This window comes from Podarcis tiliguerta, assembly GCF_965153285.1.
Source record: "Podarcis tiliguerta genome assembly, chromosome: 2".
NCBI lineage: Eukaryota > Metazoa > Chordata > Lepidosauria > Squamata > Lacertidae > Podarcis > Podarcis tiliguerta.
Genome location: NC_139535.1, coordinates 92,957,542 through 93,028,238, shown reverse-complemented (window position 1 = coordinate 93,028,238; position 70,697 = coordinate 92,957,542). Strand labels below are relative to the sequence as shown.

Below are 70,697 nucleotides of genomic sequence, written 5' to 3'. Positions count from 1 at the left end.
AATGGTCAGAGATTTTCTTTAAAACCTTAACGCTTTTTCTGATGTACCTATCGACTATACAGCGACATGCATAGTATTGAGAGGTTGCTAGAGAATGGAGTTAGGGACGCTCTTTAGAAGCGAATCCAGATCCCCACCCCAAGGGCAAGAAGACAGTTCATTCAAAAACAGTAGATGGTGGTGCTTTTGCTTTTTGTTATTTCTCCTCCGGTAGGCACTTCCAGCTTAAACGCACAAAGTGGCAAAAGATAGCGAAGTCTGTGGCACGTCAGAGCCTAATATCTTTGTGGATGGCCCCAACTCAGGGGAAGGACTGTAGCTTAGTGGTAGAGCATACAGAAGGTCCCAGGTTCAAGTCCCCAACATCTCTGAGGGATAGCTCAGTTGGTAGAGCGTGAGACTCTTAATCTCAGGGTCGTTGGTTGGTGCCCCACTGCATTGCAGGGGGTTGGACTAGATGACCCTTGTGGTCTCTTCCAACTCTGCAAATCTGTGATCTCCAGATCGGGCCGGGAATGCCCTTGTCTGGAGAACCGCTGATGGCCAGCATAGTCAATACAGAACCAGCAGGACCAGTGGTCTGATTCAGGATACGGAAGCTTTCTGCGTTCCTAGTTAGCTGAGTTAGGCTGAAAGGCAGTGATTGCTCCAAGATTTTGCAGTGAGTTTTATGGTCTCAGTGCAACACTGGCTGTGATGGGTCGGTTAAGGCTGCAGTCTCTTCCACCCTAAGCATGCTTACTTCCAATGGAATTTATTCCCGTTGCGGCGAGGAAACGGTTAACCCGCGCGGTTCAAATCTCACTTTAGCCTTGCCCATAAAAGCCAACTCCTATGGTCCCTTGTCCCCCCAATTAAATATTTTAGGGGGCCGGTTCCCCCCAAAGTTATGGGGAATTGCCATTCAAATGCTGTTCGTGTGCCACATCATGTGATCGGTTATGTTGGGCAGGGCTTATCTGCCCCCCCCCCCAATATTTGATTCAAGTTGGCACCCCTGGCCTTGATCTCGCAACTGCAAGGGAATATGCTCCGCTGAACGCAGCGGAGCTTACTTGTAAGTAAAGATATGAAGAGGATCCAGGTTATGACCTTAGGCAACCTACGTTTAGGGACTGGAGCATTACAAAAATCACATTCGTCTATTTTATAGGGTTGTTAAGAGATTATTGGGACCGGATACAGGTGAGGCCAGTGGCGTAGCGTGGGTTGTCAGCACCCGGGGCAAGGCAAGTAATTTGCGCCCCCTAACCAGGTAGGGGCAGAGAGCTGCGAGTGCGAGCGCGCCACCCCCCAGATGCGGTGCGGCCGGCCCCCCCTGCAGCCCCCACGCTACGCCACTGGGTGAGGCGCTTGAAGTTACCTAAGGAAGTGCCAAGTATTGGGGATGCGGCACAGCCCCACAGTCTGATGCACGCAAGTCAGGAAGGAACAGCGACTCCAGTCGAATTGGAGTCCTTGCAGCCGACAGGAAGGCGAGAGCTCTGAGTTTGGCCTGGTCCGGCAGCATCCTTCGCCTGTTTGCTCCAAGGGCCGGTGGCAGGTCATGTGACTTCTGGCCTCTGCCAGTGCACGCAGTTCTAAGATCCAACAGAGAATCGTAGGACACCCGACCCCTGTGCAAGCAGCAACAACAACAACAACCAGGCCCCAGCTGGACAAGAGATGCCTCTTTTATAACTCATCACTTTCCCCACCCAGCATCGTTAAACTGCTCGCTGCTTGACCTTTTCCACTCTCTCCTTTCGTCCTTTCACTTTGTAAGTCTGCGTCTGTAATGGAAGCGAACTGCTTTGGGGGGGGGGGGGGAACAGCAGTCTGGAAAGCGAGATTAAACACACACACACACACACACACACACACCACACGAGTGGGTTCCAGCAGTTAGGAGGGAGACATGATCAAGGATGGTTAACATCTCCAGGAAAGTCCTCTTTTCTATGGAACATCATTGCCTTGATTTCGGTAAAGATTCAACGTGTCTGTGTATTTGCAGTTGCGTGGAAAACTTTGTTAGTGCTCTGTCTACGTTTATGTTTGTTTTATTTATTATCTGTTATAATTGCTGGAAAATTTATCTCTCTAGAAAGAGTGATTTCTGCCTGCTTTTCTGGTGCTTAGCTCTTTGCAGGAGAAGGCCAAGTCAGGGCCGGGTTCCTTTGCATGCCCAGAATCCAGCCCCTGTTCTTATTCTTATTCTTCTTAATAAAATTTGTATACCGCCTTTCATCCGTAGATCTCAAGGCGGTTCACGTATTTCTGCTCTCTACGAAGACCATTCCCCTTTCACTGATGCAGTTACGATATTGCAACGCCTGGTACGACTCTGTCCTCACTCCCCACCGCTTGCCGCATCTATGATTTTCCTTTCTGCGCCTGCCCCAGGGGCTGTTGTTGTTCCACATCTTCGGGGGGGTCTTCTTGGACGGAATCTGGAATCTGTATAGGATAGCAGACAGCCAGGCCTCAAATCCGCGCCACTACTTGGCTGCAGCCTGGAGGGGAGTATCGTACAGCGAGGTGAGGGAGAGTGGAATAGGAGAAGAAATAACCAGCCTGTCCCTATGACTATGCAGAAGGTATGCAGATCCCCTTGCTGTATTAACCAGAACCAGCGTCTACCTCTGAGCTTAGGAGGAAGCCGGGTTTACCAAAGGCAGGACTTGTTGGTTTCGGTGAATATCAGTTTACCTATCTATATAAGCACTGGACGCCAGTAGCAGCCCTTTCCCACCTTCTCTGTGACATCATGGATTCGTCCACCCAGATTTAGTGAAACTTTTGATCAGCCTAACACAGTTTTGAATACCTCTCAAATGCAATACATTTCCCTCACCTCAAAGAACCCTGGGAACTGCAGTTTGCTAAGGTTGCTGGGAATTGTAGTTCTGTGAGGGCTTAACTACAATGCCCAGGAATCTTTTGTGGTAGCGGGAATGTGCTTCAAATTGTGATGGTGTGTAGGCACTGGCAGTCAGAGCCTAGCCTTGTGAGAAAGAGAAAAGGAATCGCTCTTGGTCCTTTCTCTCTCTCTCATTAGAAAGAAAAGCCCCAGGACCGGTTCAACGGCAGACAAAAGTGATTTTGTGGGAGGCAACGCGATGATCTGTGCCAAGCCTGGAACAGGTGGAGCAACCAGTTAACATGGGAGAAATGAACCACTTCCTTGGGCAGAGAAGGGTATGATTTTCTGAATCTCCCCTTGACCTTCCCCAGAGAAGTGACAGGGATCCATTGGTTCCAGACTTTCCTTAGTTCTCGAACCTGCTGTCAGAATCAGGATTTAACAGTATCCATAAAGCACAGAGGGAATTGTTATTGCAGAGCACACCCAACCCCCCTCCCTCTCTAAATGGCACCCGTGAGAAATGGTGCCACCCTCGAGCATGTCCTGAGTTCCTTCCAAGAGCCGCTGAGGAACCTCACACAACATGCAAGACAAGTGAGACTAGCAGCTATTTTCAGGCTTCTCATTTCTCCTCCAATGTCCGGACTCCCGTGCCAATGATCAGCGACGTAACATAGAAATCCAACAGGTAATGCTTTCAGATATTCAGACGTAGCGACCGGGTTGTGGGGGCGGGGTGATGACAGCCAGACACCTTTGACTTCCAGGCACCTTTATTTTGTAGGGACAGGTCACTGGGGCTGTCCTAACACGACATGCAGAAGCTGCTCCCTTCCTACTCTGCGTCAATTAATCCTGAATATCGATGATTACCAAGGCGGTTTGGGTAGGCTGTTAAAAAGATGTTGCTTAATGCGGACTAGTTACTTTGCAAGTCCTTTGCGAATGTCCCCACCCCACCTCCCGCGTCTTGAGCCCCTGCCTTCCGCTTTCGAAGCAAGAAAGGGACTCCAACCAACCACGCGACCGTTGGTGGTTTCCTGCTTAACAGAAAGCTAGGGAGCGGATGCAGTTTTTTGAGGACGGGCGTAGCCCCAAAGCAAGGGGGGGTGTTAGTTCTCAGACAGGCTTGGAAAGGGGGAGAAGGAAATCGGCTACAGCTGTGCTCTTCAGAGTGCTGACAGGACTAAGAATGAAACACACACACTTCCGGCAGCAGTCTTGTGGTGACGTCTCCTTTCGCAGGTAAGAGCGCACAGCCCCGTCAGCGTCTGTACACGTGTCACTCTCTCTGCAAACCGTGGAACTTAGGCAGCATGACAGACTATATAAAAAAAGTTGGAAAGTGGGCAGAGAGAAGGGTGCAATAACTATTTGCTCATATCCTCAAATCTCCCCCTCTCTCGCCCTTCTCTGTGCATAGCAGCCTCCGGAGCGCTTGTTGTCGGAGAGAGGAAGCACCTGAAATCCACGGATCTCGTGAATATCGAGGGTGAAGAGAACAAAAAGCAGCTCGAGAAGTTCGGGAAGACTGGGGTTCACAAGCAAATTCAAACGGAGCGCGAGAACTTCAGGGCAAGATAATTTAAACGGCCTGGATTGGGCGGACTTTGTGGACTGGGCTCTTCTGAGCGTCTGTTTTGAGCTTGTTACTTGCTTTTAAATAAGGGAACGTAGAGTCGTTTGCAGCTTCTGATCCTGGCACGCAAACAGAATAGGTGTGTTCACTGCGATTCCATCCCCACCCCAGCTCCCCAAAACTCCACGAAAGATTTCCCCTAACTAAATGATAAGCGGAAGATGTAGGGCACCGAGTATCGTTTGTACAGAACACAATGCACGCATTTTAGATTAATTAAAATAGTATTGGTGGGTGGAGGGTTATATGGATTACGTTATGGTCGGAGATAACAGCTGTCCAGGTCTCTCTCCCTCCTCCCGCCCCAGGGCTGTTTGTTAACTGATTTGCCACTGGGAACGGTTCCTTCAAAGAGCAGCTGAATCCACGCCCTACCCCCCCACCCCCGCCAGCACCTTTTGCCTCCACAAGACCACATAGGAAGCTGTTCGATTAGATTCCTCAGCCAGGTACAATATGGCGCAGTTATCTGTTGCCTTTGAAAGTGGAATGTCTCTTGCCTAGAAAGGAAGAGATGGGGTAGGTGGGAGTAATGTTTGTTCTGGCCTGCTTGGGATTGGGAAGTTTCTCTCCTTGCATTTATCAGTGCTAGGTGTGTGTCTGTAGGTAGGTGATGCTTGGTAAACTAGATTGTCTCTCCAACTTCCCCCAAGGACATAGGCGCAGTCAAGGGGGGTTCAAGTAAAACAGTGGAAATACTTAACTAACTGACCAATCACGCCGGTTCCGCCCCTCCTACAAAAGTCCTGTCCCCCTAACAAAGTAGCCTTACAAAAATCCTGGCTACTCCCATGCCCAAGGACTTCCATTGCAGGGTGTTTGCCCCACCCCGCGGCGAGAGATGGGCACGAGCATTTTCCTGCGTTTCTTCTAGCAAGAGACTGGGGCTCTTGATTTCACAGTCCAAGCCATATGCATTTGGGCTTTTGTATACACAAGACTGGGACATCGCACGAGCTTCTGCACGGAGCTATGCCCCTTCCCGCTGGTCAAGATAGTTTCACAGGATGGTTTCTCCCTTCTAATGCGCCCCATTTGACTGAAGGTTGGAGTCAGAAGACTCCAATTTAATTCGTATTCTCCAAAACAATGCAAATTAATTAATCCGGGGCAAAACCACGAGTGCTCTCTCACTCTCCATCACCATACACTGAAACGCAGTGGCCAAGACACCCAGCTCTTTGTGACCCGAGTGTACGGCGCAGGAAACTCAGTTCCCATGTCCCTGTAGTGATGAACATGCCCCTAACGCTGGGAAGCTCTAATATTAATCCATATTAGTGGAAACAACAACCTGAGGGCAGGGATGGCGTTTATTATAATCAGATAGCCAAATGCAGAATAAAAGACCGTGATCTAGTCAGGCACATTCCAAAGAAAGAAAGAAAGAAAGAGGCTCTAGCAACAACCACATCGAGTCCCAGTCGGCTGTCCTCAGCCAGCCAATGACCCGCGAGCTGCGCGCCTATTGGCGCAGCGCCTCGCTGGCGCAGACTCAGTGCTCGCCGCGGTCAGTTTCCTTGCGCGTCCGGCGCTGCCTCTGATCTGCTGCGGCCGCCGAGACTCTCTGGCTATGGTGGTTTCTGTGTGTCTTGGCTTCAAGGGAAGGTTCCCGTGGCCGCTCAGCGGCGAGGACCGCAGCCGCTGCTTTGCAAGAAGGCGGCGGGGGGGGGGGGGGGAGGAGAAGGAAAGTAAATATATATTCTGGTTTTTCCCTGGCTTCTGTAACAGCAGCCCTAGCTGGGAACAGAAGAAATGCAAGCTTATGTCTTCAAGGAATCTTCACTAGCTGCTTTGCAGCTTCTTTTTCTCTCATACCACAATTTATTTATTTTTGGGGGGAGAAGTGGGATTTATTGAGGATGCGCCTGTCTTTGAGAAATGAAGCTTTTTATCAGTTGTTGCCCAACATGTTAAATAGGACGGATGTGCTGTTGGCAACGTGGTTCTACATAGACATCCAGCGCGGTCAAGAGCTAGAATTTGGGGAGATTCGGGATTCAAACCCCTTTTCAGCAGTTAAACTTACTGGTGATCCTGGGGCAGTCAGTCACCATCTTTCAGACTGACTTACCTCGCAGGGTTGTTGTTAAAATGGAGGGAAGCATGCAGGCACTAGGCCCTGAATTCTCCGGAGAAGCGACTGAATTGAAATGTAATAACAGAATAACAATATTTTCCTCTCCTTGAACACTTATGACACCCCGACCTTAAAACACTTGGACTTAAATGGACTGATTTAAATGCAAACCTCTATGTAGAACGCCTAAGCTGCAATCGTACAGTACTTGCGCGGGAACAATCCCCATTGGATTCAGTGGTACTTACTTCTGAGTAGGTGACTTATGGGTCGCTTCCAACAAAAAAAGTACCTAAGCGATTTGCAAACAAGTTTAAAGACCCCCCCCCCAAGGACTTCTATATATAAAGTAATACACTTCCATAATGCCCCTGTCAGTAGGGTCAATGTTCAATCAGGGATGATGGGATTTGTAGTCAAGCAGCAGACTTGGCGTCGTTCATATCTCTGCCTGCGGGAGCCTCTTTTTTCTGAGCTGAGCCTGAAAGGAAATTCCATTGAAATCAGCGAAGATTCCCTTGCCACTAAATGTGCAGAAGATTAAGCCAAGGGAGTTCACAATCGGCACATTCAATATCGAGTGACTGCGACCTCAGGTGATGACTTACAGCCACCACCTCACGTCAGTTGGGTCACAGTGCTTTTTAATGGCAGCTTCTTAAACACCAAACTATGAGTCAGCCGGGGAAATAGAGGGTTTTGCTCCCGCAGGTGTGAATCCCTCGCCCCCTCATCTTTATTCCCTCGATTGTAAGTTGATTCTGTTATCAGTAACCCGGGGCGGGTGCTGAGTGCTCTACGATCCTTATCGCTTTCCTCTTATAACACAGATGTGTGATTTTACTTTGATATTTGCATTAAACAGATGAGTTGGAGAGATTTGAAGAGCGCCCTGTTTTTAATGGGACAGGCCATTTATGGCAAGAATCACTGCTGATTAGTATGATAGAAAAGCGATTTATGTTCCCAGGGAGTGTGACAAAGGCCTCATCTGTACTATAGATTTAAAACAGTATCCTGCCACATGTCCCCCCCCCCCCCAATAATCCTGGGGACTGTAGTTAGTTAACACTGAACGAAGTTAGGAAGCCTCTGTTCCCTTCACAGTGGTACAATTCCCAGAATTCCCTGGCAAGAGGCTGCTAAACCATTCTGGGATCTGTAGCTCTGGAAGAGGAGCAGGTGCCTCCTGAAAATTTTCAGCACCCTTAACGAACTACAGTTCCCAGGATTCTTGGAGGAAAGCCAAGACTGTGTAAAGTGGTCTGATGCGGCTTTAAATAGATAGTGCAAATGGGGTCACAGAAAGAGCCTGTTCTCCATGGTTTGAACTATAAACGGGTGAAGAGTCTGTTGCCCTCGGTCTTTCGTTGGATTCCAGCTCCTGTAAGCCCCAGTCCGTATAGCCAGCGGTCAAGGACGAAGTGATTCGCAGTTAAGCAACATTTGGAAGAAGAGGAATTCCCCACTCTTGCTATAAAGGCAAAATCGATTTTCAGGGCAACCCTGAGTTCAAAGGTTGAGCCTCTGCGATCTACAGAACCTACCCTCGGTTCAGTTAGTATAAGATTGGAGCTTTAGCCTTGAGGCTAAAGCAGTATGTGTAACCCAATCCCCTCGATTTTATCCCGAAGTAAACCCCACAGGATCCAATAGGTCTAACTCCCATGGACGTGCGTGCAATACTGAAGCCCACATGAAACCAAGAGCTTTAAACAGAGGACTGGCAACTCGCAACAGGTCTGGATTCATTCCAGAATAACTACCATCCTTTGCTTCTACTGATAAAGGAGGTTTAGAATTTCGACAGAACAGGCGCACTGTGTAAAGTGGTCTGATGGTGAAGTCAGCCTTCTTCTGACCAAACTGGTGCCCTCCAGATGTTTTGGACTACAATTCCCATGAGCCTCAGCTAGCACAGTTGCATATCTGATAGAGGAGTGGCCTGATGGAAGTGGCAGACCGAAGGATGCGGAGGACTCCCGCTGGGCGAACACTGAGATAAGGGGGAACCGGATCATGCAAATAAGCGCTTCAGTAAATCCCAGGGGGTGAGGCCGGCACTCCTTTTCCTTCCTGCTGGTGGTCACTGTCTCGTCTCTCTCCGCCGCCTCTTTCTGACTTCTTTGGTGAACTGGACGAGGCTTTTTTAAAAGGCCTTTAAGGGTTGCCCTCTGACTCTGGCGTGGGGTGCAGGGGGTCCCCTTGCCCCCAGGCTGCGGGGGAGAGTCCTGGTTGGCCGCAGCCCAGCCAGGGTCAGCCCTCGTTGACCTCCGTCCCCTCTCGCCCAAATTCCCCCCTTCCAGGTCCCCGCGGCCGGGGGTCTCCCTCCTTTCCGCTTCATTCTTCTCACACCACCCCTCAGCCCCGGGGCAGCCAAGCGCGTTGATGGGATTGAGCAGAAACCCGCTGGGTCCTGCCTTGGACGGGCCGCCCAGAGACGGCAGCCCCCGGCTCCGAGGCAACGCTGGCCTGCAGGGGAAGAAGGGCAGCTCTTCCAGGCCGCCACCTGCTCAAGCCGGCCGGCGCTGCCCAAAAATAAAAAAAAGTCCTGCTCAACTCAAGCGAGAACCCTCAGCACAGACTGGGCAGCCGCAAGGGCGAGCGACGGGAAGGTCCGGCCCGTCCTTCTTGCGCACCGCTCCTTTCGCGTCTGCGGGATGCTACTAAAGCAGGCTTGGTTACAAGAAGGGGCGTCCTTTGAAATGGATTGGACGGGTCCTGCTTCGTGGGGGCGGATGTTAAATACAGCCATGGGAGGTTCGGGTTCCTCGGTTCAGGGTCGTGACCTTCCCTCCGCTTCTTTTGAAGACCAAATGCACAACGCGCGGGCCTTGGCTCTGCTTTGGCCTTCCCGGCCAAGTGTTTTCAACAAATGGAGGACCCCATCGGGTTGGGCGGCTGGGTAGGAGGTGAACTCACTACGAAGCAAGGCAGTGTGGGTGTATGGGGAAACTTAGGGGCGAATCCTGATAAGCTAGGGTTTTTCTTGGAGGGAGGGGATTTAAGATTGCCCAGCTCGTTCCAGGGAAAGCCTGAAGGTGGTGTGAAAGGCAAAGGGGAGACAGCATTGTCGTTCTGCTCCACAAAATTACAATTTATTTATTTTTTTAAAAAGAGAAATATCATAGGATCTGATCTGTTTTAACAAAAATGGTTGCAAGTGGGATGCACATCTGTCCAATAGAACAAAGATTTCAGGAAAAGTAAAAATTTAAGAAATGTAAAATCTCCAGTAACTGAAGAAAAACTAATATTCGGACTGGGATTAAGAATCCCAAGGGCGGGCCAGGGAATGTTTGCTGGGGACATCTCAGTTCTTCAGCAGGGAGAAATTTGCTGACCCCTGTCCACATCCCCCGATCCCAGCTAAGGGCGCTGCTATCTTATGTTGCCCTCTCGGTTTGGTACACTGTGCTCAGACTAGCTTCCTTCCTACCCACCCTAAAAAAACCCTGGGCGTTTGGGTGTCATCAGCACCACGCACTAGCCAACTGAGCTATCCAGGACAATAGCTCTCCCCCGTTGTTGTTCCTCAGACTTATTGCCATCAGCAGCGGGGTCAGAACTTAGCTATCGTGCCTAGTGGCTATTGATAGCCTTACGCTGAATGGCTTGGCCTGGCTTTCCTCTTTAAAGCCGCCCGAGTTGGTGGCCAGCGCTACATCCCGTTGCAGCGAGTTCCACCGGCAATAGAGACACTAATTATGTGGATAATGATAATGATCATCCTCATCAGATGAGAGTGCCTGTAACTGGCCAGGGTGATGGTTTTCCCCAGACCCAAGCCCTTGCAAAGGCATCTGTGCGTAGCATTTGGTGTTTGGTTCCTCTCCCATTCTCCCAGAGGGGTGACGCAGGCTGAAGGGGCACGGGTGCGGGGCAGGGGGCACCTTTGCCCCTGGCAGGAAGCTGCGGCTGCCTTGTCCACGTGTCGCCTCCCTGTCACTTGCAAAACAGCCCCCGCCCCCTCCCCTCTGCCTCACTCGCAGAGACGGAGCGGCTGACAGGAGGAGAGACGCGCGCCGTATTTATTGGCTTAGTCGCGCCCTTTGCCCCCATAAACCACACACCAAAGCACTCACTCGCGACCCCATCCCTCTACGCCAGAGGTAACCAACGCGGTGCCCTCCAGACGGTGTTGGACTAACATCCACCAACAGCATTCAAGCAAAATAGTTAATGGTGTGAGGGATGATGAGAGTTGCAGCTCAACAACTTCTGGAGCCAACCACCCTGACTAGTGGACAGCTCATTTGGTTAGACCGTGGTGCTGACAGTGCCAAGGTTGCAGGTTCGATTCCGTATGGGGCAACCGCATATTCCTAGATGATCTTCAGGGTCCATCTCAACTCTACAGTTCTATGATAGTCTTGCTCTACACTTACTGCTAACCTGACATCCTCTCCTAGAAGCAAGACTCCTTGCGCTGCCACGATTCAGTTCTGTTCACCTCCTGGTGATTTCCCGTCCATAGTAACTGCTACCCCTGACCCCACGCTCACATCAAGAACATTCACAACATCCCTTGATCCATTAGCATGTTGTGAGAGGGGACTCCAGCAGCCCTTAGGGCTCATGATGGGACAGGACAATTTGGTGGTCACAAATCGGGATAAAATTGACATCCGTCAGCGCTTTTATGCTGCAAGGATTCCTCTCGCGTCTCACCCACATCCATTCAAGCTGCACAGATGCACATCAAGAGTCCAGAGGGAAAAAGCAAAACGCAAAAGGGACACAGCTGTCTAAATACACGGAGGCGCCCATAGACTCTTGCAAGGTGCACTCCTGAGCATCAAGCGAAAGGTGAGATCCTAGCTTTACACAATTCCTCGAAGTCCATGTTCATTGCACCCGCTGAGTCTTACTTTCCAGATGGCACGTTGAAGATTGGGCTGCACTTACTTCCCTGGAAGACCCTTTCTTTGCAATGAGAGATTGTCCTGGTGTTCGTATGAATGAGCGCTGCAGAACCGTGGCACGTGCCTTGCGCCCACACACAAATGCACACAGGCCACAAAGCGCAACAAAGGCACGCCTCTGCACATACATGCTCCGCTCGCTCACTTATTTAATACGGAGTACTTTTGACACAGAGGCACAGGCGGAGAAAGACACGCCTCACTCTCTGCACACCTTCGTTTCAACACCCGCGCACTCACCACCGAGCTTCTTCGAAGCTATTGGACGGCCTCTATGGACACAACGGGGAAATGGGTTTCAAATGCGGAGGAAATGCGCAAAGGGGCGGGGCGGAGCTGGCTGGGTCAGCCAAGTGAAAAAAGGAAAAAAGGAAGGTGCTTCTGTCCACGCGAGGAACATCAGGAACTGCCTTCAGTCTAGTCAGTTCACTGATCCGTCTACCTCAATATTGCTTACACGGGCTAGCAGCCAGCGGATCTCCAGGATTTCAGGCAGGAAGTTCTCCAGGATTTCAGGCAGTCGTTCCCAGCCCTACCCAGAGATGACTGAACTTGGCACCTTCCGCATGAAAAGCAGATACTCTTTCATTGAGCTGTGATCCTTTACCAATTTGCAAAAGAATAAAAGAGAGTTAGATTGACTCGATCGTCTTTCTGGAGCCTGCATTCAGGTCCACCTCGGCTTAAAGTTTATATTGATTTCGTGGTATGTAGAAACGGACCATGCCACCTAAAGCTCAACAATAATTACTTCTTTATTTTATTTTTTAAATTTTTGTCCTCCTGCTTGCTGTGAGGTCATGTGCGTAAACTCTGCAGTTACACGCGCCCTCTCGGGTTGATTTCGGAAAAAACCATCACCAACAACAAAAATCCCGACTGCTTGGGAAATGGCACCGTGTGTCGTCCCTGCTGCGTGAGTGTTGCGCGCATTTTGCCCAGCGACGCCGGAACCACTTCTTCTCTACTCGCACCGACCAGTAAATCTCGGGCGCAGTGTCGCAATCTCGGGCTCAGCCCTCTCGCAATCTCTTCGGCTCGCTTCGCGCCTCCGCGACGCCCCCCGCTGGTTCTCCCGGGCCACGCGAGCACGCGCGAGACGCCACCTGACTCGGGCATTCCCTCCAATCGCCGCGCAGGCGCGCCAGAATCCGAGCACCACAGGCTTGTCACTGCATATGTGTGTGTGTGTGTGCGCGCGCGCGCGCGCTGTTTGCACTCTGCGCGCTCCTTACTGCATCGTCTATATAGTATATCTATATCAGAATGCGCACTGTTGGTTCGTTCCTCCCTGCTGTCCGCCTCCAGGCTGTTTCAGATACAGCCTCGGTATGAATATGGTGATCTATATCCCCAGGCTGCCGAATGAGATTTTTGAGAAGCGGAGTGGGGGGGGGGGGGTTAAGGGATCGCCAGGCAGCCAGCCAGCTAGCCTTGGGGAGATCCCCATTTGGAACGCAGAACAGGCCCCTCCTCCTCTTATTTCCAGCCCTTTGGCCGAGGCATCCCCGGGCAGTTCTCTTCCCGGTCCGTCTCCTCCTCCTCCACCCGCCGTCTCTCTCTCTCTCCATATCGCACTGCAAATACAGCTCTAATGGGGAAAACATCGCCTTAGCTGCTCTCCCGCACACCCCGCCCAACGCTGCGGTCTCCTAACGCTCTCCTGGTCCCCGATTTCAGCTCCCAGCCCGCCGAGACAAAAGCCACGCGTCGTGGCGCGCGCGGGGGGGCGGAAACAGGTGTTTGGCAGCCCCTGTTCCATTAAATAAACACGCGCACACAAAGGGAGAGCCCGGGAGGGAGGGGAGCAGAGCCTGTGCGTGTGTGTGTGTGGGGGGGAAGGCGAGCCGGGGAGAAGGGGGAGCTAATTTATCACGCTGCTAACGATCCTAAATGGAACTGCTGGCATTTTTTTCTTCATAAAATCGCAATGCTAGACCGTTTTATTTCCACTTTCACACAGGCGCACGCACTCGCTCCAAGACAGTCAAAATTGCAGCCAGATGGAGGGAGCCAAGGTGGAAGAGAAAGCCTTTACCTTATTTCTCCAAGCGGAGGCGCGCGGACATTGGGGAAGCTCAGATGTCCCAGCAAGGCGATTGGAAACGGAACAGGCATTTCGCACCGGAGCCTACAAGCTATTCTAGTCTGTACTGTGCTTTTTTTTTGGGGGGGGGAGCAGGTAGAGGTGTGAGGGACAGGCGGTGAAAACCCAACGGGGTGCGTGGAATAGACACGGGGGTTACTGCAGAGGTGGCCTGTTACTATATTGTTTATGCCAGTGGCAATAAGAAAACAGAGAGTGAGGAGATGGTTATGCGAGGCAAACCTCACCCTTCCTCTAAACTTTATACTGCTAAATTCAAGTTTTGTACTATAATTCTGATCCCAACGCCAAAGCTGTTTCGTTTTTGGAAATAAACCTGCCCTAAAAACCCTGTTCTCAGATTGTTCAGAAACATGTTGAATATTGCTGCCTTTGTTAGTCAAGTCTACCATTCAGAGGAATCCCTCCAATTGATTGATTGATTGATTGATTGATGACTGCTGAAGCCATAAAAGCCAATACGTCAGATCGTGGAGATAAATGCTGGGTTTCAGCTAGAATGGAAAGCACCGCACACCTTGGCATTGATATCACGAGCGTACCTGACTAAGGGATCTTACTGTCGCTATCGGATTTATTTTGCTCAAGCACTGTGCTAGGAGCTGCACAAAACTCTTTACTTTTTTAAAAAAACATATTATTATAAATATCCCCTCCGCCCCTGGTCGTGGCAAATAGCACCAAAATGCATCTTAAGTTTTGAACCATACCACTCTTCGGGTCGAGTCCATCCGTTCTGTTCAGATCACGTCGGAACAGAGAAGGAAAAGTGGTTCCTTCCTCCCCGGTTTCTGAAACCCGGCGGGGGATGACTCCCAGCCTATCTGCCTTCCCTCTCCGCGCAGCGCCTGAACTTCTTCTTGAGTCCCTTCAAATCGTCTGAAAAGTAAACACAGTTAACTGGAGTAAAGAGGCAGTAAAGTCACTGAGGGATGAAACGCAGAGAAATAGTATCTTAAAACAAATAGCTGCAGTCTTAAAGAGCCATTAGTGATTTAAAGGGGGTGGAGGGCGGGGGAGGCGGCTTAAGGGGGGAAACTTGCAGGATGGTTCAGCAAGAGGAGTCCGACTACGCGGGGAGGGGAGGTCGAAGGAAGAGGGGAAGAGGCACGGTCTCTCAGTGGAGAGAAACGCCTTGATCGCTCAACACACACGGGGCCACTTTGTCTACAAACCCCCCAGACACTTGTGACACCCCTTGTGGGACGCGACAAACGCCTCATCATCTCCTGTCCCGCAGCCGCCCTTACGTTTTATTACTTTATTTTATTTATTATTATTATTTTCTCTCTCTCTCTCTCTTTCTCTCCTGCTGGAGCAAACTTGCGAAAAGCTAAGCCCAGAGGTACTTGGCGCGAGGAAACCGGAGCCTCGTATTATAGGCTCTTGAGGTCGGCTTTATTTTCACTACCCAAACTGTTGGAAAGTATTTAAACTTAAGCAGAAACAGCTGTATTGCTGGCACCGCTCGTTCTTGCTGCGAAGAAAGACTTTGTAGTCCACGGCTGGCTTCTTTAAAAAGGAGAAAAGTTTTGGCTGCTATTGTCCGATGAGGTGATTTATTTTATTTTATTTTTATTTTACGTAATTTGTAAATAACCTCGTGTAGGCGTCTCCCCGCGCCAGTGTTTTATGCTTTATTAACCCATAATACAATATATAATATGACTGTCTCATAGGTTTATATTTAATACCTCCATCTAAACCATCCATCCTTGGGGAAGCAGCTATATCGTGGTTAACTATCTGGGTATCTTTTTTTAAACTCCCAACTAGCTACTCTATTGATCTGAACTCTGATACATTTATATTGACTTTTGGTCCTTTGTTATACCCTATCAGCACAAGCACAGCGAATCGTCTGAAACAGAAAAACTGTATACAGTACTGAATAGTAAGTCTGTCTGTCCCTGTGGAGTGAGTTTTGTTGTTGTTGTTTTTTGCTCCAGACTTCAAGCAGTTGGACAGAAATAGTTTATCTTGAAGCCTGAATTGGGGATCACGTCAAAATTATCCGGCATAACTGACTTCTGGATGGGGCGCGGGTCTTCAAAAGCCACCCAGCCAAAAACTCCCTCCTTGTCTGTCCGTCATTCCCGGAGTTCACAGGAAACGTTTTGTTGGTAAAGTCAAACTGATGTCAAAGAAGTCTACTTAGGATCGCAGCTTCGCAGGTTTCTTTCGCTCCGATCCCACACGTGCTTAACTCTGAAGTGGGGAGTCATGGATGTCCGTGGAACTTACCGCCAAGTAAGGAGGCAAAGTTAGGATCTCCTGTTTAACTTTATTACCGCTCAGATCCCTCCCCACCTAGGACGGAAAGGTCAATAAAGATCGGTAATAAGTAACAGAGACTCTTTCTCCACCGCGCAAATCGCGCGTTTATGGTTTTTCTATCGCATATTTCCGCATCCCTCTCACACGCGTGCACAACCCCCGTCCCCGTATCTGTCTGCATGTGTCATGCTGCAAATATGCCTTAAGTCAAAGTTCAACCGAGTTTTGCTCAATATGTTGCCATAAAACGGAACGGCTGCTGCGTTTCAACTTTTCTAGGCAGCAGAACTCCAGAGGAAGGAGAACGCTTTGCTCGTGGAAAAGCGCAGGAGCCCCCCTGGTTTCGGCAGAGGTGGACGAGGGAGCGGAGCGAGGCTTTTCCTTGGCGACCGAGGGCTGCCTAGGAAAGCGACCCGGCTCTGTGTGTCTGGCTCTTGGGAAGGAAAGAGGTCCAGTCCGAGGAGCAGCAGTCCTCCTCTTCCTCCGGTGCCACCGAAAAAGAGATGGGGGGCTCGCTTGCTGAGTCGACTTTTTCAGCCCATTGTGTGCATTTGAGTGCTATCCCCCCCCCCTTTCTTTTCCAAATCCCTTTCTCTGCACAAACGTCGCTGCTGCTGCTGCTGCTGCTGAGGAAATGCAGCGTCTGCTTGAGCTGGGTGCAGGAAGGCTGCGCGCTGGCTGGCGGCTTCGGTGGTGGTACCTAACCCATTCTGGTCCCGCCTTCTCCTTCCGCTATTAAAAGGCACTTTACGCGGTGGGAGGAAGGAGAGGCGGGCGTGTGTGGGGGGGTGAAGGATAGGCTAAATTATTTCATTTATTTTTGCAATGCGCGCCACACTCGCCACCAAACCGTCCTTGCCTAGAGGATCGAGATCGATTTCCCAAACCTATCCACTACCCCAAGCCGAGGAAACTTGGCATCCCCATTCACCCGGCGTGGACACCCCCCTTTATTATTCTACCAACACGCCTGATCTTCGGATTGGGAGGGGGTTCTCTGCAAGGCTTAGGGAGGCGTCGTCGTCGTTTATTTTGTAAATAAGTCGTTCGAAACACACACACAATAAAACCGTTATGGTATCATCGGCTTCTAGAAATGCCACTGAATTTATTCCACCCTCCTTCCCACCCCGCATCCTCGCCCTCTACCCCCACCCCCCTACCCCACGGTGAATAGGGAGATCATCAGGCCGTGGGCCCCAGTGCCTTGGCAAGCTGCAGCGAGTCCAGGCTGCAGCGTCTCTCTGCGAAAGGGGGAAGGGGGGGTGGCTGGGGAGGGCTGCCTAGATGTGCACCCCTCCCCCCCACCCCGGTCTCCAGAACCAGACAGCTGAGGACCCCCTCCTCCCTCCCCCCTCTGGAGAGCCCCCTCCCTGCTCTCCTCCTCCTCCTCCTCCTCCTTGGGACGCAGCCTGCCCGCCCCCTCCTGCCTCCCTGCTCCTTGGGCGCCGCCCCCTTGCGATTGAAACGCGGCTCACGTCGCAGGGAGGCGGGCGCCGCGCGGCCGGGGGAAGAGCCGGGCCCAGGCCGAGCGGAGGAGCTCCGGCGGCGGCGGCGGCGGCGGCGGCGGCCTCCCTCTCTCCTCTGCTCTCCCTCCACCGCCGCGGCTGCTCCGAGGGAGCGAGCGCGCACGCAGCCAGGCAGCCAGGCTCCGCCAGCAACAAGTGCGGAGGCAGGCGAGGGAGGGCGAAGGCTGACGTCAGCGAGCGGAGTATTATGGTCTGGGCTGGGCTGGCCGCCGCTGCTGCCGCCGCCGCCGCCGCTTTCCTGCTGCCCGCGGCCGAGTAAACATGGAGCTCTCCGCCGTCGGCGAGAGGGTGTTCGCGGCCGAGGCCTTGCTCAAGAGACGCATCCGCAAAGTAGGTGCCCTCGCGCGCACGGGAAGCGCCCGTCGGGGCTTTGTGCGCGCCGCCCCCGGGCCCGCAGGCCCCGCGCGAGGCCGCAGGCAGGCAGGCAGGCGGGCGAGCGGCGCTGGCCCGGCTGCTCCCCCCTGCCTTCTCCTTCTGATGCAGCAGCAGCAGCAGCACTCCGGAGCCCCGCCGCTTCCTCCGGGCTGCTGCTCGCGTTGCGCACGGTGCCAGCGCCACCGCCATCGAAAGCGGCTCCTGCGCCTCCTTCCTTTGCATGCATGCACCGTTCGGGCTGCTGCACGGATCTTTCGCTGCACGCATTCGCTGCATGCATGTTTGATCACGTTTTTTGCAGCACGCCCCCTTTTTCATGTATGGATTTCTCTCTCGCCCTTGCCGCTTGTATGTGCATTTTTGTGGCACGCCTTTGGCCACACACACATACACACTGCACACACCCACACGCCTGACACATGCTTTTGAGTGCACCTTTGGTTTTTATTACAAGCATGGTTTTGAGCGTTGTATTGCATTCTTCTGGACCGCCCCCCTCCTCTTCCTGAAATGCATGCTAATTTGTCTTCTCCTCTTGACATCTGCAGGGTCGTATGGAATATCTTGTGAAATGGAAGGGCTGGTCTCAGAAGTAAGTAACTGTCAAAGGCAGTCCTTGAAGCGGAATGTGTATTTAGGATGGTGTTGGCCTTGTTTTATTTTGCAGTAAAATTGAATATAGTGTTTTAATGGAAAGAGGGATGGACTGGACGATCTTTTAAGTTACCATGCACTCGTTCTGTTCTGGAAAATAAGAACGCATTAAAGAAACAAACCCCTCAAACCACCTCATTTTGTTTTCCTTCTCCTTTGGCTAGATACAGCACCTGGGAACCTGAGGAAAATATTCTAGATGCGCGTCTGCTTGCAGCTTTTGAGGAAAGGTATGCTCTTTAGGCAGGGGGAATTACTTTTCACCCATATCACTGTGTTTTGGAGCAGTGCTAATCTGATGCTATGATCTTCTGTTTTTTTTAAAAAAAATATTCCTTTTTTCTTTTAAAAAACCTCATTTAGGGAAAGAGAAATGGAACTTTATGGTCCTAAGAAACGAGGCCCCAAACCCAAAACGTTTTTGCTAAAGGTAAGAGGAAGTGTACAGGATAAAGAGAGAGGTGTGTTCTGGCAAATGACTACTTGTAACAGAAATCACACCAAAAAGCAGCATTGCTAATGAGGAATGAGTCCATTGCTGTGTTTATATCTATATGTGCGCCAGAGGGAAAAACAAACACTGTGATAGCCTTATAAGCTAAATTTATGAAGCTGCTGTGGCAAAGTATTAGATCAATCCAGTTCCTTTTTATCTGTTCTGTTCTGTTTGCAGGCCCAGGCAAAAGCCAAAGCTAAGACCTATGAATTCCGTAGCGACTCTGCTAGGGGGATCCGGGTGCCGTACCCAGGAAGGTCCCCCCAGGAGATGGGCTCTACTTCCCGTGCTAGGGAAGGACTGAGGCAAATCCCATTGCCCCCTCAAAGCACCTCCGCCACTGCTACCACCAACACCTCCCGAGTGGAGACCATCCAGGAAAACAGGATTGGGGCAGAGGAAGACCGGTCTGAAGCAGCCTTTAAAAAGCGAGGCCCCAAGCCCAGGAAAGAGCTCTACAAAGACCTGCCTGAATCGGCTGACTTGGCCTGCAAGCGGAAATCGGTGGAGCCAGGGGACAAGGCCGTGGTCGATTACCTAAAGGCCAGAAAACTGGAAGAGGCAGCTAACCCGGGCACAGCCAAATTCAGTTCAGGACACAGTGTGATCCAGTTAGCTCGGAGAAGGGAGCCTGAGTTACCCAGCGCTGTCTCCAGCCCCAGAGCAGAAGCTGGCATTAAGCTGTGTGCCCCTGAGGCCTACCCCCCCAGGCTAACAAAGCACAGGGCAGATTTCCTGGATCCGAAAGGGCAAAGTAGTTTGGACTTGGGCGCCCCTAAGATCTTGCACAGCTCTGCGAGCCAAGGCGGCTTATACCGAGATGGTATAGGGACCCAGGCTGGCAGGCCTTCTCTCATTGCCCGCATCCCTGTCTCCAGGATCCTTGGTGACCCGGAAGAGGAAGCATGGAGCCCATCTCTCAACAACTTGGAGAAAGTGGTAGTGACTGATGTGACGTCTAATTTCTTGACAGTTACCATTAAGGAGAGCAGCACAGACCAAGGGTTCTTCAAGGAAAAGCGATGAATTCCCTTTGAGAAGAGGAGGCATCTAAAGGGTTTGGGGTAGAGGTTGTTGTCTGGTTCTGGATTTTTGGTTTATTGGACAGGATTGGGGGAGGGGGAGGGGGGGGGAAACACCTGTCCTTAACTCATTCATTTAGTCCCTCACCACCAATTTCAATTTTGGTTGGAAAAATTATCTCTAGAGTTATATTTTCTATTAGATGTAAATATGTTATTTAAAGAAAAATACATATATATATCTATATACATATATATTTCAACTCTAAGTTGTTGGTTTTTTATTTAAGGCTCTTGGAGAAGGACAGTAAAAAAAAACAGAACTGATGTATGTCTTACTTCAGTTCCAAGAGCAGGTGTAGATAGTGAATGACCTTATTAGCTAATTATAACATATTGATTTCATTTTTTCTGGTTTGTTTGTTTTCCTTTTTTTTACCCTGTCCCTTCCCCCAAAGAAGATGAGGGCAAATAGGGGGTATTATATTCACCTGGGGGGACGAAAAAGGTCTCCAGTTTCTTGATTGTTATATTATAAGGTGTTGCTTTGTACAATCAAGTGTGCTGTATACACAACTGTTCTAGCTGGGCAGCTGAAGTGAGCACTTGACTTTACAGTATTGTCTTTCATATGTTTTGCTCCAGTTTTTTTGTTTTTTGTTTTTAAAGTTGTTGCTATAAAAATGTGTCAATTAAAAAAACAAAAAACCGAAAGATGTTTTAGCAAAGAAGTATTAACTTGAATGACCTTTTCTTGCAAGGGAAAAGGGGCTTTGTGTGTTTCAAGATTCCGAAAAAGTGTAGCTGCTGTCATGCACTTTAAAATGACTTGTGGGGAGAAGGGGGTGGGGAGAAGTAACTGAGCTGATAGTTTAGCTTAACTTGTTCTGGTCTTTCTTTCTTTCTTTCTTTCTTTCGTCCTTCCCTAGTCACTCCAAAAAAAGAAAAATCTGTTTACATTCCTTACATGCCAGAAAAGTTGGGGAGGAAAGTATCTCACTGCTCATATTTTAGGCGATCCTGCTGTTACATTGAAAGTAAACCTCCTCTCTCTTCCCCCCCAACTTCCCCACAATTGACCTTCTTCCCTGGTTGTTGGATGGGTCTTTAAAAAGGTGTGTTAGGGAAGATCTTTATCTTTCTTAGAAATGTTAAGCCTCCATTATAGAGGCTGAGAAAGCAGCTCCTCTTTAAAAGACACTTAATTAGGGGCACAGGATCAGTTACAAAGCAAGCTGCCTGTTTATATGTGGCTTTCTTTCTCTTGTACTTTCTGGGAAGAAGTATATTCTGCTCCGCCCCCCCCCTTACCCCCAGTCCCACACGAGATTCTTCTTCTTTCTGTGATCAACAGCCAAATAGTTGTTTTCACCTGCCAGTTTTATGCTGAACATAAACCCTTCTCCTGCTCCCTTGCATAAAGCACTCTTGACATTTGAAGATTTGTAAAATGCGTTGCTATATTCAGCTCCCTCCAGTTGTTGTTTTTTTCCGGGAATGCAAATTTGTTTCCTAACCCTGCGTTAGACCCTCCTGCATTAAGAGGGGATGTGTGCAGAATGGGAGGCTGGCTTTGCTCTCGTTTGTGTTTAGCAGGTGTTGTGGTGTCCCAATAGATATTGATTTAAGCATCTCTTCTTGGTTCAAAAAGCACAAATCTGTCTAGCAGTCTCTAAGGGCCTGGCGGGGGGGGGGGTGAGTAGCCTTCTCTGTCTTTTCTCTGAATGGCCTACTTGCTGGAACCTTTTAAAGCATGCTCTAATTTGGGGACGGCGCTGGGGATGAAAGCACATGTGGCATAATGAGACATGGGGAGGATGAAGGTTGGGTGTAAGAAGGAGGGCTGTTTTCCTTCCCTGGTTTCAACTAGAAATGTCTTGCTTCTTCACCCACCTTCTTGCTTCTGTTCATTATTTTGGAGGTTTCTTCCAACGAAACAAATGTGGGGGTTTTCGTTGGGACTGTAGCGAAGGAAGTAAGTCAGGTTCTTATTTTCTGTCCCCTCCTTTCTAAAATGAAGCCAAAATTTCAATCTCAGTTCAAAAAATTCATGAAACAAACTACAGATGCGTTCAGTTCTCCTACATGGGGTGGGTGGGGAATATGTATGTCAGCTTTTTGTATGTTGACAAAGGTTTCCGTAGTCCTGCTACAGAGGCTGGAGGGTTTGGGGTTGGGGAAAGGGTAGTGGCCAGGAGGAATGCCTCTTGGGTTGAAAAGAGATCACAAATGCGGTCCCTACCTCCTCAGGTGTCAGAGGTGGCTCTGTGCCACTGACGGACGTGTGTCTCTTGACGCATGCCCATGGGTATATAAAAGCTAAACATACATGTGGGTGTGTATATGTGTATGTACATAGTTACATATATTGAATGTATGTGCGTGTGAGTTATTTAATTCTCTTTGTAAAAAAAAAAAAGGAAAAGAAAATACAAAACCTATAATCATGGATCTGGCCTAACAAGTCTCAGAAGTGAAGCTTAAGTAGGTGTCTTCGGCCAGTGTTGAATGTCTAATACAGTACCTGCTTTTTATGTGAACTGAAATATATATACAACTTTGTAAATAGAGACTTGGCTTTGTTTTGTTTGTTGCTCTGTGGAGTTCAAGAGAGATGCAACACCCCCCCCCATTTGCAATACAGAGGGTTGCTGGCAGTGTGTTTCCCTGCTGGAACACACTGCTGGATTGCATGGGGGGGGGAGGCGGGGAGGCGACTGGGCCACTTTTGCTGACTCAGCAGTGCTTCTGCTGCAGTAACCAGAGGGGGCTGTGCTGGGTACCATTTCCTGAGTGAGATGTTTCAGTCAAGGGGAAAAGATGCTGCCTGTGACTATCTTTGTTGGAACACATCTCTCAAGGGGGGCGGGGGTAGCTTAAGAAGACATTTAAGCCCTGGAAGAGACCTAGATCTCCATAGGTAGACTGAACTATAGCCCAGCCAGATGATAAAATTTATTACCAGCCTAGAAAGGGAACTGGGCTAGGAATTTCTGCCAGTGGTTTGCTTTGGTCTCTCTGCTTATACCGGCCTGTTTTTTTTTAACTCCCATCCTGTTGCCACATTATTTTCAGTCTAAGACCTCCCTGCCACTCATTCCAACAGTGATCTGAATATACCGGAGGTTATAAACGAGAGTAGAACCCTATTATTTTTATTTGTTGCTTAGCTGGTACTCACCAAGCAGTGGAAGCTGCATGGGTGAACGCTGAAAGGCAGGGGTCCATCTCGGACTTTCCCCCTCGCAGGTTCCTAAGCGGTTCTCCTGGGTTTCTAAGTGGAGCGGGGCCAGGAGTGTGTGTGCGTGTGCTCGCGCGTGCGCATTATTGCATCCAACAGAATCGCGAGGTTCATTCGCGTTCCCACTGACTTCAATGGTAGGAAATGCTCACACGATGCAAGTTTTCCTCTTAGCCAAGTCATCGATGGGATCACACTCCAAGTAATGCTCTAAACTGAGCAAATGCAAAGTAAACGGGGAGGAAAGCCCTATCTTAACCTTTAGAGGAGCAGTCTCTGGTCTGGAGAGCTTGAGGTAAAGTACGAACCAAGAGTAGGAAATGCGCCCCCACCTCAGATTTTAAATGCAGCAAGCCAAGGACGGCAAGCTCGTGCCGATCAGGGCCGGACAGTCCTGGCCTGCTGCGCTTCGTTTAGGATTAAGGAGCGGCTGCAGCTCAAGGTTAGCTATGGAGATAACAGCAGTGGAGAAGCGTCCTCTTGCTCTCTCCGGAACTGCCTCCATAGCCTCCCCACTCTCCGCTAGCCTTGACGTTGCTAGGAGCACTATCGCATTTCTGGCAGCTCTGGGGAAGCAGAAGTCGTTTTCATGCCTAGCGTCCTCTGCAGACGGTCTCCCCAAGTCCTAGCTATCTTCTCCCATGACCAGACAGAGCGAAATGCGCAGGAGTTCTGCTAATCTGGCCAGACTGCGGAGCACCCAAGGGCGGCTGTCACTCGATGCCTTAGAATAGATGGCTTAGACTCAGAATAACTTTCTGTGTTCACTTGGGCGGGGGTGGGGGGAGGATGGAGCGGGGGGAGTTAAAGGACAACCCTCCCTGAAGGAGAACAGCCGACGCCTGATCTGAAAAAGTTAACTTCTCATCCCATCCTCCTTCTCGTACATTTTGGCACAACAACCCTGAGAGGGAGGGTGGGCTGAGTTTCTTCGCTGAGTGGGGATTTAAATCTGAGGTTCCCAGGTTCAAGTGGGATCCTGCAGGCAGCACTCTGGCTTGGGGAATGATAAAAGCCGTCCGGCACCCCGTGCTCTTTCCTGCTAAATAAAAAAAGAAAAACAGAGTACAACTCGCGCTGGCTGCCTCTGAGAACAGCCACGGCCACCCTAACTCTTAGCACCCTTTGTCTTGGGGGTCCGTGAAGTCGTTTACCTTACTCATGAGTAAGCTCATGTTGCTGCGGGTCGTCTGTATGAGTAGCAGCAACAATTATCGTATATTTAAGCGGGATAAAACCCTCTCTCAAGCGAGCGATGAGCCAGCAGCCACAGAACGAACCGCGGCTTGCATTTCATTAAGAAACTTATGAATTATAAGAGCGCCCCACCCCCAGAAGTCGCCTTACCTTCGGGAAAAACAACAACAAAACGGGGGTGGGTGGAAGGACAGAGAGGGGCAACTCCAGAGCGACTAGATGATTTAATTTTAGGATTTTCCTGGAGGTGGAGTTTCCACTCTCGCCCCGTTCTCGCCCACCTAGTCTTGCATCCCAGCCATCTCTGGCCATCTTGGATCCTGAATGTCTCACGCTGAGAAAGGACAGCGAACAGTTTTGTCTATCAGAAAAGCCAAGTTTTGGTCGGGAGCGTCTCCTTTCCCGTAGACGCGGTGCTGGCTTAATTATTGTTTGCTGCGGCGTGTTTCCCTTCGGCTGTGCGCGACGCCAAGCCAGCAATTAGCAAGCCCAGAAACGCAGGTTCGGTAGCAGTTGGTCCCGCGACCGTGGGTTCCCGGGGCTGTGGCTGCCCTGCAGCGTGCATGGCCCTGGCGCCGAAATGTGTGGGTGCCCGGCCTTTTCATGGGGAATTTTGTGGGCAGCTGGCACCTAAGTTGGGTTGCGTGGTCCTGCAAAGAAGCATCCAGTCCTCATGAAGGATGCGCCCGATTTGGAAGCATCTCATTCATATTTATTTAGGACCATTCTTAACAACCTGAACAAAAGCATTTGGGTGGGGGGAGGAAGGTAAGCCCCGCCCCACGTAATCTATCACCATTTGAATGGCAATTGCACATCAACTTTGTGGGCCCCCTCAAATATTGTATGGGGGGGCAAAGACCCCTCGGCCCCTAGAGGTTGGCTCCTATGATTCTTACCGTGTCTTTTCTCCAAAGCAACTCGAGGGGGGCTTGTCCTCTTTAAAACAACATTAGGGATCGGGAGAGAGAGAGGATCCAATGACCAGCCAATGAGTTTCTGGCTTGAGCGGAGATTTGAACCCTGTTCTGCCCGCTGGTGTTAGTCCGATGTTTTTAGTAGTCCCTGCACGGTGCCTCTGCGTCTCCTCCCGGAAAGATCAGCTCAGCCACGACTGTTCCCTTACTGAGATCAAGAGAGAATACAGTGGTACCTCGGGTTAAGTACTTAATTCGTCCCGGAGGTCCGTTCTTAACCTGAAACTGTTCTTAACCTGAAGCACCACTTTAGCTAATGGGACCTCCTGCTGCTGCCGCGCCGCGGGAGCACAATTTATGTTCTCAGCCTGAAGCAAAGTTCTTAACCCGAGGTAATATTTCTGGGTTAGCGGAGTCTGTAACCTGAAGCGTATGTAGCCCGGGGTACCACTGTATCAAGGAAGCCCGCATTCCTTTCAAAACACCGACTCCCCTCTTTGTCCAAAAGGGAGAGCCGGGCGCCAGACCGGTAGCTCAGCCTTGCATTCAGAGGTGCTTTGGTTCAATTCCCGGCGTGGCTGGGAATGTCCCCAGGAGAGCTGCTGCCAACCAGTGTAGGCAGGACCGGCTTAGATAAGCCGGCGGTCTGCCTCAGGCACCGTTCTTTGTTTCCCGTTGTGTTCAAGGCTGTTCACGGCCTCCTCCGTGAAGGTGCTGGAGGAGCTCAAGGAACAGTCTGGTGACCCCTTTTTTTGGGGGGGGGGGTGTCCCTTCTAACTCTACGATTCTGTGATTCTAAGACAATTGAAGGCGGTGCCTTGGGCCATTCGGAGCTAAGGGTGAGCATTCATCTCTGCAATGCTTCCACCCGTTCCTTGTCAATGTCTGCACTGAGTTGAGCTTGGCGCTCAGGTGTCACGAGGTTTGAGCTGACACGAAAGTCCTGTCCCGGATGCAGTTCAGTCGCCAAGGCTGGTCACCCCCGTCGCGTGGGAAGGCGCCTCTCCTTCTATCGCCAGCACCCGCACCCCCCGTTGCGCCCTGCGCATCCAGCCTCGCTTCCTATGCGCTGCCGGTGTGGGAGGAAAGATCTGATTCAGTTTCTGGCAGGGATCCAGTTACTCGGGGTCTTGGAGTCCTTTCCTGAAAATAGCCAAGGAACTCGCCGTCTCCTCCGCTGTTTTTAGGAAAGGCGGCGAGACCTGTATTTTGTTGTTTTTAGGCGACTTCCCTCCTTAGGTGGTGTTATACAAGCTGTGTTTGCAACCGCTGCGCTCCTTGATATGGAACTGCTGAGTTTTCACGTTTCGGACTTCCCCAAGCTTGAGAGGAGCAGGGAACCATCCACCCCCTTAGCCGTCCAGGGTTTATTTTGACAGCGTGGCTTTTTCAATTCTGGACGACAGAGAGGTGCGGAGGCTCCGCCGGGCCGCTTTCCTTTTTCCGTGTCGACTAGGGCAGAACAGCCCTTCCAGGGGATTTGTTGTTGTTTAGTTGTTTAGTCGTATCTGACTCTTCGTGACCCCATGGACCAGAGCACGCCAGGCACTCCTGTCTTCCACTGCCTCCCACAGTTTGGTCAAAGTCATGCTGGTAGCTTCGAGAACACTGTCCAACCATCTCGTCCTCTGTCGTCCCCTTCTCCTTGTGCCCTCCATCTTTCCCAACATCAGGGTCTTTTCCAGGGAGTCTTCTCTTCTCATGAGGTGGCCAAAGTATTGGAGCCTCAGCTTCACGATCTGTCCTTCCAGTGAGCACTCAGGGCTGATTTCCTTCAGAATGGATACGTTTGATCTTCTTGCAGTCCATGGGACTCTCAAGAGTCTCCTCCAGCACCATAATTCAAAAGCATCAATTCTTCGGCGATCAGCCTTCTTTAACTGCCTTGCCGTGGCGAAGGGGCTTGAATAACTCAGAGAAGCTATGAGCTGTGCCGTGCAGGGCCACCCAAGATGGACAGGTAATAGTGGAGAGTTTTGACCAAAGGAGATCCACCTGGAGCAGGAACCGGCAAGCCACTCAATCCCTGCCAAGAAAACTCCATGGACAAAGACCAGAGGGACTTATTCTGGACTTAACCAAGGGGGCAGCGGTGGCTGGTGCCTCTGGGCAGGGACGGCAGGGCGGGGGTAAAGCCGGGCAGATAACAGGTTTTGCCCCCCTCCTCTTCCCTGCTGAGGCCTACAAAGGGCGGCAGAGAGAGGGAGGAAGCTGACGTGCAGTGCTGCCCACTGGGCTGGGGGCAAGTCAGGAAGGCAAGAAGTGGAGGTGGGGGACCGGCTGAGGGGCTGTGCCTCGTTTGCCCAAATGGAGCAGCCTCCGCTGCAAACGGAGGGAAAAGGAAGAGCGCGAGCGCGCAACCACCAGTTGGCGCGGGGTTCAAACAGTCCACGTCCCTTGAGGATGGCGACGTGTCCGTGGATGGGCCGAAGCACAAACTCGGTGCGGCTGCAGTCTTTATTTCAGACAGAACCAGGTAGCCCAAGGGGAAGAAGGATCATCCACGTCTTTCCCTTCTCCAAGCAAAAAGAGGAATTTTGCAGCGGCCCCATGCAATGTTGCAAGAAAAGGAGGTGGGAGGAGAGGATTTTTACCACGTTTAATTATGGAGCAAATGTTCCAGTACAGGTTTTTCGCTTCAGCCGATTACTCAAGAGCAAGTCGTTGGAACATCAAAGGAACCGTAATTTTTCTTCATAAGGGACGCGTATGGACTTGGGAAACTCCCGATTCGGCCTCGAGTCCTGCAGGGAAAGTCTTTCATTCCACCCACAGCAATTTATATAGGGGCGGATACCCGTAAGAAAGTTCTCTTGGCTGAGCAGCGAACTTCATTCAGCGGTATGCCTAAGCAGTAGGAAATTTAAGTTGCGAGGCGAAATCCATTTTCCTCTAGAGAAGACCTGCTGGTCTTCGAGGAGTCGACTGCGGCCTCTTGGGCTTGAGGAACAGCCGATGGAAATGGCTAGATCATCCGTGCGGGATCAGCCTGGGAATGAGCTGGCCAGGAGGCAAATGTCTGCCAAGTTAATCGGCCCCCGGGAGACACAAACAGGGGTGGGCAGGCAACCTGTGGCCTCCCAAACGCCCTTGGACTACAACTCCCACAATCCCCGTGCTGGATGGGGACTGATTGCCTATGAGAGAGGTGTGGCCCTTTCTCGTCTTCTCTCCCATACTAGTAGTTCTGCACATGCTGCGCTTCAGCTGCTATTTATCACCCCACTTCCTACACTGTTGACTTTTGGAAGACGGTGGAGGTGGAAAATGTAGGGATCCACCCCTTTCCACCAACTCCCACGAGCCAAGCGGCTAATAAACTACCGTTGCTCCTTTTAACCGGGTCAACATAGCACCACAGGAGCCATCGCGGGCTCAAAGAATGGGCCATTGAAGAAACGGAGTTGTAACTTGTTTTCTGGGCTCACGCAGGCGTTAGACGCTTTCGATTCCCTTCCCGGAGAGCTTCGCTGCCACATTCGGCAGCAGAACCGGCTCTGGCCACAAGAGGCCCTTTGGCAGTAGAGCACTGACTGCCTGAACAGATTCCCACAATGCCGCATTTAGAGAGAAAATAGCCAGCAGCTTTGTATGGGAGTTGCTCTGGGCCGGGGCAGCTGCAGTAGTTGTTAAGTCAAAGACTTGTACTGTAGTGTTTGGATGTTAAGAGTCTAGGGATTTGATCATGGCATGATTCAGCTGAGATATTTTCTCTCTCTCTCTCTTACAAACACACACACACACACACACACACACACACACACACAATTAGGCAGGTTGTGTTAGAAAACACTCCAATTATCTGTAGAAATTTCTTCTAGCAAGTCACGTGGACGAGATGAAAATAAACATTAGATTACGGTAATTTGTGGACACACCTGTTCAGGGCTTGAGGCAAAACACCTTTCCCTGCCCTGCCGCCTCCATACCTTTTGCCATCAGCAGAGAAGCAGTGCTGGTGTAAGTGCAAAATTTGGACGAGATCTCACATGATTTCAGATACAAATTCAGCTGACAGCAGTGGCAGGGAGCCTGTGGGGCTGCTACCTTGGGGGCTTCTGCAACCTGAGGCAGCCACCTAATGGCAGAACTGGCTCTGGACCTGTTAACTGTCAGTTGATAGTGCCAGGGTGTTATACAAGATGTTATAAAGAATGTTCCACAAGTCGTCAGATGAGCAGAAGGACCTGACTGTTTTTCTTTTCTTGTGTACATCTACTGATACATTAGATAGTTCTTTTGCCCAGTATTTAAATACACTAGTACCTTATAATTTCTCTCTCTCTCTTTCGGTGGGGGAAAGAGTACAGTGGAGAAGGAAGTATTTGGGATCCATCTGAATGCACATAGAAATACAACCAATCAATTCAAGTACAGGAACTGAACTATGCATAGGCCACAGTGAGCTGGAAAGTTAAAAAAATATTTATTGATACTAAAACAATGAATTGAAAGTTATACAAAAATTGTCCAGCATAGCATCTTCTAGGAGCCCTTTTAACCTGTAAAATAAATTAAAAAAAACAAACACACAAAACAGCCTAGAAATCTCAAGCCTAAACTAAAGTTAATGGCCAAAGGAAACTGGAAGATAAGACATCACACAAGAGAAGCAAGCAAAGCCAGCCAGCCAGGGTCAAGCAAACAAACCCCAAATGCAGCAATGAACCCACAGTGAGATCAATGGGCAGACATTGCTTTCAGCCTTATTTAATATTCTGGCTGGAAAGTCTGTCCCACTCTAACAAAGAACCTAAGCTTTCCCAGGGTAATAACATCTCCAACTTTTGTTCTCTTAGCATAAAAGCAAAGGAACAGCTCTAGTTAAAGCAATTAGAAAATGTCATACAAGAACTATTTGGCTTTAAAAAAAAATTAAACACACAGTGATTGACACACATTACAAAAAGCACAGAACCAATTCTCACAAGTTTCCTTCTTGTAAAAGCAATTCTTCTTGAATGCAGAACTGGTACACAGAATATTATAGGAACGTGAACAGCAAAATATAAAACTAAATCGGTTTTGTGATTTTTTTTTAAATAGTTTTGGTACTGTGCATACTACACCTTTAACCAAGTGACTTACAACGGATAACTTCTTCCAGCCAATGCAAAAGAGCAACTTAATTATTCCAGATGAAAAATATCCATTTGATATACAAATACTGTAGCATTATTCATGTTTTTTTTTTTTAACAAAAACTCTTCAAAAATTGAGAAAGTAGTGACAAGACTTTAAACAGCAGTTTGCCACACAACTAATATACTCAAGACACATAGCAGCAAACCTAAGAAAAATATATAAAGATAGGCTTTGAATACTAACTTTATCAACTGGTAAACATGGTCAGCACCAATTTGCCACAACAGATTAAACTGTATATGAATTCACAACTTGTCAACTAGATTCCCCCCTCCCCTCCTTAAATGTTTCACTTACTTCCACATTAAGCAACTGAATGGAGTCAACTCAAGTTGTCAGAAGAGTGGATCACCTTGCTGGTTAGTAAGGCGTTTTCAAGATTACAGACTTTGGAATTGAAATAGCTGGTTAATAGAAAGGCACAGCATTAGAACTTCTAAGGTAAAGAGAGCAACAGACTCTTCAATATTCCAGGCAAGCTGTGGAATATAAGCTTGTCTACAATGGCAGTGTCTAAAGAGCAAAAGTCAAGAATCCCAAGAAAATTGTACAAAAGTTTGAAACAGGCAGGGATGCCCCTCAGTAAGAGGAAATGGTTGTATATTTCAGGTTGTGTTGACAGAAGAAGCTTATCTAGAAAACCAACCGATGGCACAAGTTAGAAGAAAACAGGATGCACAGAGGCAAAATGGAAAATATACTGATGTAAGTTACAACACTGCAAGCTCTGTGTAACACAGGTATACACACATAACATAGAGAGGGCTTAAGAGATTATATTTGAGCCAGTAGGATTTCTGGATGGAGGAAAAGCTTGTTTCTGCTACCGAATTCTCAGCTGTATCAATGGATGCCATCAATTAACCAATACAGCATGGATGCTTTCCCCCCTTGTGGAAAGACGATGGCCTCGGCAAAACAGGAGGCTGCCATGTCTTTCTAGCAGACAGCTGCCATTTCGATTAGCTGAAAGGGACAAAACAGCATACACACTAGGAGAGTATGAAGTCTCTCTCCTACAGAACCTTGGCCCTCTAAGGCTTTAATAGCCACCTCATTGTGGCAGCAGCATCAGACTGCTGCCAGCAAGCACACTTCTCCAGAAGGCACACTGCCGAAATCAAAAGCAATCAAGATTCACGGAAACCAAGTATGTGATAAACACTTGATGCACAGCAAAGTCAATGAGATAGCAGGCAACTGAAGTTTATGAAATCCCTCTCTGTGACTGCAAAAACAAGACCTGCCAACTGCATGACAAAGAACACGACGACATTTAGGACTCTAAGTCTGGGCCAGGCATTGGCAAGAGCTTTCAAATTATTGGCTAGTGGAGGGCCTTCAGCCTTCCAAATGGAGAATTCATTGGCTGAGCTTATACTAAGAGAGACCAACAGAACATACTGTTGCATTTTGGCACCCAGAAAGTGAGACATTCATGCTTTGCTGAGAAGAAAAACAAGACCCCTGTGTGCTAAGGCCATGTAGACCCTGAGGATTAAGGCCATGTAGACCCTGGGGCAAAACAAAAGCGCAACACAACAAATGAACAGAAGTGGCCATTATAAAACAGGGCTCCAAGTGTCTTGAAGCAGATACAGTGGTACCTCGGGTTAAGTACTTAATTCGTTCTGGAGGTCCGTTCTTAACCTGAAGCACCACTTTAGTTAATGGGGCCTCCTGCTGCTGCCGCGCCGCCGGAGCACGATTTCTGTTCTCACCCTGAAGCAAAGTTCTTAACCTGAAGCACTATTTCTGGGTTAGTGGAGTCTGTAACCTGAAGCGTATGTAACCCGAGGTACCACTGTATTCTAAAGCTATAGGGCAGTAATATGACCATAACGCCTTGCCCAATGGTTTAGAGCCTCTGCTTTAAGACACGAGTCCCTATTCTGCAAGGCCAGCAAAAAACAAGGACAGCTGAATGGAGAACAATAAATGGGCAGACCCTTGTGAAGTGCACCTGCATATTCAGAATAAATGCTTCCTTCCATTTCTGAGGCTATATACAAGGATGCTTTTCATTTAGAAGTTGACTTTACGGTCACATTCACACACTACATTAGAATCAGTGACATCATTGTACGTATCAGCCAAAGGGACTCTTTACTCTGGGCAAAGTTCCTTAATGGAATTATACTGTTACTATAAAGTATGTTTTTAGAACCACTATTGTGCGCACTCTAGCAATTAGTACTTCAATCTCACCAAAACATAGAAAGCTCTCTGAACAATGTACAAGCCACCTATTTAGCTTCCTTCTGAAGAGAAGGTCCAATGCGTCAACTGGCTAATACAAGCGTTCTGCCGGTGCAAGGATTCCTCCTTACCAGAGGGAACGGTCTCCCCTCTCCTCCTCCCAAGCACTATTCTGGGGGTTCTCCCAATTCTCGAGAGTGGATTTGGCAGGAAGGAGAGGGGAAAAGTCCCAGTGAGTTAGCGAGAGCCTATTTGCTGGCTTCCACTAATGTAGTGGGTTAGCTGAATCCAGGCTAGTGTTTCTAACCAAAACTTAAACAATCACTGCTTCATTATCAACCTGCACCTGGGTTTATAATTGCAGTTGCTTGGAAACAAAACCCATTGATTTCCATGGGATTTACTTCTGCATAAGCAAGGTTGAATGAACCAACCTGCTTTAATATCCAATTCCATACACAGCTGCAGTGAACCCAAGTGTAATCGGCACAATACCCCCAAAAGGTTTGCACCTTCCTTTCTCATCCTTATTTTATTTTAAGGCATATAAATATCCTTGTTTGGAAACTCATGTGGCAGTAGTGAGTAAACAGGAAAACTGGAAGGCCAAACCACTTCTTTTTTTTAAAGGTCCAAAGGTTGCAAACTAGGGCCTGGGTGATATTATGACAGTCATACTACCAACTAAGATGCAAACACAACCTGTTCAACTTTCAGAACAATTAAGCCTGGGACACACCCATTTGTCCTTGAGCAGCTCCTATAAACAAGTATTTTAATGTTCATACACCCTAGGATTATGAAAGCTACACAGCTGCATGTTCTTGTAGCCAAGGTTTGAAAGCATTTTGTTATAAATAATGGAGACCTGGAGAGGCTAACCCTTATCATTGGCTGCAGTGTGGCCAATGCTCCCTTCACTTGCATGCACAGGCAGATGAAAGTAAACAGCTCCTCCCTGCCTCATTCTCCCAATCAGCTCAGTGCAGGGATAGGCAGCCGAGCCTCCCACTTGCCTTGCAAAAGTGCCTCTTCTTATTGCAGCACAGCACCATTCCAAGGTCTTAGGGCTGAGGAAACAAGTAGGTGGGCTCAGTTTCTGAGCCCAAAGACCTTCTTGGAATGGTGCAACAGCAGAGAATGAAATGGTGCCTTTGCAAGCCAAAGGCACATACAGTATTTTTCGCTCTATAAGGCGCACCTGACCATAAGACACACCTAGTTTTTGGAGGAGGAAAACAAGAAAGAAAATTTTCTGAATCCCAGAAGGCAGAACAGCAAGAGGGATTGCTGCGCAGCAATCCCTCTTGCTGTTCTGGCTTCCGCGAAAGCAACGCAAAGCCTCTTCAGCGCATTGGGAGGAACGCTCCTGCTGCCCTGAAGAGGCTTCACACGGCAATCCCAGAAGCCAGAAAAGCAAGAGGGATCACTGCGCAGCAATCCCTCTTGCTGTTCTGGCTTCAGCGATAGCTGCGCAGCCTGCATTCGCTCCTTAAGACGAACACACATTTCCCCTTACTTTTTAGGAAGGAAAAGGTGCATTTTATAGAGCGAAAAATACGGTAGTTTTTGGAGGACTGGCTGACTTTCCGTAGCATGTCAGTGGGAACATCACAGCACCACAGTGGGGATCACCCCAGTAAAACAGCTTTTAATTTGCTTAACAAAAATTAATAATGCCAAATAGTTAGATTTTTTGGGGGGGGCGTACAGAAAACCTTTGGTACAGAAAACTCACTGGCTAGCCACCATTGATCTAGACATCCTCTGCTCCTACCCATTTCCCCCTCTGAGCGTGCTATGGTTTTGGGGCATGCTGAAGTCCTGACAAGCTAGGAGGGACACAAGTCAAATTCTGACAGAAATAAACATGCTGCTTGGTGCTAGTGCAAACCTGGATTACAGGTTTGACCCATAGGAAACATCTATTTTGGGAGAAGCAAAACAGACTCAAACTGAGTCACATCTTGACTTCAGGCAAGTTCAGGCTCAACACAAATGTTGACCTCTCTGGTTCAGTCACTGGTAAGCAGGAAAGGGTGATGTCACAACGAACCCTTCCTGTAACTACAAACCACAAGGAGAACTTTGACTCTGCATCATGTGTGTGAAGGCTAGTAATATATGATGCGGGGATGCCGGATCTGCATGCAGCCCAAAACATCAGTAAGGGAGAAGAAAGCTGAGCTCCCCATCCAAATGTTATATGCATGGGATGTATCAAGCTTGTGAGCAAGAATGCGGAGGAAGAGATTGGTCCAATAGAAACCCTAAGGATCTGTTGCCCAAATGCCCTCAGTTAAATTTGATTGGCAGATATCAGCAACATTCTCGCTCATCAAAACCTCAGGACTACAAAATGTCTACATGGAGTACTGCTGAATGAACTCTGCTTCTATTTTTTACTCTGTGAGGAAAATATATAAATATGCACACACCCACATATATACAGGGTGAGTCCTTTAAGAGAGGCCCCATGGATACAGAGTACACATGTTCCACGGGGCCTCTTTTAAAAGACTCCCCCTGTATAACCATTTATCACCAGTGCACATATGGATTTTTTCTGCATATAAGCATGTTTGGAAGCCACAACTGGCCACGGCTTCATCAAACATGAATGCACAGCTAAACTCTTAACAATGATTCGCATGTGTTTCCCATGTAATTTTTTTGCGATGGGCAAAGTATCCCTCAAACACACCCCTGGTGCTAATAAGGAAAAGGAGGCTGGATTCCCCACTCTGAGCAGCTTCATGCAAGTGAAAAAGGGTGTCGTGAGCAGACCTCAGAGACTGTTTTATTGGAATGATTTCCTGTACACTGCAGCACAAGGGTTCCTAGATAGATCTGGTGCTTCCAGGGGCCAGTGTTCAACCTGAGCCTTTTGAAGCAGCCCACTGCCAGTTTGGACTCGCAACAAGCAGCACCCTCAGGCCCAGCCCCAAAAGCTCCGAGGGCAATGCCCACTTCTAGACCATCCCCTTTTGCTTCCAAATCCAAGGCATCGACTTAAGGAAATGTAAACATCATTCTCGTTTCATATGCTCTCTTGCAGCCTCCTAAATTCGCATTCGGGTTTAGATTGGGTTTCACTGTCCTAGGAAATGACAAGGTTTGAATGTGGGTAGTTTGGTGGAAGGAATGAGGAATTTGTTTTCCTTGGAGAACACAAATGTTATTGTACTGGAGGCTTGCTCTCCCAACTTACCAGGCGGCTAGATCTCCATTTCTCTCTGCCATTTCTAACTCATAAAGCTAAGAAGCCCCCAAGCACAGCAAAACCTGGGCTACCAGCCTTTGCCCTCCTCTATAATGGCTGGTTTCAACAAGTAAAGCCATTCCTCTGGAGAAAGAGAGTCCCCCACCGCATCACATATATTTGGGCAGCTGCATTAACAACTTGGCTCCCGAGAAGAACCCACTGCATGCTTCAGGGAGTTTCCATAGATAAAACTACAGGCTGGAAGCTACCATGGTCAACCACCGCAGAGCCTCCCAATGCAGAGTGACTGTGTCATAGCATATAGCTTATAAAGGGTGGGAGCAGCTGGGTTTTGTTTCCCCTTCTGGCATCCAAGGCAACAGTCAGGTAGAGTCAATGAGACAGGATGAGCGGGAGGGAAACCTATCTTCCCCCTGCATGCCTCCGAGCTCAGTAATGTCTAAGATTAAAAAAGCCAACACTGGTTGGTGATTCCTTGACAGTCACTGTGATCAGGTTAGCTGTCACGTCTGTGACAAAGACGTGCTCGATGAGGCTGCGAGTGGGCTTCCAGTCCTGGCTAGTCTGGACGGAGACAGACATGTTCTGGCCTGCTCCGGGGAAAGAAGAAGAATCTCTGTCTGAATCCGAGCTCGTCTCCTCTTCTCCGGTGCTCATCTCAGAAAGGGCCGAAGCCTTGTGGTTCTCTGCTGCGGGGCACCCCTCCTGGACACACGGAGGCTTGCCGCTTTTCGCTGCCGCATCCCTCTCGCCCACAGCTGCTCGTTGTGCCGGCTTCTCGCTTTTGCGAGGGTCTGTGCCTGCCAACGCTGCCCCTGCGTTTGTGCCGCTGCCAGGCCCAGGACTGCCCTTGCCCACACCTGTGCTCCCAGCTAGGCTGCCGCCGGTGCCCTTGGCCACAGTCCCACAAGCATGGCGGGAAACGCTGCCGCCGCCTGTGGAATTCATCCCATTTTTCACACTCTGCAGATTTAAAGCTTGGAGGTTGAGCTCTTGGTTGGAAGCTGGGTGGTTGTTGCCAGCGCCAGCGGGGGGCTTGTTGCCATTGTGCAAGTTCTGGGCGCCAGCACCGTACCCTGTTTTCTGCTCCCCCAATGTGCTGCTGCTGCCGCCAGGCCTCTTTGTCACCTTGGAGCCTTGCACGGTCAGCTCCAGATCCCCGCCGGCTTTCTGGTTTTTCAGTTTTAAGTCGAGCCCCAGGCCACTCTTGCAGGACATGGCTGACTTGAGCGTCAGCCTCCCCACAGCAGAGGCATCTGCGGAGTTCTGGTTCTGCGACATCCTGCTCATATAATGTACGATGGAGCTCTGCCAGCTGATGCCGCAGTTTGGGCTCCCAGACGCGGTGCTTTTCACAATACTGGAGAGGTTGTCGGTGGAGGAAGCCCCAGAGCAAAACCCACCAAATGCACCTTGGGCTTCCTTCATGTGGGATTTAAGCATGGCAATGCCAGAACTCTGAGCGTTGTGTTGCGGCTGCATCTTGCTCATTAGTTTGGGAGCTCCGCCCCCACCTCCCATCTCCTTTTGGTTTGTTTTCAGCACCTTTGTCAGGTTGACAGTCCTCTTCGCTGCCTTCTGCTCCGGAGGCAGAGGCTTCCGCCCACGTTTCTTCCTAACAGGGTCCTTGTTCTCAGGTTTGGCAACCAGGATCTGAGCTTTCTTTTGAGGCACTGGGTGGCTCTCTCTGCTCCGCTGACCTCTTTTCGTCTCAAGGTCACTTTCATCCTCTTCATCGGAGGAGGAAGATGAGGAGGAGCTTGAGGAAGAAGAGCTGCTGGATTTGCTTTTTGCAGGCACCTCCGGTTCCTTTAAAAACAAAGTAACACACACATGCAAAGAGTAGGAGCGACATTAATATGCTCTGCTTCTTCAGTATAGTGGTACCTCGGGTTAAGTACTTAATTCGTTCCGGAGGTCCGTTCTTAACCTGAAACTGTTCTTAACCTGAAGCACCACTTTAGCTAATGGGGCCTCCCACTGCCGCCATGCAATTTCTGTTCTCATCCTGAAGCAAAGTTCTTAACCCGAGGTACTATTTCTGGGTTAGCAGAGTCTGTAACCTGAAGCGTATGTAACCCGAGGTACCATTGTAATACTGTCAGTGAAGGCTTTTGAAGGGTCGCTGCATGGAAAGTCCATCAAAGCAGAGAGATCTACGCTACTACAAAACATTTTAAAAACACTAGTAACTTCCTGTTATTACAAAAAGGCATCTGGTTCTCTCTTGTGGCATGCCGATACTTAAGATCATGCAACCTTACATAAAACTTTTAAGTAAGATTCTAATAACAATAACAATATGCTACCTGGACAACTATTTAATTTTCAGAACTCAGAAAACTATTTCCACTTTCACTGGCTTCAAAAAGGAAATGTTTCCTGATTGCCCCTGGAGAATAAAAACCGACTCCAGGTGACTGGGCACACATAACCAGCTGTGGGATAAAGCCACAGACTACACAAGACACACTTCTTAACAGAGGCACATGAAGTATGTCTTTATGCAAGCAAGCATGTGTCCCCCCACAATCTGCTGTACTAAATATCCATTTCTAGCTGCCTCTCAGAAATCACCATTACTTACAACGTTCTTCCTGGGTCTGCCTCTAGGTCGTTTGCCCCTCTTCCGATTTTGCACCTCCTTCTCATGCTCCCTGAAAAGACAACAAAATGACAGTGCAGTTCTCAAAGTGTCTCTTCTCGCAGAAGATTCCATGGGTGAATAAAAACCACGGGTTTACCATTCTGAGAAATGTACGTCCGTTTTTCAAATAAATGCCAGCATTTGACAATGCCGATGACCCTGCCTGGTTCTGTAGTACTCCATGGCTGGTGCTCTGCCATCCCTAGCTTACTGACCTGCTTCGTTACTAAGCAGTAAAAGACATTTGCCCTACCCATCCCTCTGTATGTTACTGCTATTTGCTACTTTTCCCTGGTTGTATGTGTGCAGAAGTAGATGATATATTCTGTTTTTGTTACAGTGGTGCCTCGCAAGATGAAAAGAATACGTTCCGCGAGTCTTTTCGTCTTGCGAAGCAAGCCCATTGGCGGATTAGCGTTATTAGCGCTATTGACAGTTTAAGGGCTAAAAACGGCTTTTTAAGGCTTAAGGGATTAGCGATTTTGCTGCTAAAATGCTTTTAGCAGCTTAGCGCTTCAGAAAAAGGGGTTTTGGAGCGAAAAAACCCCTCAAAATTTTTCGTCAATTTTCGTCTTGCAAAGCAAGCCCATAGGGAAATTCGTCTTGCGAAGCGCCTCTGCAAACGGAAAACCCTTTCGTCTTGCGGGTTTTCCGTCTTGCGAGGCGTTCGTCTTGCGGGGCACCACTGTATCTCAAAAGTTTAATGGCACTGTTCCAAAGAGATCAAAAACACATTTTTTCCTTCTCTTTGGAGTTGCTCTCTTAGGAAAAAATTATGGTGTTTTACAAATAAGACTGATTCTTTTAAAGTTTTGAGATGGTCTATTGTGCAAGCAATTTAATATTATCCATTTGCATTCTGTACACATGAATTTTTAGTAGTTTGTGCATTTGTGCACAACCCACACATGTAAACAGGACTATGGTCTCAGAGATATTCGTTTTTCATTGAAGAGAAATACTTAAATGTCAAAGCATAAGCATTTTTTAAAAATGCATTAAATTTGCATGTACTGTCCTTCTTTCTTTTGTAGCACACAAGCAACACTAGAAATGGAAATCTGAACATGAAAACTGAAGGTGACAAAGCAGCAGGGAAAATAAGCTGTTCTTAAAAGAGATGACTCACACAAAACTCTGTCATTGGAGAAATATTTCCCCACTAATCACTAGCAACTGATTATTAATACTAATGACTATCCAACCAGAGGAAATGTGGGAAAGCATTGCTATAAGAACACAAGACAAGCCTGCTATTTTGTAAAGCTCTCCTGCCCTGCAAACACATGAGAATGTGGTGGAACCTGGTGATATAGCATATATTTACATTAATACAGCTGAACCACCATGCAGTGGAAACTTTACGTGGCAAGTACTTTGTTTGCATTCAACTCACATCATGTATTACCTACTACATCAAGTGTATGTTATTTCATTTCACATATGTGGTCTTCATATATCCCCAAACATTTGGATTTTTGGTTCTATTCCACCAACAGAGCAACACAATAGTTGTAATAAACCGAGATCAGAGATAAGCCACTACTATACTGATGGAATAGTCAACAGTGTGTGTACCCAGACCAAGAGTGAATAAACACACACCTAATAAACAATAAATAGCAGCAAGAAAAATGGCAAGTATGCCTAGGGTAGCCCTGGAAAAAACACCACAGCCCACCCACCAGGGACTGTGCCAATGCCTACATGCTGCACACACAGAGAGGCAATGGACTCACAACAGGGACACTACCATCCTGAGTCACCACACACAAGAAAACGCAAGGCAACTTTGCCCCCAAATCCATCAGCTTCAGTGGCTCAGTCTGTAGCACATGGCCGTAGGCTCCTCACAACCATTGTTTTGGAGCACAATAAACAAAGCAGAGGGAGGAAAACGTGCACAAGATCTTGCTAGGATCATGGCATAGCTGCCATGGAACTTGCAATGCAAAATGCACCTGCCTGGAGCAAGTCATTTTAACAACCCTACAGAGCAGCCTTCCTAAACCAGTTGCCCTCCAGATGTTCTGGACTACAAGTCCCATCAGCCTCATCTAGCAGGGCTGTCTGTCTGGGATGTGGAAGTCCAGCCACGTGTGGAGGGCACTAGGTTGAGGAAGGCTGCTACGAAGGAACAGCTGAGTGCAGCTTAGTCACCGCTGTTGGCCACGGGTTGGGCCTCCCTTCTGGCTTATGCGGAACACGGTGTGGGATAGACCCTGCGGTTGTGTGAAAACAGCTTGTAGGGAACAAGGGGAGATGCAGACTGAGAGAAACAAGCAATGGGTAGCATTTGCAGCACATAGTTCCTATTACTGGATGCACAGTAGCGAGTGGTGCCACCCACATGCTCTGCCAGTGCTCATGCTCAACGTGATAGGTGTGGGGAAGGGAAGTGAGAGACTGCATTGATGGAGTATACTACCTCCTTCCCCCAAACCAGGAGTTGTAGCAGAACACAGTGGCTGTTTGCCATGCTTCCTGCAACCAGGCTGTGACCTTCCCTGCTCAAGATCAAAAAAGGACTCAAGCACCTGGTCTGTGGTAGCAATGGTTGGAGTGGGATGCTTGGCCTCTGACAACAGAGGGCATGCCTTCATTTTAAAAGGTGAGTGTCTCCCCTTTGTGTAGGAGACACTTCTCCCTATTCTGGGAGTGGGGGGACGACAAGATAGTTCAGTCAAGACACAGCACGGCACTCATTCTAGCAAAGGGGCAGCAGGACAGAGATGGGAAACAGTTGTAGCAACTACACATTACAGCACATACTCCTGCTTCCTTTGTTTACCTGTGTGGGGTTTTCTGTGCAGGTACAACAAGCCATGGGAGTGGAGTTGTGTGTTTGCGACCAGGTACTTGCTTGCTCTAGCCTGTGACACTCAATGTGCTCAACTTCCTGTGTGTGTTTTGAGACCAGGCTGCTCTGTGAAAAGTGCTCCATTTATGGACAGAGTGCCCTTTCCTCACAGCTTCCCATTGCCAGAGTTGCCTCTTCTGAACAATGCCCGTGGACCCAGAGAAGTTATATTCATCCTGTGTTGGATTTTTATTATCTGGGGGAGGCGCGCTGTGATTGGGCAGTAAAATATACATCATAAAAGGTAAAGGTACCCCTGCCCGTACGGGCCAGTCTTGACAGACTCTAGGGTTGTGTGCCCATCTCACTCAAGAGGCCGGGTGCCAGCGCTGTCCGGAGACACTTTCGGGTCACGTGGCCAGCGTGACAACGCTGCTCTGGCGAGCCAGAGCCGCACACGGAAACGCCGTTTACCTTCCCGCTAGTAAGCGGTCCCTATTTATCTACTTGCACCCGGGAGTGCTTTCGAACTGCTAGGTTGGCAAGCGCTGGGACCGAACAACGGGAGCGCACCCCGCCACGGGGATTCGAACCGCCGACCTTTCGATCGGCAAGCCCTAGGCGCTGAGGCTTTTACCCATAGCGCCACCCGCGTCCCTAACATATACATCATACCCTATGGCTATTTTTATTTTATTTTATTCCCCATTTAAGCCAACAGAAGGAGAAATTATCTGCACCAGCTTTAACACTTGTGTAATGTCATTCTGCAAGTGGGGGTGTAGTATGGATGAAAGAGTTATAGAATCTGTCCCCCATGACTCCCCCATCCTATTTCGGCTGCTCCATCTGTTCCTTTTGCTGACAGAACGGCTGTGCTGTGCTGGGAGGTATAGAAAGGGCTTCTGACAAATCTTAAAGCCCCTTAAACCAGTGTTAACTCTAGCACAGGATTGCACCTTCGGTGACCAATGCACTACCATTATTTCCTTTAGCTGCTTCATTTCAGTTTCCAGCAAGCACACACCCACACATTCTCCACCCCAAATTATATCTTCTGGTCACAAAAATCATCCAAAGTGGGGAGAATCAAAGTACTTAGCTCAAGATTATTCCTTTCAACAGAGACCAGATACCCACAAGGAAGCTACAAGTGAGGCACACCACCAACACCCTTACGGTTGAAAGCACATTGTCCTTGAACACAAAGATTCAATTTCAAGTTATTTTACTGCTAGTACCCACCTTCTGTGAACCTACCTACTTTTAAAAAAAAAGCTATTCAGAGCAGAGACCATCACAAGGCAACAAATTCTATGAAAGCCCTTCCCTTTCACAGTTGCAGCCTATCAGCTTCTTTATTTTCATTTTAAGAACGAATCATCTTTGACATTCATTATTTCCATGCTACTCATGACATTCAAACCTCTTTCATGCCCTTATCTTAGTAATATTGATCCAGATGATGGGGATCAATAGCTCAAATCTACAGATCATTTTAGTTATTACCCACCCTGCCCCTGTTACTTTCTCCAGTTGTGCATTGGGGGTGAAACAAGAACTCCTCTCATTTTTACTAAATGCAACCAGAGAGGCTCCATGGATACTACTTGCATGGGTAGGATGAACAGGTGAAAGAGAGAAATGGGCACCAGCACCTTGATCAGTTATGCTGAAAAAAGACATTTCAGCAGGTGTTGCTGGAACAGGGCAGGGGACCAGGAGAGCTGCTTAGCCTCAAGCCACAGATATATCTATTTTTAAGGATGCATGTGAAACCACACATGGAGCCACTACAGCTGCTGGGACTCAGCATATGTACCCTGAAAGCTGTTCAAGCTACCAAACAGAACTGCAAATATTTCTGTGCCTAGAGGAGGTTTGCAAGGTGGTTGGCTAGTCGAAACTGTTTGTTGTTACTGCAGAGTGAAGGAGGGCAAATACTATGTTAGGTCCCAGACTCCCACCACCAAAGACTAAGGCAGGAATCACCATGCAGCAGCTATTGGTGGTTTCACCTAGTGAATTTCCTCACCATTTGCCCTGATGGTTAAGACAGTCTGCCCAAATATAAAGACCTTGGACTTAATCCTGTCCAAATGAATAAACAAAGTTTGCCTGCTGTTCTGTTACCCAATCACTCATGTATGGAGAATTCCTTCAGGAACTCTTTGCAGTCTGCTTCAGATTTGACTATCGTAAGTTTTTCTTAATTCTACAACTACAAACTGAAAACCCAAGAACAACACAGAACATTGCAAGTTGGAGACTTTTGAGCAAGGTAGCTGTAAGGGGGTGACAATATTTTCTTAACAGTAAGTAGAAATTGTTTCCTGTATTTTGTCAGACATCTTTTCTAATTTTAGGTTGGGATTAATTTAATTGTAATTATTAATTATTATTATTATTATTTGCTATCCTATAAAACAAACAGAAAAAAGTGGCTACTATAAGGCATTTGGAAGGAGAGTGCCAGCAATTTGAGACTGCACTACTATTGCCAAAAGCTAACCTATTTTGCTTCTGAAAGTTTCTCTTCTATGAGTTTGGACATACAATGCGTCCCACTACCAGCAGACTGGAGCTGAAACATACAAATACTTTACAAGTCATCAAGTTTAAGGACTTTTTTTTTGCATGGCGCTGCCCTCTCATGCTACTTACATATGGGTGTTGTTTACACAGCACAGCAAGTGGGAGAGAGACTTTCAAATATAGCCTACAGTGTAGCCTAATACATGCAGCACAGAAGCAGGAAAAGCAAGCTACAGATTTAAGCATTGTTTGCAAACATCCCTCCCACAACAAGATGTGACTTTTTGAGTCTACTGAGACCACTAAACACACCAGGGCATTAAAACACTTTATATTTAGGTACCAAGGAAAGGCTGTCTTGAGTACTGCAATTTAGGGGGAACAATGAATACACAATGGTCTACTCTGTATTCTGTTTCCATAATCCCAGCTGGGCAGCCTAGAGGAACCCTCCCTCCCTCCCTCTCAGTTTGTGGCTTACTCACTTCTTCTGAAAGGCCAGGAGCAGCCTGGGATCAAGAATATTCTCTTCGGGTTCCCAGCTGTTATGCCTGGAAAAGAGTAACCAGTCACAGTAAACACAACCTTCTTTTTCTACAACAAGTAGTTAATAACAGGCAAATGTCTAGTGTTTTTTATTTTTTAACTTTAGAGATAAAGAATGCCCATTTTATCAAAGATACCACACCCTAGAGTCTAGAAGTACCGTTTCATTACAATAACCCTCATAAATGCTACAGCCCTAGCCGTACACAACCACCACACTGGCAGATTTAAAACTGAACGGCGGCTATGCTCTTAGAGTGAATTGAAAAAATAATTGATTGGGAAGGTGGGAATTTTTTTTTTTAACTGTGGGTCGTTAAGTGGGGTGAGAATTTAGCAGCACATGACAGGGTAGGTTCAATTTCCGTAATGGAAAGGAGAGAGAAGAAAAAGGAGTATTTGCTTGGCAAAGGGGAAACCTCAGGTGGATTATGAATAACTTGCGAACACACACACATGTATGTGCTAAGGGAGAAAAATGAGAAGTCAAGCAAGAAAAGGATAAAAGCAAACGGGGGTGGGGTGGGGGGAAGCCTGGTTTGCAGGCGCAGCTGGCAGGAGGAGTAAACAGAGATGGTAGCCTCTTAGGTTGACAACCCCTCTCCCCAGTCTATGAGGTGGGGGGGGGGAGAACACACCACATGCATCAGTTGATATCTCAGGTTTCAGAAGAGAATCCATATAGACAACATGGCAAGCAGTTGCGGCTTCTCTGCCGGAGCCTGGGGAATCCTAACAGCTCCCTCAGATCCTCTCCTCTGGCTCCAAACCCCAACCCCCCCACGACAAAAAGGGTGTAGTGAAGGTTACCCATGGCATCTGGCCGTGGTTTAATTTGGCAGAGTTAAGATATAACACAGGGAGAGAAGTGGTGAACAAAATCAAGGAGGTGCTGGAGAGAGAAAGAAGCTAAGGCACCAATTATGGGTAAACAAAAGAAAGTCCGGCAGGAGGAAACGATGCCCTCCCACCCACCTCCCCGATTCTGGGGTAGGAAAGCAGGAGCCTCGCAGCGGGGAAACAACAAAAAACTAAAGTAACTTCCAAGCGTCTGGAAGCGCCGACCCGGGGGTGGTGTGGGGCAAGCACCTCGGAGCCCCGTTTCTCCCTCTCGCTCTCTGCGCCCCCCTCCCCTCCTCGCCTTGTTTCTCCCCCCCCCCCGCCCCAAACTCAGGGGTCGCCTGGGCCCAGCATCTCCCCGCGCTCAAGCCCCGCCCCTGGACCCCCTTCAGCTCAACGGCTGGCTGGCGCTCAGCTGCTGCGTTCATTGTCCGGACTCACTTGGAAGACCAGCCTCTCCACTTCACCAAATACTCCAGCTTGCCCTGCGGAGGAGAGAGAGAGAAAGGAAGAAAAGAAGGCGCGGGTTAGAGCCAGAGGCGACGCTGAGGAGGAGGCTGCTGCTGCTGCTCCCCGCCGGCTTGCCCGCTCCCTCGCCCGCCCGCCCGCCCGCCTGCCTGCCCACCTTGCGGAGCCGCTTGCTGAGGATGCACTCGGCGGCGAAGACCTGCTCTCCCACGCTGCTCAGCTCCTCCATGGCGCCGGCTGGCTCGGCTCGGGCTGCCGCCTGCTTCTCCCCCTCCGCTGCTTTGCTCGTAGCGGAGCCAGCGTTGTGCCGAGTACAACAAGGCGAGGGGGGCCCCGGGAGCGCGCGCTGCTCCTTCTCCTCCTCCTCCTTCTCCGCCGTCCTCCCTCGACTAGCAGGGCACGCGCGCGCTTCCCTCCTCCGCCGCCGCCGCCGCCGCCTCACTGCCCGCTCGCCTTGGCTCCTTGGCGCACACAATGCAACGCGCGCGCAGCGGGCTCCGCCTCCCCACGCCCAGCTCAGGGGCTCCCCAAATTCCCAGCGAGCCAATGAGGAGCGGGGAAGGCGGGGCCGAAGCTGCTTCTGGCGGAGGGAAGGAGCCAAGCGGCCGGCGCTATTGTCTCACGCGGCGTTTTCCTATCCCTCCTCTGGGGATCGGACAGTTGGGTCGGAGCGCGCGGGTGGCTGGTTCCTGGAGTTTAATCCTCGGGAGGAAATAAGGCAAACGCTTCGGGCAGATTTTCTTTCTTTTACTGCACCGTCCCCGGCGGACACGCTCAAGTCAGTCCCGAATAAGCGCCGGCGGCGAGGACTTCCAGGGAACTTTGTTGGCCTTCGTTTTGGACCGGCGCTGCTGCGAGCAGAGCTTTCCTTGCCAGCGCCTCGTCGTCTTCCAAAGGGGGCCGGAGTGGGGAGGCCGGCGCGTGAATCCCGAGGGCACCGCATGGATTGGTTTGTAGGGGAGCCCTGGAAAGGGTCCCCATCGTGACAGCCCCCTTCCTCTTTGCACAAGTCAGCCGGGCCGTATCGAATTGGAAGGACAGCTGGCACCCGCCGACAAATCGTCACATAAATGGAGTTACAATGGTTTTATTAACTGATGCATTAATAAATTTGTAAATACAATGCAGCCCCCTTCTACCATATTTTTTTTAAAAAAACCTTCCGTATTTGGATTGAATATTTGAAAAACAGGTGGAAAAGGAGACCAAACTTTAGCTCGTTCGTATCCCATAAATGGCGTTGTGAGGTGCAGTGCAATACTCAGAAGTAAGCCCCATTGAGTTCAGTTAGAGTTACCTCGGGGTAACTGCGCATAGGATTGCAGCTGAAGCAAGTGAGCTTCGAGGCAGAAATTAGACCTCATTCCTGTGAGCTTTTGGGGGTAATCTTACAACAATCTCTTAGGACATGTCATCCCCATTCTGCAGTATGGGACTAAAGATGCAGACTGTCCTTACAGGACTGTTGCAAAGATTATCAAGGTGATGTCAGTGAAGCTGTTGGAACATCCTAACAAGCAGCACTATACAAATGGGAATGGTGCTATTGTGTCAGGAGGACTCTTGAAAGCAATGTGATATTTAGTCCCTTCGTTTTAACACAGAAGGATCCTCCTCCTCTATATTCTGTCAGTCAGTTCATTATGGTGTTTGCCTCATAAGCAAATAGACATTTACACAACAGGAGTTTTAGTAAGATTTATCCCTAATTTATCCCCAGAGTGGCTGGGGAAACCCAGCCAGATGGGCAGAGTATAAATAAAATAAAAATAATAATTAAAAAAATTAACAAGCACGACAACTCTACAGAACAGATTTCCCTTCCGTGAGGCACCATAGCCCTGCAGTGCCTTGATTTGAGATGTTGATTTCTCGGAAAGTAATGCTAGAAAAAGGCAAAATTTCAGCCACAGGAGAGAGGAGAAATGGAAGGGAAGGTCCACAGGAAGGAGTAACCAGATCTTTTGTAAATAACGATATGCTGTCTGACTGCAAAGAAAATACTCTTCCTGACAAGTGCCCTTTTTGAGCACTTGAGGAGACCTCACGTAATCTTTACTCTGTGCTTTTTTGGGGGGGGGGGCAGGGAGAGAGCATCCCAGCCCAGAGAAAACTGGAGGTGGCAAAGAACCTCATCCCTCTGAAGCTCAGAAATAGGAAGGAAGGTTGGGGAGAGAAGAGGCCATGTCTCTGGATGAATTAAGCAGACAACTGCTTTGGGCAATGCATAATGAGCAGCTTCAAAGGAAATATATATTCTGCCACTTCCTGAGAAGTGGGGTGGGGGTGGAAATCATGAGCAAGTACTTCAGTGGCCTGGTCCTGCCTTCCCGTTGCCCTCATTAAGTGAGTTTTAGCTGGAGCTGAATTCACGGCAGGCAGATCTGACTATTACTATTAGACGTGAGATTAAGTGGAACTCCCATGTGCGGAGACAATTTAACATTGGAGCTGAATGCTGGGGACAAAACAGCAGGAGAAGGCTATTGCCCCGTACCTTGCTTTGTAACTTCATAGAGGCATCTTGTTGCCATCTTGGAGTATTTGCCAAGTGAGCACAAGGGCAGGGCAGGGTCTTCTCTGTGGTGGTGCTGTGGTTCTGCAACATCACCCCAATTAGTTGTGCATTTCAGTTATTTATCTCTCTTCTTGCAAGTAGCATTAACACCACCAACGTATTGTTACATGCATCCCAAGCCAGGGCTGTAGCTAAAGGGCAGCAGCAGGTGTGTGTGTGTGCTAGCTGAGGTGTCAGCCCCAGGTGAAGACTCCAGAGGGGTGCCACTGAGGCTCCCAGCTTGCGGTGAGGGGAGAGTAGAAAAAGCGGGGGGGGGGGAATCCTCCTTCCCCTTTCTCCCTGTCTGTCTTTGGAACTGTGTGTAAAAGAGAAGTCCCGGAGAAGTCTGCTCTCCAAGCAAAGTTGAAAAGTGGAAGTTTTGCTGCTTTCTTCTTTGTTTTCCTCAGCCTCTCAGAGATCAATTAAAAGTGGTAAAGAGATCAGAACACTACCTCCTGCCCTATTTGGAAACAGAAGCACTTTGGAGTATTGCTTGCTTATGTGTTCTCTCTGTGTGTGTGTTTGGATCTAAAGGACAACATGCATGTTTATACCATGTGAATACATAAAGAGATATAAAAACCACAGACTTCGAGGGAACCCAAATGTATCATCCAAATCACACCCCGCCCCCGTCTTATAACTCTTTAAAATGTCATCAGGATCTTTCCCATCGGGCAGCTGGTGGTAGAATGGCCCAGGGTGGGAACAGAGAGGATACTCCAGGTGCAACATGCTCCGGGGTCTTCCTTGCCTGCCTCCATCTCTCTAAAGGGAAGCTTCCCACAGAGGAGTTGATGTTAACCACTGTTGGAGACTTGATGCTGGATTAAATGGACCTTGCCTGAACTTTCTCATTCTAGATGAACCTGGCCTAATTTTTTCCTCAGGGAAATATGAGTAGTTCCATCTTCGAAAATTCTAAAGGAACAACTTTAAAGTATTTTCATTTCTGCCTGCTTTTAATTACTGTAATTGCTGTTTGCTTTCATTAAATTCTAAGAGGGGCGTAACATAGTTTTAGGTGGATGATTATTAGGTTGGCTTAATAATAATAATAATAATAATAATAATAATAATAATAATATTTATTATTTATACCCCGCCCATCTGGCTGGGTTTCCCCAGCCACTCTAGGCAGCTCCCAACAGAACACTAAAAACACGATAAAAGATCAAACATTAAAAACTTCCCTAAACAGGGCTGCTTTCAGATGTCTTTCCTAAACAGGGCTGCTTTCACGGCTGCTTTCAGATGTCAAAAGTCAGATAGTTGTTTATTTCCTTGACATCTGATGGGAGGGCGTTCCACAGGGCGGGTGCCACTACCGAGAAGGCCCTCTGCCTGGTTCATTAGTATTGATCTATTTTATGAAATTTTGTCCATTTGAAGAGAGGATATGGTGCCCTTAAACCATGTATATAAAATCAGGCCATATGAACAGACACTTAAGGATTATGTAAATAAAGGACTGCAAAATAAAAGTTCGTGACTTGCAATTCAGATGAATGGAAAAGGGGAAACTTTCAAACACATGAGCTTCTATTTTTTTTTTAAATAATATTTATTGAGATTTTCCAACAACATAAAACAGAACATATCCACAAAAAACAGAGGAAAAAAAAGGAGCAGAAAAAGAAAAAAAAGAGGAGAAAAGAAAAACAAAAAACCCTCTTCCCCATCCCCCAACACAAAAATCCCAAAAAAACAAAACACAAAAATACCCCACACAAGACAAAGTCTCACATTCCCTTTTTTCCTTTAACTTGTTTCCATGGCTTCCTCCCACCTCCCTCTTTATATTCCTGATTTTAATCTAGTCGGCAAATTCCCTCCAACTTTTGATACTTTTTCCCTTAGTTACCTTTACCTCTTTTTTTTAAAAAAACAATAATAATAGAAAAAGAGAATTTATCTTAAAACTTCTAATCTTAAATTCTATAATTATATACCCTTATATCTTAATTTTTCATTTTCCTTATCTTACTCCTGGAACCAGTTAACTTCCTTCCGTCATCCCCTCAAAATACTTATTAAAACCATATTTTGTCAAATTTTACTTAATGATCTCCAATTTTCCCCCCCATCTCATCCCCCCGGTATCGGGTGCTGCCAATCCTTTTTACAAATTTTTAGAGTCTTTCCAATCCATCAATTCAGTCCATCAGCCAGGTTGCCTGGTGTCCGAGGCCTTTAAATCATCTTTCTGGCCTGTCTGGAGAGTCTTTTTCGAGCTTAAAATTATGTCCCAAACCACATTCCCCTCAACATCTCCTTTAACCTTTGTGAACAAACTTGCCCGAACTCTGTAGTTCCTCTTGTAGACCAAAGAATTGTCCAAAGTTTGCTCCACACTCTCTTTAAGGTTGCTAAAATTCACTTCTTCAAACTTTCTCAGAGTGCCAATTTCCAAAATATATCTTATCAAACCTGTATCTCTTAGTCCATACATGGCACTCCTTTTCCAGATCTGTCCTTTAAACTCTTTACTCTCATAGTCCAGTTTTTGTCCATCAACTTGAGGCTCTATTACTGTATTTTCCACCAGAGATTCCTCTTGTAAAGACGGAACCTGTTCTGTTTGATCCATATTCTTGTCAGTTGTCCTTCCTTGTTGGTTTAATTCCAGTCCTTGGGCCGAGTTTAATAGTTTTTTCCCTTCTTGGGCCAGGCTGTGCACATTTTCCTTCAAATCAGAGATGCCAAATTCCAAAATAGACAGTTTTATTTGAAATTGCTCAAACAGAGCTGCTATTCTTCCCTCCATGTTCCCAAGTCTGTTCTTTCAATGTTATCTTACTGTCAAGGTCAGATGCTTATTTAGTCTGTAAAGTTGCAGCCTGTGTGAAAGTTTCTATCCAAAAGTGTAACATTTGTAACATTCCAACATGAGTTTCTGTAACTTTCCACAGCCACCTGATTACAGTTTCCTTTAGTTATTTTTCATCCACCTTTCAAAAACAATTGTCATTTAACTCCTTTTTTCCTTTCCCAAACAGTAAGCAAAAGATTCAGTTCTCTCTTAATCCTTTTCTTCTTAATAATTCTTAGTAATTTATTTCTTGTTATAAAGATTCTTTTTCTTGTTTTGGCCGCCCGGTCCCGGGCTCGAGATGGTTAACAATAGGTTCAAAGTACCCTGCTCTGCAGGACTATAAACTGTTAAAGCAATCTCCCCCTCTTCCCTGCTTCCGAGGGGGGGTTTAAAGGGCTTAGGTGACAGATTTATTTCCTTGTGAAGTACTTTTTAGAGGCTCCAGTTCTCACGCTTTTGCCTTGATCTTTCTACAAAGTGGAAGGTGGGCTTCCTGTTTTAACCTTCCATCTGATGCCGAATTTCAGTAATTTATAATCCAATTTCCGTTTACTTACGAGAGTTTCTTTAGTCCAAATGTCCACAGGAAAAGTTAGCGCTTCCTGACAGCAGCTGTGCGGCTTCACTCCCCGAAAACAGCGATCGATCCGAAGTGCCACGCCGCTCACCCCACGTCGCTCCGGAGCCCGTAACCGGGTCTCCCCGCGAGTAAGGGAGGCGCTACTGGCACCAGCCGGATCCCAAGTCCACGGTCTTCCTCCGACCGTGGTTTTTAGTGGGTCTCCGCCTCGCCGTAGGCGGTCAGACCCTTCTTTTCAGAGAGCAATCTCCTCCGAGACGAAGGAGGTCCGCCATTGCCAGGCGCGCCAACCCGGAAGCCCCAAACACATGAGCTTCTAAGATAGTTCTTTCTTCTTCTTCTTCTTCTTCTTCTTCTTCTTCTTCTTCTTCTTCTTCTGCCAGTGCTGACTTTTAACAGGGCACATGCAAGAGAAGAGGATCCAGTTCACTACAATCATTTGTGCCTCCGGTTAGCAGATTTGTCAATGGTACCAGTGTTAGGACATAATAAAAGGTAAAGGTAAAGGTACCCCTGCCCATACGGGCCAGTCTTGACAGACTCTAGGGTTGTGCGCCCATCTTACTCAAGAGGCCGGGGGCCAGCGCTGTCCGGATACACTTCCGAGTCACGTGCCCAGCGTGACATTGCTGCTCTGGCGAGCCAGAGCCGCACACGGAAACGCCGTTTACCTTCCTGCTAGTAAGCGGTCCCTATTTATCTACTTGCACTTAAGAGTGCTTTCGAACTGCTAGGTTGGCAAGCGCTGGGACCGAACAACGGGAGCGCACCCTGCCGCGGGGATTCGAACCGCCGACCTTTCGATCGGCAAGCCCTAGGTGCTGAGGCTTTTACCCACAGCGCCACCCGTGTCCAGGACATAATAAGGCAAGTGTTATTGGGGATTCAGCATTCCATGCTGAACATTGGCACCAGCTGCTCATGAATGTGATCAAACCTACAGTCTATTCACACATACTGGGCCCAATGTATAGGAGGCAGGCAGAGAGCAATTCAGCCCAATCCTATGCATGTTTACTCTGAGGTAAATTTAATAGAACTAACCTCCAACTAAGTGCACATAGGGTTGCTGCCTTAATGATTGATGCCTTGAGCACTGCCTCTTGATTAGTTATGTAAAGGTTTATACTACGCTTTGACTTTTCTGGAAAAAATAAGATGTAAAAAATGTCAGCATCAGGACAGTCTTTAGGGATGGGGGAAGGGCAGCTTGCTTTTGTCTGAGCTTACCGCTTGCAAAGTTCTTTTAAAAATTAGTCCATGAAAGCTTATAATAAATTTGTTAGTCTTTAAGAAGCCACCAAACACTATGTTGTTCAGTAATGCAAACAGTATAGTTCTAAGTGACTTAAGGCTTATACAAACTTAAACCAGAGCTTTTGGATTCCTAAAGCCAAAACAAAACAAAAACTCCAGAATCCCGAAAATTAGTTCTGTTGTATTGTATGTGTTTTAAAACACAAATGGCAAACATCACACAGTGGTGAGGAGGGCATGGGGTTGTTTTTTTTTGCAGGAATTTGAAGAAGCTAAGAGTTTGGGGTTAGGAGAGACTGGCTAAAGTTGGAGTATGTGAGAGCATATTCAGTGGATGGATGGGGGTTTCTTGTTAAGATTTAAAAATGGTGCTATCTTACTATGAATGAATTTCTATTAAACTTTTTTATGCTTCTGCTGACAACACTTTCTTTTTAGCTGTAGTTGGCAACTCTCTTCCTTTGAAACCTCTCTGGGTGTCTTCAGTTGAACATGTCAGAATAAACTGCTTTTATTTCCAAATAAGCACTGGTCTGTTTCTTCTTTTTTGTAAAGCAGACTTGAATTGCCGAATTGATCAGTTTCTAATCGTACTCAGGGCCTTCAACGGTAACTCTTCCTTGCCCACTCCTTGTAATTAAAAACCCAAGCTGTGTCACTGGGTTATACATTATTGACACTCCTCCTTTCCACTCCCAGGAGTCTCTGGGGGAAAGTCACACGCTTCAGATGTATGGTGTGTATGGAACCCTAAATACTACTACAGTGGTACCTCGGGTTAAGTACTTAATTCGTTCCGGAGGTCCGTTCTTACCCTGAAACTGTTCTTAACCTGAAGCACCACTTTAGCTAACGGGGCCTTCTGCTGCCACCACACCGGCGGAGCACAATTTCTGTTCTTATCCTGAAGCAAAGTTCTTAACCTGAAGCACTATTTCTGGGTTAGCAGAGTTTGTAACCTGAAGCGTATGTAACCTGAAGCGTATGTAACCCGAGGTACCACTGTAGTTACATTCACGATGGACTCTTTCAACATTTTTAGAAAACGTGTAAAAAGTGCATATTAATTCCTTCTTTTGGTAACGGAAGGTGAGAATTCAGATGGGTCAAAGCACAGCAACAGCAAGTGGTCCCGATATATTAAAGGACAACATTTGTCTCTCAATCAGAAGGCAATACAGAGTCAAGTCAAGTCCTGAAAGACACCCAGATGTCAGCTGGACATTACAGCAAAGCTAATAAATCAGTATAATTGGGTGGCCAAGGACAAAGGCTATAGCAGACTTCAATGTTAAACAAGTGGGCATCTAGGTTTCCCCATATTATGTTCACGGATGCCAAAAGTGTGTGTCCTTCCCAATCTACTCCTGGATCCAGCACAGATTCAATTCCTGGAATAGCTAAACTAACTTCCTAGTGAAGTAATGACCCTCGTAAGTATGGGCCATTAAGGTAGCAAAGGAAATGGCTCTGTGCCAGATGTCAATGGCTGGGCCCCCCCTCTCAATTTGCTGGTAGTTTGAAAGACGAAAGGCCAGCGTTGAGAATTGTGGCTATGGGAGAAGCAAGGCCTCCTTGAGGTGCTAATGCTGTGAGGACCTCCATCGTAGGCTCAGGTTGTATATATGTGTTAATAACCATATAAAGACAAAGTCTCTGTTGTTCCCCATTTTGAGGAAACTGAACTCTGGGTAAGCACCTGGAATTCCTGGAGTCTTGCACTGCTTGGAGATTGGGGTGGCATGCAACATTACTTTATATTCTGGGAAATGTTTTGTCCATTCTCAATAAGTTTAGCCGCCTCTCAATCTGTGGTTGCCAAACTTGGCACAAGGGTTCCCTAGGTGGGAGTGGTAGTTTTCATCAATGTTGGGACTCTGTTGACTCAAGAGTAGACCAGAATATCACTTTTGTGTGACTTTGTCTGGTTTTTGGCGTAAGTTTCATCTGCCTCTTGAGACGTCACTACCAAACAGTGCAAGGGTTTCTGAGATGGGGGCAGTGGGCTTTGTCACCATTTGGACTACCAGGTGCCATCTTGAATCAAAATGGCAGACTGAAATATCACTGTGGTGTTACACTGTCAGTTTTTTGGTATAGGTCTGTCTGTATGAGGATTCTCAAAGTAGGTGTGGTGGACTTCATTGCTGTTTTGATGCCAGGCGCCATTTTGAATTGAGATGGTGGACCAAAATGTGATTTTGGCAGATCCAACCTCACAAATTACACTATCCATTTAAAAATCACAACGTTTTTTGGTTTCCACAAATTCCTGGGCAAGTCCTTTCCTCCCCCACGTTAATTGAAATAGGTCATTGGAGGTTGCAATTTCCATCCAAGACAACTAAAGAGTAATAGTTGGCATAGGTCCTAGAACAGATTTAAACATATTGCAAAATCCATAGTACAGCACCCAGAATGGCACAAACGAGTGAGCAAGCTTTTGAATTCTCCAGAACTCTTCTTGAGAAATGTGGGGCAGAAGAGACAAACTGGTTTGCTGTTAAAGCCATGAAGTCTGCAAGAGATAGCAGACTTGATTAGGGTTTTCTAGATACTATGCAGGTTTCCGGTAACACCTAAGGTAGGGATGAATGAGGAAACAACATGGGCAATTCACCATTTTTCAAAACATAAAATCCACCACTTCTTTAGATCTATGTCCAGCCTTAAGAGAGAAACACAGGCTCCTCATGGACAAGAACGGCAAGAAACAGATACACAGCAATTTTAATGTTGGTGAAGCCACAGAGATGAATTTTTGGTGGGGTAGGACAAAGTCAACAGAAGCCAAATCAGGTAGTTTTATCTAGCTGTTGGAGGGGATGTATCCTCAGAATAAAGTCCCATAATTATTCTGATATAAAATGATTTCCCTCCAGTTTAGCATTGCCCTCTTGAGCAGGTAAATTCAGTATTCTCCGAAGTCACAGAAAAAGCAAAGATAGCTTTTTTGACCCTTAAGGGAAAATCCCGAAATCCATTGTAAGGCAATAGCTTTATTGGGTCAGACAAAATGCCACACAATATACCATATTTTTCACTCTATAAGATGCACCTAGTTTTTAGAGGAGGAAAGCAAGAAAGCAACGCAAAGCCTCTTGAGCGAAGACAGGCAGGAGCGCTCCCGCTGCACTCAAGAGGCTTTGCATGGCTATCGCTGAAGCCAGAAGAGCAAGAGGGATTGGTGCACACCGATCCGCCTTGCTCTCCTAGCTTCAGCTGCACAGCCTGCATTCGCTCCATAAGACGCACACACATTTCCCCTTACTTTAGGAGGGGAAAAGCGTGTCTTATAGAGCGAAAAATATGGTAGTGAGCAAGCATTTGAGTCTTGCAGTCTGTTAGCCAAGACGTCTCTAAGGCAGTGGGGGCGGGGGACTTTCCCAGTCAAGGACTGCATTCCCTGAATGTGGCTGCACTGGTAATCGCTAGGGGGTTGCATGCTAGTGGCAAGCGGAGCCACCCTTTTTCTCTCTTGCTTCCTGCCATTCCCCTGTCTCTCCTGCTCCAGAGGTCTGAGACGATTGCTTGCAGAGAGCTTTTGAAATCAGGCTGAGGGCCAAGTGTTGCCTACCACCTCCCTACCCTAAGGGAAAGTGAGAGAGCTTTGCAAGTCAATGTACATGATCACTCACTCATTCCTTTTCAGATACCCTACTCTGGTGGTCTTACAGAAAACTGGAACCTTCTCCGTTTTCGATGGGGGAATTGACAAGCTGGCCTTGTGTTCACACACGGCTGAGTAAGCTAGAATGGTTCTCCTTGAGCCCCTGTTTTACCCTCTGACTACAGGGCCTCCAAGTCTAAGAGGAGTCAGTCAGCTGAGCCTCCAGGCCTGGCAGGGGGAATTTCTGATTGTTTCCTTGCTCAGCAACCATGGAGCGCCTTGGGCATTTTCAAAATGAGATCCTGACTCATCTAGACAGGGCCTCCCCATTCCACTTCTTACCCAGGTATGCCAGAAATCCTTGGAATGTTTTATGCTGTATGTCGCAGAAGGCAAAACGATGTAAATTTTTCAAGTAGCTAGGCTTGGAGTATACTTTGTGGGGAAAGGAAAACATGACATTTGGACATGTGGTATGGAATTAATTATGCTCGTTAACAGCAGCACCAGTCTCTATGCCCCTTGGCTATCACAGCCATTAAGTGCTTTTCTCTGTCTACTCAATGGGGTCGCTGTCTTCCCCACTGTTGCTCTCTGTGGGGCTCAGGGAACGGGGGGTGGGGCAGGTGCTACAGATTGGTTCACCCACTCTCAGAGGTCAGGGGCATACATTTATGTATGGCCTCCTGTCATGTGAGAAGCTCATCTTAGAAGGCTGAAAGTCAGCTGCTTCACCAACGTTTTCACATCTCGCTGCCAAGCTTCTGGCATCTCAGGATGCGGGGGAATGCTCCCCACAGCCCCAGCTTGGGGAAGTGGAGAACAGAAGAGCTGTTTTCTTCCACATGCGTTAAGGATTGCATCATAGTTTGTTCTCCAAGTTACCCCCACTGCCAGACGCGAAGCAGGGGGTAACCAGAGAAAGGGCCTCTTTGGTGACAGCATCCCTTGATGGAATTACCTGCCCAGGTGCCCACAATTAGGCTTCAGGTAACAAGTTAAGATTTATTTATTTTTTAAGTATTTTAGTTGGAGTCCACAGAATTCCAGGTAAGTGTCATAGGACTGCCGTCTTATTGTTGTTGCTTTTCAATGAATGCGTTTATTAAAAAGTATTTTGCTAGTTTTGTTATTGTTTCTGCTTTGGGAATTTTATTTAGCTGACTATTTAGGCAATAGAGTGGTACCTTGGGTTACAGATGCTTCAGGTTACAGACGCTTCAGGTTACAGACTCTGGTTATCTAGAAATAGTACCTCAGGTTAAGAACTTTGCTTCAGGATGAGAACAGAAATCATGCACCAGCCGCGTGGCGGCAGAGGGAGGCCCCATTAGCTAAAGTGGTACCTCAGGTTAAGAACAGTTTCAGGTTAAGAACAGACCTCCGGAACGAATTAAGTTCTTAACCCAAGATACCACTGTAGTCACCTCATATGGACAAGTGTCAAATCTTAGGACTGCTTCAAATATTTCCTTTATTGCTATTTCCTTTATTGCTACTGTACGGCTCCTCTTCCTGCACCCGTCAACGATTTATGTCAGGCTTCCTCAAACTTGGCCCTCCAGATGTTTTTGGCCTACAACTCCCATGATTCCTAGCTAGCAGGACCAGTGGTCAGGGATGGTGGGAATTGTAGCCTCAAAACATCTGGAGGGCTGAGTTTGAGGAAACCTGATTTATGTGGTCATAGGGAAGGACTTTCTGCCATGGCCCTTCTAGGAATTGGAACCAATGTTTGTCAGGAAGTAGCTCAACCCACAACGCTTTGGTCTCCCAGTGTTTTCACTCTCTGGGTCTTTACTTCTTGGAGGTACTTGTTAAAATGGTCCTGGTTGGAGGGGTGTAAAAGCAGTATATGAATCAAAGAATTGTAGAGTTGGAAGGGACCCTGAGGACCATCTAGTCCAGAGGTAGTCAAGCTTTTTATACGTACCGCCCACTAATGCATCTTTCTTGATGGTAAAATTTCCTTACCACCCACCAGTGCTCGATGGAAGGAGGATTCAGCTTGTGCCATAGAACCCTCTACCGCTCACCTAGAATCCTGAAATGCCCACTAGTGGGTGATAGGGACCAGGTTGACAACCCCTCATCTAGGGACCAGGTTGACAACCCCCTGCATTGCAGAGATATTTAGTTGTACTATACTGTACAGGGATCAAACCTGCAACCTTGGTGTTATCAGCACCACGTTCTAATCAAGTAGAGATTTTTTATAGAGAAAAGGCCAGATGATTTTGCTTCCGTTCAATATATTTTCACCTTGTTTACTCAGAAGTAAACCCTATTGAATTCAGTGGGGATTACTCCCAGGTAAGTAGGTTAAGGATTGAAGCCTTAGTGATTTTTTCCTCTGTAATAGGGAATTACTGAGATTAAATTCTTTGATAGTCAAAATAATTTCTTCCATTTAATTCCAGCTTTAATTTTAAGCGCTGAAATTGGAGTGTTCCAGATTGCAGCTCATGAAAAATGTAGACCTGCTACATTCATGTCCTCCACCAGCCCAGCGCAATGAGTACATATTTTTAATTTATTACTTAGCTGTGTATTTATTCCCCACTCTCCCCTTCAGTCTGGAAGGTTTTTATAGCAGTATACAATGATGTTTAAAATCCATAACAACATCAGTTTTGAAAAAAAAAGTTTAAAATGCAGCAGACAAGATAACCAGGAAGAAGCAGAATTAAACAAATCCAATAGGCCTGGGCAAGGGCATTTCCAAAGCCCACAACACAAATACGAATAAAAATTGTATATGCTAACTTGTATGTTCAGTTGCAAACTTAGGCTTACTTTCAGAGGGGAACATATTTTAGCTCTTGCTGTCAGGGCTCACATGGTGAGTTATGGGCGCTGACATAATATTCTGGCCCCAGTACAATGCATGTGGATTTTGCAATCTTTTGGCAAAATCTGCTGCTTACGTACATGGTAAAACTAAGTCAAGTCTTTTCTAAAATCTAGCAAGACTCTCCCCACACATTGCACTTTCCCTACCCGTGTCCAGCTATTGCACATGCCTTCGGGAAAATTAAGACAGTGGGTAGCTGGGTCTCACTGGCATTGTGTTTTGCAGGGTGACTAGCCACCCTTACATGCTGTTGTTTTTTTAAATGGGTTTTTATGGGTGATGGACAGATCTGCCCAGCATGACACAACCAGGATTTGGGCCCCCTGGACCACCCTAACAGTAGCCATATCCATGGAAAATTTGGTGCTAGAAGTACATTAGTCTGTGCCAGGCACCTTTTCCATACTATTTAAATAAATATTATAGCATGGTGAACTCGTGAGCAGGATTTGAACTATGAGCAACAGAAGTACAGTGGTACCTCGGGTTACAGACACTTCAGGTTACAGACGCTTCAGGTTACAGACTCTACTAACCCAGAAATAATACCTAGGTAAGAACTTTACCCCAGGATGAGAACAGAAATTGCATGGTGGTGGCGCAAGGCCCCATTAGCTAAAGTGGTACCTCAGGTTAAGAACAGTTTCAGGTTAAGAACGGACCTCCAGAACTAATTAAGTTCTTAATCCGAGGTACCACTGTAACTAGATTATAATATTGTGGTTATTTATTTAATAGAAGATAGGTGCAGCAGAAGGGGAGAAACAACAACTCAATGGAAAACAGGGTGGGAAGTTCATAAAAATAGGAAAGAAGAAGAAATTGTATTTTGATCGCACATGTTAAAAATGCTGAAACTTAATAGAACATAATTTATCACAACAAAAGTCTCTCCAGGAAGATAATTCCAGCCCTGTGTTTCTACTGCTGCAAAGGACTGTTTTGCCCTCTCTACCTGTGTGGTGGTGATGGAAAATCTGGTGAAGTGCTTCTGAGTCAGATCTGAACGTGTTGGTGGGCTCATGCGGAAGAAGGTGTCCCTTAAGGTAGGTTGCTCCTAAGGGGCTTCCCAGCTTAAAACAGGTATTGAATGGAAAGTAGTATAAGTCCATGAATACGTTCCATATTGCCCAGTAATGTGGCAGGAAAAGACGACTGCCATATATGTGTATATATATATATACACACCTGTAAATGGCATAGAGTAGTCCCAGTTCAGAAGGCATTTGCCAGCAGAATGTCCAAATCTGAATGTGCCTTAACATTTTTTTAAAACCCTGTGTGCATGTCTGGATTTAGCATCTCCATCAGTCAGCTGGCCAGAGACTCTTCTTGTTCCCCCGAGGCTTTTGGGTTACCATAGGAACACCTGGAACAACCCCCAAGCTGGTCCCCTGACAGGCCGCTTTTCTGGACTTTGCAGTCCAGCTCCTTGGTCAGCGAAGACCCCCCGGGCAGCAAATGTCTTTCCAGCACAGGAGAGAGAAAGGGAAGCAAATGGTGTGGAAATGCGTAGCAAATTGGGTTGCAATGTAACACAGGCCTCTCCCTGCTGTGCTGTGCGATTCCTCTTTGCCCTGGAGGCAGGGCAGGCAGATGGGGAACCAATCATTCTGGAAAGGAGAAAACAATAATGGCCTTGCCAAACATTTCTGGGGAGAAGAAACACCAGCTGAACCCAGAGCTGTTTTAAATATATATTTTTTAACCCAGAACTCTTCTAGCATGTTCTGGTCTGTTTTGCTTGGGAAACGCTGCTTTAAAAATGGGTCGTTGCTGTGCTGCGAGTTCTCTGCAGGGTGTATCCTTCAGGGTTCTCTCAGTAACTTTGCATATGATCCTTTTAGAGGAAGGAGGAAGCAGGACTTTCCAGGGTGCTAATGCCTGGTGGGTTTTTGTGGTATACAACACCTTGAACAGTGAGGGAAACGAGCTTCTTGACTAGCTAGTGGCAAGTGAGCTACAAAGGCTGAATACCTAAAGAGCTACAAACCTGATCAATGAGGAGGGAATTGTGGGAATGTTCAGGGATGCAGGAGAGGATATATTGTTTGATTATAGCCTTTCCAACTTGTGTAAACAAGTTCACAATTTAGCAGAGTAACATTTCCCTTTTTAAACTCACTGCGTTTGCGTTTGCTCAGGCTCACTAAAGCCTCTATAATAACTGTCCTGGTATTTTCCCTTTTATTCCCTTATAAAAGATAAAACACGACACAGTCTTCTATAAAAGTATAAAAGAGTTTACTCACTCACATTCTGTTCACAGTCGGATCCCAGAAGGCAGACTTATCTTAGAAAAGTAACATACACTTGGAAACTATCCCATAAAGAGACAGTCCCTTTGTTCTCTCTTGGCTGGAGGCAAACAGAGCATCTTTGGCTAAGCAGATGTTGCTTCTTCGACGAAAGTAGTCAGAGAGAGAGATGGCTGCCCTGCCCTGTGTTTTTGTCGTTACCTGCACAGGTGAGGCCACGTCCACCTCTGGTCACATGTAGATGAAGTCTGTCCCAGCCCAGAAGGAAACAGGAAGTTTATCTGCTGGCTGGACAAACATTCCTCCTCGTGTGTAAACATGTTCACTCTAGGAATGTTGTACTTGACTGCTCTTGTGTTTCATACCACACGGGAATGCCCCACCTGTTCTGTCCCCACCCCTAAACAGAACCTGGGAAGGTTTTTATTTGGTCCAATGGTTGATTGGCACATGCCTATGCCAATAGAATCATAGAAATGTATGGCTGGAATCGTTCTGATGTGTTGCATTACACAATTGTACTTTGAAACTTGTGCAGTTTTAGATTCCTGTCACCACATGCAATGAAGCTTGCATGACAGCCATTTGAGATTTGACTGTTCTCTTGCTGTAATTTAGCAATAGTCGTTACATTTTTGGTTGGGACAGGAGTAAGGAAGCTATGTGGTTCACAATACACGTGTCTACAGATTGCTCTTTCCCCCACCCAAGTCTTTCCTACCACCTTCCTCCTGCTTGGCCAAGACTGACTTGCAATGCCTCCCCCCCCCCCCCCCAGCGATAAACTTTGGATTTCAAGGCAGCTGTAACACAGACTTTTAGATGAATTACTCAAGGAAGAGACTCTGTCTGGCAGGGTTGCGAACTCCTCACTCAGCCCCTTTATCAGCGGTTCAATCAGTGTTGGTTGCCAGGTACCGGTAATCTCATATAACTCCCCAGCATGGAAAGCTTCTTGTATATCAAGCTGCTGTTAAAGGTAGGTCAAACTGTTTGGTTGGCTGCAGCTGTCCCCCCCCCCCCGCCTCCCAGTCAGTTAGCAACCCTCCAGGTAGGGTGGCCAGGTGGAAAAGAAGAGAGAGGTCTCCTGCACCTTTAATAGTTGCGTAGAAGAGGCATTTTTCAACAGGGCTTACTTAAACTCCCATTTTCTACACAACTATTAACACTGGAGAACAATTATTTTTTTCATTTTCTCTTGCTTGGGATTTTTCAACTGTTCTTATATGTTCTTTCAATGCTGATTTCAAATCTGAAATCGGTTTTCGTGTACATGGTATAGTTATCTTTCAATTTCTGACTTTTGTTGATATGTCATATTTACACTGGGGATAAGTGGACACTGACACGTTGATCTACCCTAACCACATGGTAATTATTGTTTTGCAAACTTAATTTTTCTTTATTTTTATATTTTTGTAACCTAAATATTTGTATTTTTCAGATCGGACCGTGGCTTCTTCAAGTAGACAAAAATGTGTAATTTAATGTGTAATTTAATTTAATTTTAATTTAATGTGTAATGTGTAATTTAAGGTGTAGGAGTCCCCTCTCATCTTTAATTTAAGGTGTAGGAGTCCCCTCTCATCTTTAATTTAAGGTGTATGAGTCCCCTCTCATCTTTCACCTACAGGCCAGCTGAATGGACCCATTCTCCCTGTTTTCTTCAACTAATCTCAATTATGTTCTACAGTGGTGCCCCGCAAGACGAATGCCTCGGAAGACGAAAAACTCGCAAGACGAAAGAGTTTTCTGTTTTCTGAGTTGCTTCGCAAGACGGATTTCCCTATGGGCTTGCTTCGCAAGACGAAACGTCTTGCGCCTTTTTTTTTAAAACCGCCAATGCATTCCTATGGGAAACCGTCAATACACATTGGTGCTTCGCAAGACGAAAAAACTCGTAGAACGAAAAAACTCACAGAACGAATTAATTTCGTCTTGCAAGGCACCACTGTATTTGGGTTTCTCCTTTTTCATTTTGTATGTGTTGAAAGTTTTATGAATCCCCCTCCGCCTGGGAGTGCAATCCAGTAAGTCATTTCCACTGAGCTATATTTTGAGTAGATAGGTACAGGATTGTGCTGCTATTTCAATTATATATCCATTGTTTTGGTTGCATTCCTGTCTTTTGCTTCTTTATATTTTGTTGAATTATCATCCAGCCTTTCTTCCAAAGAACACCAAAGTACCCTACATAGTTTTCTTCTCATGTTATACCCACAACATCCCTGTGAGGTAGGCTATATCAGGAACTGATATAGTTCCTAGCCTAAGGTTGCCCAGTGAGTTTCATAACTGAGTGGAACTAACTGGATACTCTTGATCCAACACTCAAACCTTGCCACTACAAAATTCTGTATGCTTTTGTTCATACAAAATCTATTGTCATAATTATAGGCTTGGAATGTCCATTCTGAATTCGTCCCATTCCGTTTCCCCCCCATTCAATACATCTACAGTAAAACCTCTTTGTGGTACATATATAATACAGGCAAACACTAATCTGAAATAAAAAGTCAAAACCAGGACCTCTGTTTCAGAACTGGCACTTCAATTAAATAACCACACCTTGAATACCATATGCCATTCTTGTTTTTATGTTAAAGATGAAGGACTGAACAAATCTTTTGGCAGGAATAATAATAAAAATAATAATGAAGCTGTGGCAGTGCTTTGCTAATGGTGAGCCCTCCCCCTTGAGAAACATTTGGATCATTTCCCCCCCCCACCCCCAAATTTCTCTGGCCACAATTAAGGTGAAGCTTTTCGGGAGTTAGCTGCCTCCCTCTACAGTGGTACCTCAGGTTACATATGCTTCAGGTTGCATACGCTTCAGGTTACAGACCAGAAATAGTACCTCGAGTTAAGAACTTTGCTTCAGGATGAGAACAGAAATGTGCTCTGGTGGCGCAGCTCCAGTGGGAGGCCCCATTAGCTAAAGTGGTGCTTCAGGTTAAGAACAGTTTCAGGTTAAGAACAGACCTCTGGAACGAATTAAGTACTTAACCCGAGGTACCACTGTAGTTTGGTAGGTGGCTTTGTGCATATGGGTGACGATGACTTACCTAAGATGTAGGCACAGCTGAGAAACTTATTGAAGCCGTTTCAGTTTCAACGGCCAGTCAGATTGTCTGTTAACAATTAACGTTATTCTGCAACAAGTGATAGTAACTGGCTCTGTGTGTGCACAGCTACCACAGTCCCTTTGGAACGAGGCCAAGAGACTGTGGGAGACATGCAGATGTGCAGTTCTTTTTGCTCTGGACAATCTTCGGTTTTCAGTGCAGGGGGTGGCAGCTGGGAATGTTTTAACCCTTTTAGGTTTGCAGCAGCTTCCCAGCACAGCAGACACAGGGACTTCTCTTAAATCATATCAATGGGTCCCGGTGTTCGATCTGAGTTGCATTTCTGACTTATCTTTAGGGAAAGACATTCCAGTGTATTAACCAGATGGATTGCACCAATGTTCCCTCTGTGCTAAGAATGTAAATAGCAGCGCTGGACTCCCAGGGCTACAGTGCCAACTGGAGACAGTTGGACGTTTCAGCAATATGCCGTTTGACTGTAACCCTTTCCCCAGCCTCTTCTGACCCCACAGCTGCAAAAGCCTTACCCAAGGGGTTTGAAATGCAGTTGCGGCCAAGTTAATAGCAACACAGCTTGGGAGCCACCACCTGCCTGTGAATGGTATTGCAAATTATGGTAGTGTTGCAATGTAGGAGTGAGGGAGAGCGCCACAGTCCAGAGACGATCAAGGGGTCACACTTCATCCCAGGAAACATTGCACAACACGGCATGTAGGAAATTGTGAAACTGTTAAAAATAGCCCAGTGTTTTCCCCTGTACTAAGAATACAATTAGCTATGCTGCATCCCTGGATTTTTCTATTTCTAGTTCCTAACACTTTTAAAAAGTTGCTCTTACTACCAGGAGTTGCTGGCACAAGCTCCTTTGATATTGGTGCAAGAGCATAGCTTGTGTCTTCTGGAAGGAATATATAGCTCTAATCAAGGGATGTGCTTGTACACATGCCATCAGCGCTGAAAGCCTTCCATAGGGAATGGGCCTGATTAAAATCCATCTACAAAGCAGCACCTCTGAGCTGTGATAAACCAATTAATTAATTGCATTGATCAATGCTTTCAGTCATATGGTCAAGTGATCCATTCCCCTGGGGTTTGCTTCTAGCTTTTGGCAGTTGCTGTTATAGGATGCGATTACATTTAAAATGACATCTGCACTTATAAATTGCAAATTTATTCCGTTCTGAATTTTCATATGCGAATGCATTGGTTTTTGTTTGTTTCTTTTTACCTGTAGCCCATCCAAAGTTTCGTGATGATGTTATTCATTACATGTTTATATGAGAGCCTAGATTATTTGAATACATGGTGACCTAATGTTTCCTTTATTGTATTAAAAGCTACACAAATATTGAAGTACAACAAAGGAAGGATAATTTAAAATTACAAAGTAACACATGACAAGGGAATTAATAACCAAATGTGAATGAGGCGCTTAGGCACCCTAAGACTGCTGCAGTTTGCAATGGGTATAGATTCACACTGGAATAGATTCACTAAGGCAGATGCGCTACTCAAATACTGTTCCTGCATTTGAACATTCTTGAAATGTCAACTATTGTTAGGTTGCCTACCTTGGCATTTTTTGCATGGTGGTTATATTGTTTGGATTTAAGCATGTCCCTTCCAAAGCCAAATGTCTCAGAAAAAAAGCTTGTAATCCTAAACACACTTAGGAAGTTGCAGTGCAATCCTAGCCATGTCTACTCAGAAGTCGGTCCTATTGAATAGTGTTTACACCCTGGCCATTGAGATTAGGATTGAGCTCAGGCTTCTAAACATGTTTAGAGTTGTACACTGTCAGAGACTGACAACCAGGAATCAGGCACTGGGATTGAGGGCGAACAAGATTTAGTGGGTACTAAATCCAGAGGAGGAGAGCCTGGCTGTTCTCTTCTTTGCCTATTTTTTACTGTACCCATTTTACCACCTGAAAGTAGGATAGATTACAAACTGTTTTTACAGAGAACCTTAGCAGCAGCAAGGAATCGCCAAGCTGGCAAAGATTTGCTAATGCGTTTCTATTACAATTATAGTACAGTCTCAGTGGGCATAGTCTACATTCTTATTTTGTCTGCAAGAGCATGTTGGTGATAGAAACTGAACTCTACTGGACAGGCAGATACCTACTCATAGATTTTTATTTAAACAGTTTCTCCTTACATCTTACACCAAACCATGCATTCCAGCTTGATTATATGTGCATTTTTTGTCGTGGTGTTAGGAAATACTCCATTTGCGGCTATGGAAAGCTCCCCCCCCCTTCATAAAATAAAAAGTATAGCCTTGAATATTATTACCAGGCCTGGTTTCAGGAGCTGGCAGGACTTCCCAGACCTGCACAGATAGCCACTGCCAATCCCAGGAACTTCCTGGCTTTTTTTGCTCCTTCTCATTGCTGCCTTGTTCACTTGTCTTCTTTTGGTGAGAGGCAGAGGAGCAAGAAGGGGAGTAACTCACACACTCCATGTTCTCTGTCTTTCTGTCTGGAAGGTGGAGCTGACTGAGACAACCTCATGGGCATAGCAATGGCTGTGAAGAAGATGTGATCCCACTCAGGGAGTGGGGCCCACTGAGAGGGTCTTAACCAAGGTCTGCCTAAGGTCCACCCAAAACCAGAAACTACCACCGATATGTGTCTGTCTGTCTGTCTGTCTGTCTGTCTGTCTCTCTCTCTCTCTCTCTCTCTCTGTGTGTGTGTGTGTGTGTGTGTGAGAGAGAGAGAGAGAGAGAGAGAGAAACCAGTCAGGTGCATGCCTGCCTTGCTGTCCAATAACAGGTTTCCGAGCATCTGCCCCAGAGGCAGTTTAATAATTTGTGTGGTCAAGAGCCAATGTGGTGTAGTGGTTAAGAGCGGTAGACTTGTAATCTGGGTAACCGAGTTCGCGTCTCCGCTCCTCCACATGCAGCTGCTGGCTGACCTTGGGCCAGTCACACTTCCTTGAAGTCTCTCAGCCCCACTCACCTCACAGAGTGTTTGTTGTGGGGGAGGAAGGGAAAGGAGAATGTTAGCTGCTTTGAGACTCCTTCAGGTAGTGATAAAGCGGGATATCAAATCCAAAAAACTCTTCTTCTCAAGGTGCTGCAAGGCATGTTGGGAACCCTACAGGGAACCAGGCAGAGGGCCTTCTTGGTAGTGGCGCCCGCCCTGTGGAACGCACCCCCCCCATCAGATGTCAAAGAGATAAACTACTACCTGACATTTAGAAAACATCTGAAGGCAGCCCTGTTCAGGGAAGTTTTTAATGTGTGACATTTTAATGTATTTTTAATCTTTGTTGGAAGCCGCCCAGAGTGGCTGGGGAAACCCAGCCAGATGGGTGGGAGGGTGGGGTGGAAATAAATTATTCTTATTCTTATTCTTATTCTTATTCTTATGCCTAAAAAGGCTGCTTCTTGAGTGTTACATTAAACAGCCCAGCGACCAAGCCTGGTAAGTAGAGTGAGGTCGCAGCATCTGATCTTGCGTGTCACCGAAAGGCAGCAGATTGGCATTTAATTTATTATGCTGAATTGTGTTTTTATTTTTTATTTTTTACTCCCAGGGAGAAGCATTTGCAAGATTTTCTCAGCTGCCAACATAACAAGGCCTTTCCTTGGCTATGGTGCAGCTTCACTTTGGGGAGGGGCATCGATCGATGTTTTGCTTCACGCACCAAAACGTCTTGGTTTATTATGTTTAATATAGAGTAAGCTATTTGCTGTGTAAGGCATGTAAAATGTGAGCCTCCCCTCTTTCTTATCAACTGCGACAGATTATTAATGTTTGCCCTGACTTGTTGAAAATAGTGGGAGACACACACATATATCTGGCTTGGTTGTAGAACAGCCTCTCCCCCCCCCCCGCCCCCCACCCCTTGCAACAGGTTCCCAAGCCAAACATTTCCTTCCTGCTCTAGTGGAGAGCACGGCTCTTGTTTCATCTCATTAGTGGGAGAAGTCCACCACCGGTGAGCACAGCCGGAACTGGTTGCTATGGCAACACATGTTTATTGAGCTCCTGAGATATGAGGTACTAGGCTGGGGAGAGGCTCTCTCAAACATTGGGGGGGGGGGTGTCGGAGGGCTGCACTGCGTGGTCTGTGGAGCCAACGGTGTCACTGAAGGATGTGTGAAGGGGCCGGAGCTAACCCCATACCTAGGGCCATGGGACCCCACACCATTCGCTGAGGCTGAAAGGGCTGGGATTTGGTTTCTTCCCGTGTAGGCCCGACAGCGTTCGAAGCAGATGTGCATTGCCAGTTACAATGCATATGATGCTGTGGGGTGTGAGATGGAATGCAGCCTCCCCCAACCTGGTGCCCTCCGAAGGGCATTCGGATGAAAATTCCCATCAGCCCTCACCAGCATGATATTGCTGCCCGGGATTGATATGAGGCTGTGACTTCCTTTTTCACACCGTTGTTCCAACTGGAGAGACAGGCTTGGAACAGGACAGGCCGTAGGGGTGCCAACTTGAATAATATATTGGGAGGGGGCAGGTAAGCTCCGCCCCACATAATCTATCACATGATGTGGCGCACACATTTGAGCGGCAATGCCCATCAATTTTGGCAGGCAGCCCCCTCAAATATTTTATCGGGGTGGGGTTGTGGGGGCTGATGGGACTTTGACCCCCAGGAATTGGCTCCTATGGGACAGGGAGAGCAATGTCCGGCGAAATCTTCAGAAGCAGGCTGTATGCGGTCAGGGCTGTAGAACTCCTAGGGACAGCTTTTGCAACACAAGGCTAGTGCATGGGGCTCTCATATTAAAAGTTTAAATCAATGGATACTTGACAGTATGATAATTAGCCAAATATAAGCCTCTTTCATTTAAACAGAAGGCGTGTGTCCTTAACAGCTGCATAACAGGCTGAAATACAACAGGTAAACCCCGCAACTGGAGATGCAGTGATGGGAAACGTGCGCAGTATTTTCTGCCTATTATACAGCTATTAATGACATAGGGTTTCTTTGCATGAAAAAGATACAGATCTTAAATATAAATTGCATGAAAGGTCCAAGAGTGGTTGCGGGTGAGTCAGAATCCTTGGCCATCTCCTTACATATGTTAAAGCTCCCTTTTGATCTCTTCTCTACTTCTCAAAGTGGTCTGTAAGCCATCCCTTTGCCCTGCTGTTAAATATTCCTTGATCTTGCAGGGATCTGCTGCTTCCTGCAGACTGTTCATATCTGAAAATAATCTTTCTTTCTTCAGGTGACAAGAGAATCCCAAATTGCTCGAAAGGCTTTGCAATGCATATACGTTACCAGAATGTGTAGAACAGATGGAGCTGAAACATCAGCTCGTGAGGCCAAGGGCAGGAATTAGGAATCAAAGCCCAACCAAGTATTGGCCGCTAACAATACAATCACAGTAGCAGAGTTGGACAATGCAGCAAGTGGGCTTTCCAAGGAGGTCTGGGATTGTTCCAGGACGGGAGAGAGGCTTTCAGATGGCTATTTTAAGATGAATGTAACTGGAGAACAAAGGCACTCTTGATGGTCCAGAACATAACAAAATTGTAGACTGCGAGCATCCAAGAGTGCAAGACCTTAAAAAAGAAAAGAAAACAATTCCACCAGAACCTTATGTTTGTTCTTAATGAGAGAAATGACGGGCAGTGTGACAGGTTATATTTACTCTCTCCCGCAGATGTCTATGTAGGAGAGACAAAGTAAAGGGGGTGGATTTATATTTAGTGTATAGTTAAATGGGGGATGCGGGTGGCACTGTGGGTTAAACCACAGAGCCTAGGGCTTGCCAATCAAAAGGTCGGCGGTTCGAATCCCTGCGACAGGGTGAGCTCCCATTGCTCTGTCCCTGCTCCTGCCAACCTAACAGTTCAAAAGCACGTCAAAGTTCAAGTAGATAAATAGGTACCACTCCGGAGGGAAGGTTAATGGCATTTCCGTGCACTGCTCTGGTTCGCCAGAAGTGGCTTAGTCATGCTGGCCACATGACCCGGAAGCTCCCTTGGCCGGCTCC

At 47.3% G+C, this 70,697-nt stretch overlaps 2 protein-coding genes and 1 long non-coding RNA gene across 3 annotated transcripts; 2 read left to right on the top strand and 1 right to left on the bottom strand.

The window, feature by feature from the left end:
* Positions 1–3,186: 3,186 nt before the first annotated feature.
* Positions 3,187–4,470, top strand: LOC310670039. Its single transcript, XR_014507493.1, has 2 exons — positions 3,187–3,536; positions 4,275–4,470. It is a non-coding gene; the product is annotated as an uncharacterized lncRNA (long non-coding RNA).
* A 12,849-nt stretch (positions 4,471–17,319) lies between these two features.
* On the top strand, positions 17,320–22,522 carry CBX8 (chromobox 8). The gene is made up of 5 exons (XM_083428760.1): positions 17,320–17,735; positions 18,329–18,372; positions 18,599–18,664; positions 18,798–18,864; positions 19,108–22,522. The coding sequence occupies exons 1-5, from the start codon at positions 17,667–17,669 to the stop codon at positions 19,954–19,956; spliced, it is 1,095 nt and encodes a 364-aa protein (XP_083284886.1). The 5' UTR covers positions 17,320–17,666; the 3' UTR covers positions 19,957–22,522.
* A 7,187-nt stretch (positions 22,523–29,709) lies between these two features.
* Positions 29,710–46,180, bottom strand: CBX2 (chromobox 2). The gene is made up of 5 exons (XM_083430287.1): positions 45,871–46,180; positions 45,687–45,730; positions 44,345–44,410; positions 38,465–38,534; positions 29,710–37,686 (listed from the first exon to the last, which is right to left on the bottom strand). The coding sequence occupies exons 1-5, from the start codon at positions 45,940–45,942 to the stop codon at positions 36,307–36,309; spliced, it is 1,632 nt and encodes a 543-aa protein (XP_083286413.1). The 5' UTR covers positions 45,943–46,180; the 3' UTR covers positions 29,710–36,306.
* Between the last annotated feature and the right edge of the window lie 24,517 nt (positions 46,181–70,697).

Coding starts and splice junctions, on each gene's coding strand:
- CBX8 (XM_083428760.1), top strand. CDS start 17,667: ATGGAGCTCTCCGCCGTCGGCGAGAGGGTGTTCGCGGCCGAGGCCTTG. Junction 17,736..18,328: donor TCAAGAGACGCATCCGCAAA/GTAGGTGCCCTC, acceptor TGACATCTGCAG/GGTCGTATGGAATATCTTGT. Junction 18,665..18,797: donor CTTGCAGCTTTTGAGGAAAG/GTATGCTCTTTA, acceptor AACCTCATTTAG/GGAAAGAGAAATGGAACTTT.
- CBX2 (XM_083430287.1), bottom strand. CDS start 45,942: ATGGAGGAGCTGAGCAGCGTGGGAGAGCAGGTCTTCGCCGCCGAGTGC. Junction 45,731..45,870: donor TCAGCAAGCGGCTCCGCAAG/GTGGGCAGGCAG, acceptor TCTCCTCCGCAG/GGCAAGCTGGAGTATTTGGT. Junction 37,687..38,464: donor GCAGACCCAGGAAGAACGTT/GTAAGTAATGGT, acceptor TTGTTTTTAAAG/GAACCGGAGGTGCCTGCAAA.